The following is a 72,089-nucleotide window of genomic DNA, read 5'->3' on the forward strand; positions in this document are numbered from 1 at the left end:
TCAGGGGCAATATATAGGAAATGTATAGATGGCTACGGAGCGCTGGCCTTTGTTAAATGCAGGGATTCTGAAAGCCAGCACTTTCAAAACATTAATGGGAAAATACAACTTTCAAATGGCAAGTCACACAAAAAGTGCTCTTGTATCATATTGCAAATGTCATCACCTTGTGTGAGCCTTGATAAGTTTCATTGATATTACATACACTAGCCTAGGGAATTAAATTCCTTGCCTCATTTGCGCCTGCCCTCATAACCTTCTCTTTTTGGTAAATAATCTACTGAAACTATGTACCAAATTCATTATTACCCTTTTTTGCATATATTTCGCTAAGTATGTGCGGTGCATTTTCTGTGGAGGACAAATCTCTATTTTAGTGCTGTTCTGGCCCATTGCTCACATGCAACTATTTAGCATTTTCCATTTGATGAACAGAAGATCATGAAAACAGGGCCCAAGGAATTTACATACGGATGGTTACATAGTGCAGTAGCTGTAAATATAGCTGGTCAATGTGATATACTATATATATGCAACACGCATGTGTTGTCAAAGGGTTGTGGAGCTGTGGTGTATGAGCTACTTGTATATGATTAATGCCTAGCAGCACAGTCTAACATCCCCTTCAGTTTGAATCAGCCCCATGTGGTTCGACATGTGTCAACTGCAGCAGTGTTGACAGATCAGACTGCTAGGCCTACATTATTGAGCACTCCAAATCTACATAAGATGAATCATTTACAAAATAGCCATTTTGGTTCAAAATGGCGTGAGTTCTCGTTCAATCAAATACATGAATAACCATGGGAAGATAGAACCCTCCTCGAATGAGAGTTATATTTTATCCACCAACGACACCATAGTCCAATGACTGATCCAATGCTTTCTCTGATTGCAGAAGTGACTGCTCCTGAATTAACATGAGACACGAAGGGTTGAGTAAAATGTGGTGGGATTTAAAAAAAAAAGTGTTTATTAGGATCCCCAATAGCTTTTGTGGAAGCAGCAGCTACTCTTCCTGGGGTCTACCAAAAAAACACAAAACATGACAAGTAACAAAACACATACACTGACAGACAAGGACCATCACACAAATTGTAAGTACAACAATATACCAAAAATACAACAAAAAAAGAAAAACAATACACCACCCAACACATTTCTGTGTTAGAGTGCGCCTGTGTGTGCGTGTGTTTGTGTGTATCCCCTCACAGTCACCTCCGATCCGGTTTTTGAAGGTTCTATGTGATCACGGCTCTGTTTAATACTGTGCGTTGCCGTTTTGGAGTTGAGGACTGTGAAGAGACCCCTGGTGGCATGTCTTGTGGGGTATGGAGTGTATGCCGGTTGCATGGGCACATTGGCACATTAACAAACCAGATAATTATCATACCGGCAAGGTTGTGCTATTAGAGCCATTTGAACTTTGTTTAGTGCAATAATTAAAGAAGCCTAATTATATAGCAATCACATCACAATGAATATGTATTGTGCCCACTCACCTCTTCTGACTGTGAGAGCACTCACACACAATGGTGCCCCTTACATGTGACCACTGATTACAGGATGATGTCCACTTTCAGATATATCCTATGATTAGCATTAGCCCCATACATGAGATAACAAACAAGACCACAGAGCAATGTTTCATTCTCATATCTATAAATGATAATTACATGTTTTGTATTTTATCCATGGACATTCACAAAGCCCTTTTCTGTGGTTACATTTACATGAATTTAATTTACATTATTCAGAGTGTTCAGTCACAGGACAATACCAGCTTGATGGTTGCTAGTCTAATGCGTCTTGTCAGGTAAGCTTAATTTTCATATCTATAAATGAGCATTACATGTTTTGTATTTTGTTCATGAACATATTTTGTCCACGAACACAATGCCACTTTAATGCCCTTTTCTGTACCTACTTTTACAGTAAAATACTAGCTTAATCAAATAAAATGTTAGTCACGTGCGCCGAATACAACAGGTGTAGTAGACCTTACAGTGAAATGCTGACTTACAAGCCCTTAACCAACATTGAAATTTTAAGAAAAATACCTACAAAAATTAAGAAATAAAAGTAAGAAATAATTAAAGAGCAGCAGTAAAATAACAATAGCGAGGCTATATACAGAGGGTACCGGCACAGAGTCAATGTGCGGGGGAACCGGTTAGTCGAGGTCATTTAAGTAATATGTACATGTAGGTAGAGTTATTAAAGTGACTATGCATAGATAATAACAGAGAGTAGCAGCAGCGTAAAAAATGGGGGGAGGGGGGGCAATGCAAATAGTCTGTGGTAGCCATTTGATTAGATGTTCAGGAGTCTTATGGCTTGGGGGTAGAAGCTGTTTAGAAGCCTATTGGACCTAGACTTGGCGCTCCAGTACCGCTTGCATTGAGGTAGCTGAGAGAACAGTCTATGACTTGGGTGGCTGTAGTCTTAGACAATTTTTAGGGCCTTCCTCTGACACTGCCTGGTATAGAGGTCCTGGATGGCAGGAAGCTTGGCCCCAGTGATGTACTGGGCCGTACGCACTACCCTCTGTAGTGCCTTGCGGTCGGAGGCCGAGCAGTTGCCATACCAGGCAGTGATGCAACCAGGCAGGATGCTCTCGATGGTGCAGCTGTAGAACCTTTTGAGGATCTGAGGACCCATTCCAAATCTTTTCAGTCTCCTAAGGGGAATAGGTTTTGTCGTACCCTCTTCACAACTGTCTTGGTATGCTTGGACCATGTTAGTTTGTTGGGGATGTGGACGCCAAGGAATTTGAAGCTCTCAACCTGCTCAACTACAGCCCCGTCGATGAGAATGGGTGCAATCTCAGTCCTCCTTTTCCTGTAGTCCACAATCATCTCCTTTGTCTTGATCACGTTGAGGGATAGGTTGTTGTCCTTGCACCACATGGTCAGGTCTCTGACCTCCTCCCTATAGGCTGTCTCGTCGTTGTCGGTGATCAGGCCTACCACTGTTGTGTCATCGGCAAACTTAATGATGGTGTTTGAGTCGTGCCTGGCCGTGCAGTCATGAGTGAACAGGGAGTACAGGAGGGGACTGAGCACGCACCCCTGAGGATCAGCGTGGCGAATGTGTTGTTACCTAACCTTACCACCTGGGGGCGGCCCGTCAGGAAGTGTACAACCAGAGTGAAAAAAACTAATTATTCCATTTCTGTTAGTCACATGTCTATGGAAGTTGTTCAGTACATGTCTCAGTTGTTGAATCTTATGTTCATTCAAATATATACACATGTTAAGTTTGCTGAAAATAAACGCAGTTGACAGTGAGAGGATGTTTCTTTTTTTTTTTTTTATCTGAGTTTGTGTGTTGTGGGAGGTCAGTGAAGATGAGAAGGTATGCAGCAGCTCTTGTAAGGACAAGAGCAGTTTGCTTAAAAACAATTACCCCGCTCCTCCGCTCTCTCCACTGGCTTCCAGTTGAAGCTCGCATCCGCTACAAGACCATGGTGCTTGCCTACGGAGCTGTGAGGGGAACGGCACCTCCGTACCTTCAGGCTCTGATCAGGCCCTACACCCAAACAAGGGCACTGCGTTCATCCACCTCTGGCCTGCTCGCCTCCCTACCTCTGAGGAAGCACAGTTCCCGCTCAGCCCAGTCAAAACTGTTCGCTGCTCTGGCACCCCAATGGTGGAACAAGCTCCCTCACGACGCCAGGACAGCGGAGTCAATCACCACCTTCCGGAGACACCTGAAACCCCACCTCTTTAAGGAATACCTGGGATAGGATAAAGTAATCCTTCTAACCCCCCCCCCTTTAAAGATTTAGATGCACTATTGTAAAGTGGTTGTTCCACTGGATATCATAAGGTGAATGCACCAATTTGTAAGTCGCTCTGGATAAGAGCGTCTGCTAAATGACTTAAATGTAAATGTAAATGTAGGTCGGGCAGGGCAAGGACTGGCTGTCTAAAGGGATGACCACTTATTATATTCTTCTAAAGATTCTTCTTCCACAGGATAAGAAGACCAGCTGTCTTTATTGGCTGGCTATAGCAGGAGTTGCTGTGTTTAGTTCCGTGTATACTTGGTTCTAACATGCATCCTTCGTCCTGATCTTGTCCACATTCTGATTGTGCCCAAATTCTTATACAGATGTAGACGATTAAGGGCGCGTTGTGATGTGTAGACAGATCTGGACAGTGAGAGGTGACACCATTGACTTACGGCATCAATATGTGTCTTAAAATAAATACATAAATAAATAAATATTATTTGTAAATAATCTGTCAAATAATTTGCATACAGAGAGGGACCAGGATATCTGGCCACAATACAGATAAGAGACACATTTTACTACCACGTGTTGGTGTAATGGCTACAATGTGGGCAGAATCAGAATATAGATAAGATCAGTAAAAAGGACTTATGTTAGCCCCAGGTTTAAACTTGGCTTCTGTGAGGAGGGAGGCATCAGACTGGGGTTTTGAAAGTAGAGAGCAGCCTTTGGGCCCCAGTCTGTTTGAGAACACATGTCAGACTACACGTCAGTAAGAGTTCCACAGGCATGTCTACTCTCATTTAGTCTTCCTGACAGACGGCTGAGGAACATCATGCCAAAGAATGATCGCATGTCACATGGGATGGTTGATGTTGAGGGAATCTGTCCATCTCTTTCTCTCTCACTCTCCCTTTCTCACACATGCATATACCCACACACACACACACACACACACACTCACACACAAACTGAATTAACGTGTTACAGTACGGTGAGTACGTTGAACAATATCACCTCAATATCATCTGATTATATTTGGGTGAAATAGCACCGTACATGGACCACACTTTATAGCTTTAGCACTGGAGTGTAAGAATGACAAAGAGGTGAGTGATGGTGCAGTTACTCAGACAAACCTGTGCTTTATGATCACTATACACACACTTAACCTGCAACACAACAAACATTTTTAGCCAAGCTAAGAGTAAGTTATTTTCAATTTCCTCAAGACTCTTTCCAACTGCATTGGTCAGCTGAGGCATCAGAGTCATTAATGAACACATGGGGTGTGTCCCAAATGGCACCCTATTCCCTAAACAGAGCACTACTTTTGAACAGAGCCCTGTGGGCACTCTACGGAATAGGGTGTCTTTAGGGACGGCACCATTGAGTCAGGGAGTAACTGGTGGAGGGAAACTCACTGACCATTCGACCATGCTACTGGACTGGTATGTATTGATCTCAGCAGGTAATAAGAAGAGCCAATTGGAAATAACGATTCCTTCTGTACAGATGAGCAGACATTGCTGGGAGAAATAATCTGTGAGATTGGATTATTTTTTGAAACACAGACTGGAGGATCTATAACAATAGGACCATTAGTGACATCTTCTATTACTCATTATCTTGGACTATCATCTGTTTATCTGTTCCTCGGGGCTCAAGGGCCAGAAAACATTCTGCAGTCAGTCTTCTAGTCTGCCGAGGTGTAATGAGGTCTCTCCACACACACACACACACACACACACACACACACACACACACACACACACACACACACACACACACACACACACACACACACACACACACACACACACACACACACACACTGTTATTATGAGCTCCCTGACTGGCTCTCTCTCCGGCGTTACTGTTGAGCCACCGGAGCATCCCTCATAACAGGGCTACGTGAGAGCTGAGATGAACAACAAAAAAAATCCCCTTAGTAAACATCCCTGTTATTAATTGACTTCAAGCTTCCACATGACTGTTGCTGTAGTGTAAGGTCATCTCTTAAAATATTTGAGCATACACATATCTGTGTGTGCAACAAGTTCTCACAGTCTCACTGAAGAATCTGACTTTTGTCCATAAATGTCAAATTTCGAAGTTAAATTAAGTTTAGGCATTCATTCTGAATTAAGGGTTAATACAAGTCTAAGCTGTGAATGGGGTGGGGGTCTCAACACACGCACTCACCCACACACACTGTGGCATTATGATCTCTTTGACGGGCTCTCTCCGCTGTTACTGTTGATCCATGGGACATCGGCGGATATGGTGGATCGAGACACATCCAAAGCAAAAAACAGATAGCGTAAACTGATGGATTTTGATGGGGATTCTATTATGTTACTTAGATTAACGCACTGGTGCATCAGTTGACTCTAGGGGGTTATGGTTTGGGTTAGGGTTAAAACAAAGCAACTGCACTGTTAAGTTTAGGCATTAATTCTAGCACTAGGATTGTACACACAACCCTCGGTGCCAGAGCTCGCAGCTTGATGGTAATAGTGCTCACCATTGCCCGTAGGGGCTGGTTTTGAAGTAATCTTCTGATGTCCTGCTTACCTGGACAGACGTCGAATTTTGCAGTGGATCTTGAGCGACCTGGCTGGAGTGTCTGTGTTCTGTACGTGGTGTCCATATGCAGCAGTCTCACTGTTCTGTATTCACACTGCTTCCAAGTGGTGCGGATTTGGCAAAGCCACAGCTCCCTGTGTGTGGTGTGTGTGTGTGTGTCTGAGCGTGTGGACCATTAACGTTACAGAGTGAGAGGGAGAAAACAACAGGCAATGACCAAACAAGACCCCTCACTGGCTCAGCAAGGATTGGACAATATCAAGTACCCCTAGGCTAGCTTTTTACTGCATCAAGCACAGTAATGTTGACTGGCTGGCGTTGCAGCAGGAGATGTCAATTATTACATGTTTTTGTGCTTCCAACAAAAGTGCTTCCAACAAAAAGAATGTGAAGTTCAAATAAAAACCTTGGGGTTGTTTGGTTCCGAAATATCATGGGCCATTGCCTTTACAGGGCTAGCTGAAGATCTTTTGTGTTCAGGTAAGTGATTGGGGGAAAAGCATCTTAGGAAGGAGTTATTCCTTTGTTGACTGCTGTCAAACTCAATTTTAGAAGAGCAGCACAAAGAGAGCATTAAGAGCCTAGCAACTAAATATACTGCCGCTGACGCTCAGCGTTTTCTGTCCTCAAAATACATCCTTGAATTGTTTTCATTGTTTTCTGGTACCATAACTACCTCCGTGATAAGGTCTGGTTAGACCTAGAACACAATGAATGACAATTAAATGAGTAATGGGTCTGCTGATGTACGGATAAAATACATAATACTCTACTTATATTGTCAATAAAACAAGTGCAGGGATACAGCTGCAAATTGATGTTAAAATGCATAGATCATCAGTAGCGTTAACAACAAAATCCCTTTAGTAATTCAACATGTACATGATACTGCAGTTGATTTTGAAATAGTTTCTCAAGAGATGAAAGGGCTCCCCGCTCTAGAAGGCATGTGACAGGAAATTAAAACATTGTCATACCACAGCTATAAAGAAACAACACATCGACGAGGCCGAAGTGGAACGGGTCGAGAGCTTCAAGTTCCTCGGTGTCCAAATTACTACCCACTGGGCACAAACGTCAATTCAACATCTATTCCACTTTGGTTCAATGTAATTTCAATGAAAGGACGTGGAAACAACATTGATTCAACCAGTTTATGCCCAGTAGGTAATGACTTAAAATGGTCCACACACGCATACAGTTGGGACCCCCTCAGGAGGTTGAAAAGATTTGGCATGGGCCCTCAAATCCTTAAAAAGTTCTACAGCTGCACCTTTGAGAACATCTTGACTGGCTGCATCAGCGCTTGGTATGGCAACTGCACCGCCCTTGATCGCATGGAGCAACAGGGGGTGGTGTGGCCGAGCTCCCTGCCATCCAGGACCTTTATATCAGGCAGTGTGGAAGGAACACCCGGACAATTGTTAAAGACTCCAGCCACACAAGCCATAGACTGTTTTCTCTGCTTACGCATGGCAAGCGGTACTGGAGCACCAAGTCTGACACCAAAAGGCTCCTGAACAACTTCTATTCCCAAGCCATAAGACTGCTAAATAGCTAACAAAATGGCTACACAAACTATCTGCATTGACTCTTTTATTTAATTAAAATGTTTGCACTGACTCTGTGCACACTCACAGGACTATACACACTCACTCATACACACTTACACACGTATTTTGCTCACACACCCATAACACGCGCATACTTTCATACTGACTCTACTCACACACAATCATCATATACACTGCCGCTACTCTGTTTATCATATGTCCTGATGCCTAGTCAACTTACTGAAAGCCATGGTATACCACATGTATGACCAAAGATATATTTTTTTACTGTTTTAATTACATTGGTAACCAGTTTATAATAGCAATAAGGCACCTCAGGGTTTTGTGGTATATGGCAAATATACCACGGCTAATGGCTGTATACAGGCACTGCACATTGCGTAGTGTATAAGAACAGCCCTTTGCTGTGGTATATTGGCCATATACTGTACCACACCCCCTCCTGCCTTATTGCTTAACTATAATATTTTTACTACTGATATTGATTACTGCATTGTTGAGAAAGAGCTTGCAAGAAAGACATTTCACTGTACTTGTGTACTCAACAATAAAACTTAAAACCATCTAAAAGCCCTCTGCTCGGTACTGTAGACCATCTAAGGTAAAGGGTGTACTGGAGCTACTGTATGGGCTGTACTGTTACAGCAGTCAGTCGGATAGGAGAAATGCTGTTTTTAAATCCTATCTCCTTAATTGGAGGATGATATTTGGCTCGGTCTCTGTAAAATGGAAAAAAGCTGCAGATTGCTTGCTCTCAGCTCTAATTGTGGTGCGTCAGTATGAGAGCCTGTGTGTGTGTGTGTGTGTGTCAATACAGGCTCATCAGACTAGAGAGAGGTTTAATACAGCTTTTCTCAATGACCTTCTCCAGATATGGAGTCTGACCTTTTTCTATTCTAATTTTATTAACGGTTATTATTACTTCCTTTATCAGCTCAATCACAACTCTACATTCTGTAAAACAACTTCAATAATCTCATCTTCTCACTCTCTGCCTTTCTTTGTCTCCCTCTTTTCGTCTCCCAATCGCTCTCCCTCAATCGGTCTTTCCCTCTCTCCCTCTTTGTCTTTGGATTTCTCTCTCCATATTTTCCCTTTCCCATGTCAAATTAAAATAATAATGGAATACACAGTGATACCATGGAGATCTAAGATGTTTGTCTTTCTCTCAAGCAGCATAGGCTTTTATTATGATAATGCAATTTTATTTATAAAAGCAATTCTGCTGCAATCATTTTACAAGTGTGAAGAAACATATGTGTTGATTGAAATAAGAGAAATGGGTAGAAGAGGCGATATTATCCATTTACCTTTACCTGTTTCCTGTAGAGCACAGCAGAATCAGAACATGTGTGATGAGAATAACTTAAAAACATGCATTATAGGTTACTCAAATGCAGCGGGGTTGTCCCATTTTCACAGTTAATTTATTGGAAAATATATATATATAAATAAAAAATATGATTTCTTGTATAATGTACCATCTACTGCCCTCAAACTCAACTCTGGACCTCGAAGCCAATTACACTGCATTTTTTTCATTGTTCCCCTCTAATCAGGGATTTAGACCTGGAACACCAGGTGGCTGCAATTAATTATCAGGTAGAACAGAGAAACAGCAGGCTCCGGCCCTTGAATGGTAGGAGTTGAATAGCCCTGATCTACCGTATATTATGCACTGTGTAGGGAGTAGGATGCCATTTGAGACACATCCTAGGTGTACTATAGGCCTGGATTTAGTCCTGTATGACCAGGCGAGGTTGTGTGGCTGGCATCTCACTGATCCACCTGTTTGAAGAGACAGTGAGAGAGACAGAGACAGAGAGAGTGAAATACATTGTTTACTGGAGAAACTGACCTATTTATCACACCAAATTATCGACCAATGAAACACTTCAGTTTGGATTTCTCCTGAGAGATCTCCCTATTCTCCCAACCTAGCCCTCTGAATCTCATATCCCGTACAGAATTTCATCAAATTGGGGTTTTATGGATATAAATGCAAGACATAAGATTACTGTATATGAATTATTAAAGGATATACCAGTAGGGAGCAGTCCACAGATAAACACTTTATAATACAGTAATCTATTTTAGATAATATAAATCTAAAGACTACTGTCATCAGGTGGGACCCTGTGTTGTATCGACCATAATGCATTGCTAGAGTTGTTCCAAGCCATCATCCTGCTGGAAACAATACAGCAACGTTTGGTCGTCCAAGTGAGTTTGAAATAGAGTCAGGGATAGGGTCGCAAAATTCCAGGAACTTTCAATAAATTCCCTTGTTTTCCAGAAATCCTGGTTGGAGGATTCTGGATTTCCTACTTATTCCTTCCCAATTCCGGGAATCCTCCAAATGGGATTTTGGGAAAACAATGGAATTTATTGAAAGTTCCCAGGAATATCATATCAGCAACATGTTATCTATGACGTCCACCATGAACAGAATATAACCCTGTAGCTAGTAGGCTACATTTGAAGAGTTTAAAAACACTATATAAACACACATTTTTCACATTTGTGTTTTTTTCATCAGAAATTATTGTTATGGGTACCTTCATTTGTGTGTAAAATATGACTATTCTCAGATTTTTCATTCATTGGTTTTTGGTTGTTTTTTTGAAAAACACTGAATTAGCCATTGTTTAGCTGGAATGGATTGTTCGTATCCTGTATATCTGGCTCTGATATGTGGTTGTCTCACCGAGCTATCTTAAGAAGACTGCACTAACTGTAAGGCGCTCTGGATAAGAGCATCTGCTAAATGACTAAAATGCAAATGTACATGTTTCACATACAGCTCTCATATTACTGTACTGAATTATAAAAAAATATATAAATATTGATGTCACAAATGTATCATTTGTACAGTTCTTTCTAAAAATAAAACAAATATGTTTTAAGTGAGAGTAGGCATTGGTCTAAAGCCGAAAAATAAATTCACATGAGCACCACAATGCCTATTCCACCCATGCTTTACCAAGGTTTTCCAGCACACAGCTTTGACCTACTACAGTAGCTACAGTATGTTTGTATTGTACTTCAAACTATGTGTAGGCAAGTAGCTTAGGATTCAAACCTTCTCAAACAGGCTAATTCATTCTCTTAAAGGAGGTGCTTCCACAATGTGATTTGTACCACATACACGGTAAAGTATTGGATTCTTCACACACCACAGTCTCTAAAGATTCTCAGACCATGAGAAACAAGATTCTCTGGTCTGATGAAACTAAGATTGAACTGTTTGGCCTAAATGCCAAGAGTCACGTCTGGAGGAAACCTGGCACCATCCCTACGGTGAAGTTTGGTGGTGGCAACATGCTGTGGGGGTGTTTTTCAGCGGCAGGGACTGGGGGAATAGTTAGGATCAAGGGAAAGATGAATGGAGCAAGAACAGAGAGATCCTTGATGAAAACCTGCTCTAGAGTGTTCAGGGCCTCAGACTGGGGTGAAGGTTCACCTTCCAACAGGACAATGACCCTATAGTAAGTACACAGCCAAGAAAACCTGAAAATAGCTGTGCAGCGACGCTCCCCATCCAACGTGACAGAGCTTGAGAGGATCTGCATAGAAGAATGGGAGAAACTCCCCAAATACAGGTGTGCCAAGCTTGTAGCGTCATACCCAAGTGCACAAGGCTGTAATTGCACAAAGTACTGAGTCAAGGGTCTGAATACTGTATTTCCATTTTTTTTATTTTTATGCATTTGCAAAAACACCTGTTTTTGCTTTGTCATTATTGGGTATTGTGTGTAGATTGATGAGGATTTTTTATATTTTTTAATCCATTTCAGAATAAGGCTGTAACGTAACAAAAAGTGTGGAAATATTGAATACTTTCCGAATACACTGTGTGTGTGTGTGTGTGTGTGTGTATTTTATATATATATATATATATATATATATATATTTTATTTTTTTATAATATATTTAATTTTTATATAATTCAGTACAGTAATATGAGAGCTGTATGTGAAACATGAACATTATAGTCATTTAGCAGATGCTCTTATCCAGAGCGCCTTACAGTAGTCATCTTAAGATAGCTCGGTGAGACAACCACATATATATAGTATACATAAATATATATATAGTATACATAAATATATATAGTATACACACACACACACACACACACACACACACACACACACACACACATATATAATTTAAATAGCAGGACACTAAGTCCATTATCCCTTGAAGAGTATGAATTAGGCTGTTTGACAAGGTTTGAATCCTAAACAACCTGCCTACACAGTTTGAAGTGCCTTGCCAACATAGCTACTGTAGTAGCTTTTTTGATGCAGGCTTTTTTGTTCAAGTCCAGTTCTACCACACCGGATTCTACTATTCATGGTCTCAATGAACACCTGAGGTCTTGATGAACAGCTGAGTAGAAGAATCAGGTGTGGTAGCACTGGGCTTGAACAGAAAAGCCTGCATAATGCTGCAGATCATCAAGAGCAATTTTGATAACTCCTGATACACCGTAACAAAAGACAAACTTCAGAGAAACACCTGTAAAATACAGTCATTAGACAAGTACAAAACTCTTAAGAAAAATGAAAGACATATTTACAAATCTGAAATTCGATAGGTTCTCTAAATCTTTGAATACAAAACTTCAGCTACAATTCTGTACACAGCTGTCCAACTCCAGTTAAAAAGCAGTTGGGAGTACTCACAGATTTAGAACAGAACACTATTGATGATAGTGTCCGAAGTACACTCTTAGAAAAAAGGGTTATAAAAGGGTTCTGCGGCTGTCCCCATAGGACAACTCTTTTCGGTTCCAGGTTGAACACTTTTGACTTCCATGTAGAACCCTCAGTGGAACGGGTTCTACATGGAACCCAAAAGGGTTCTACCCGGAACCAAAAGTGGTTCTTCACAAGGTTCTCCTATTGAGATAGCAACTTCTTTTGTGGGCCAGCTTGCATTTCTCTGTGACAGGCGCATGCCCACAATCCACCACTCTGCCATAAAGCACTGTGTCCATGGGCAGTACAGTAAGGATGGCGTGCATCTCACAGATGAGGGCAACAACCTCTTTCTTCCTTGAGATTCTGAGAGCTGGTCTCTCCTCCGTTCTAGCAAGACGCACGCAGTAGTACACACCACTAAACTCACTGCCACTTGCCAGCCACTTCACGAACCCAAAAGCTCTTCAAAGTGCCACGTAACTAATGCAAATAAGCACTGTGTTAAAACTATACACTAAAGAGAATGGTCAAAGTGTATCCTCCAAGAGGCTAACCCAGATCCTTCAGTTCAAGGTAGTGACACTAACAGTTTTTATAAGGTAGTGACACTACCCGTTGTTTTAAGGTAGTGACACTAACCGTTGACACTACGAACCTTGTTATAAACACTTCAACTTGACATGCTATTTAACTGGACAGTCTGGTCTATTTAACTGGACAGTCTGGTCTATTTAACTGGACAGTCTGGTCTATTTAACTGGACAGTTTGGTGATGACAGGAAGCTTTCGATGCACAAAGTATAATTTTTTTCATTCACTCAGTACTGATTGAATGTTTTTCTCTTGCTTGGTTAAAAATAAATAGTCAAAACAGTTGATATGTTGAAAACAGTCTCATTTATAGAGTTAGCTCGAAGCAAGTTAGCAAGCATGGTATTTTCTTTTGACTGCGCACAGGTTCGGGTGCGCTAACAAGCAATGATGTTTTAACTGGGTGCACGTGTGCACTTGCACAAAGTATGTCTGTATACTGATTTTTCTCCAATAACAAAAATAAATAAATAAAATCTTGCAAAGTGATACTTATGTGGATGGCAAATACAGATTTTTTGTAACACACTAAAAAGTAACTTGACACTGTGTTGATCAGTCAGTGCAAATGTGGATTATAATGACAATGACTAATAATGCAAGACAATTGCATTGAGAGAGGAGGGAGCGTACTGAATTAATGTATAAGATGTGTAATGTGTAACCATGCTAACTTTTAATTTGGATGGTCGAAAATAAGCATGTCTGTCTAGTGTACTAGCTAGCTAACTGTTTCTTAGCAAGGCAATTTTATCAGCTACAATTTGTGTTGTGAGAGGCATGGTTGATCTTGGTAGAGGCTAGCTAGCTAGCAGCTGTTGTTATGTGCTGAAATATGGTTGCACATGTAACATTAGCAAGCAAGCCAATTTGACTCTATGGAGTAGCTTACGTTAGATGAGCAATGCCCATTGCATGATGTATTATAAATTAGCAGCGTGGCAGTTTCCCAAAGTGTGTTAACTACGAACTTTACTTAGCTAGCTAGCTTTGCGGAAGAATGTAGGATATAAAACTTATTGTCCAACAACGTTTGGTGTCGACTATGAACTTTACTTAGCTAGCTAAGTTACCTAAGCTTTGTGGAAGAATGTGGGATGTAAGTTATTGTCAACATTGAGTTATTAACCTCTCTAGTACATGTGGGACGAACTCGTCCCACCTACGTAACAGCCACTGAAATCCAGTGGCGCGATTTTTGAATCGTTAGAAATGCTATAACTTCAATTTCTCAAACATATGACTATTTCACAGCTATTTAAAGACAAGAATCTCGTTAATCTAACCCCACTGTCCGATTTCAAAAAGGCTTTACAACAAAAGCAAAACATTAGATTATGTTAGCAGAGTACCCAGCCAGAAATAATCACACAGCCATTTTTCAAGCTAGCATATCATGTCACATAAACCCAAACCACAGCTAAATGCAGCACTAACCTTTTATAATCTTCATCAGATGACACACCTAGGACATTGTGTTATACAATACATGCATGTCTGTTCAATCAAGTTCATATTTATATCAAAAACCAGCTTTTTACATTAGCATGTGACGTTCAGAAAAAGCATAACCACCGCAAACTTCCGGTGAATTTACTAACAGTTTGCTAAATTACTCACGATAAACGTTCACAAAAAGCATAACAATTATTTTAAGAATTATAGATACATTACCCCTCTATGCACTCGATATGTCCGATTTTAAAATAGCTTTTCGGATGAAGCACATTTTGCAATAATCTAAGTACATAGCCCGGCATTACAGGGCTAGCTATTTAGATACCCACCCAGGTCAGCATCCACCAAAATCACATTTCCTATAAGAAAGATGTTCTTACCTTGCTTGTTCTTCATCAGAATACACTGCCAGGACTTCTACTTCAATAACAAATGTTGGTTTGGTCCCAAATAATCCATCGTTATGTTCCAACAGCGACGTTTTGTTCGTGAGTTCTAGAATGCTTTTTCGCGGTGTCGCGCATGGCGCATTGGCGTGTCAAAAATGTCTAAATATTCCATTACCGTACTTCGAAGCATGTCAACCGCTGTTTAAAACCAATTTTTATGCCATTTATGTCATAGAGAAGTGTTAATATTCCGACCGGGAGTATGCATTGAGCCTAAACAGCCGAATAAAATTTCTCCTCAGAAGCGACTCATGCACGCGCATCATTGAAAGGTCCTCCGAGCATCCACTTACAAAAGGCGATAATATATTTCAACCTGAGGTTCCCTCGTAAACCTTCAGTTATTTCGCGGGCTCTGAGAGCCTATTGGAGCCCTGGGAATTGTCACGTTACAGCTAAGATCCTTACTTTTCAATAAAAAGAGGTAAGACGCACGACTCCTTGTCAGACAGGGTACTTCCTGCTTGAAGCCTTGTCAGGTTTTTGCCTGCCATAGGAGTTCTGTTATACTCACAGACACCATTCAAACAGTTTTAGAAAATTCAGAGTGTTTTCTATCCAAACCTGAACAATAATATGCATATTCTAGCTTCTGAGTTGGTGTAGGAGGCCGTTAAAAATGGGAACATATTTTTTCCAAAATTCTCAATACTGCCCCCTATACCAAACAGGTTAATGGCTAGTTAGTTGGCTAGCTTACTGGCTATAGAAGGCAAGGATGTTAGCTAGCTTATTTGTTTGTTTACACAGATGACTTCAGCCTTATATAAAAAACCTTCCTTGGAAAAATAGCTTTCCTCACGTGTTGCTTAGCTAGCTAGCCAACGTTAGCTCTCATCTGACTGGTATTTTATCTGTGGTATACCATTATGTTAGCTAGTTAGTCAATGTTACAGCTGCTGGCTAGCTAGCTACCATTCAACTGACTAATAACCACCGACCCATTTTTCATTGTCAGTATGCATTTATTGATTAACCTCAGCTTGAGTACCAGCATATAGCTATCTACAGTAGCCTAGCACTCAACCACTTCTTATCATGACTGGCTGCTCATGACTAACAAACTTAGCAAATCCGGCATATTTTAAGTCCAATGGTCACTTTATGGATGCTATAATCTCGTTTTAAACCAATGTCTAGAATTTGAGCTAGGTAGCCACAAGAAAAATTCTTAAAACTCAAATGCTAACAACCCTGTTAAAAAATCTGTTATGTGGTTCTCGGTAATGGACGGACGGCTCATGACGAGAGGCGAGGAGTGTGTTGTGTACATTCAAGTTGATTTGCGAATTTTAATAGAGATTGTTGTCATATGGGAGATTTGAACTTAACCTCTCTGGCGTAGGTAAGATGCTACCGTCCCACCAGGCCAACATCCGGTGAAATTGCAGAGCTCTAAAATTCAAAATACACCATTCGTAATATTAAACATTTATGTAAATACATATATCTTACATCATTTAAAAGATGAACTTCTTGTTAATCCAGCCGCTGTGTCAGATTTCAAAAAGGCTTTACGGCGAAAGCATACCATGCAATTTTCTGAGGACAGCGCCCCGCACACACAAGTATTACTAGCATTTTCCAACCAAGAATTAGCATCAAGAAAGTCAGAAATAACAATAAAATAAATCGCTTACCTTTGAAGATCTTCCTCTGGTGGCAATGCCAAGTGTCCTAACTACACAGTGAATGTTCGTTTTGTTTGATAAAATCCATTTTTATAGCCTAACACAAAACATTTGTAAACCGCTTGCGTCGTGATTTCGGTCTCATTCAACTTTGGACAAAATATTTGTGGTAATTACACACACAAAACAAACGTTTATGCAGTCATGGTTGGCTTCATTGCAATCCTCTGGTTGTTACTAACACAACCATACTTGATGGTTCTTTTCCCGGGACGTATTGACAGAAACAACCGATTTGAAAACACCAATCAATGACCTCATTGCGCACCAATGGTAGGACCGGTCTATCGTTGATTGACTGTATTTTGGCCCAATGACCACTGATCATCTTGAAATCCAGCTTGGAAGATAGCCAATGAGCTGAGGTAAACGGCAATATGTAAATGGTTATACATTCGAAGACCAGCCTTTGGTCGTAAACTCTGGCTTATAAGAGGTTCATTCGCCATTGCAAATCCTACTTGAAGGAGCCACGAGTGTTACGCATAGCAGTACATAGTCAATAGCATTTTCAGCAAGTTTAGATATTTAAATTATGGCGAATAAATCAGGAAAAGCTAAAACAAAGTCTAGGTATACAGATTTAACCCAAATTATAGAGGAAAGTAGAGAAAGCGAGACCGAGTTGCTTCAGAAAGATGAATCTTTCAGCGAAGCTAGTTTTGACTCCCAGGTGGAAGACATGTTTCTGCACGGAGGATGCCATGCTGGACTGATAAGTTCTCATGCTAATGTCGTTGTTTGAAATTAATAATATCAAATATTATTCGAGATTTATTTTTTGATTTTCTTATTTTATTTGCAATATATAAAATATCATCAGTAATGAAATGTGCAATGAAATGTGTAAAGTACACATTGGCTATACAGTGTGTGTGTGTGTTATATATATTTTTAAATGTATTTTACATAAACATGGAATGGAACAGCACTTTGCCATAGTGATTATGTTCCCTGTACTCTATATAATACATATTTGTTTATTTTACGTGTTGATACAGGGCTCATACATAAAAGTATTGTTACTGATTTTTGAAAATCTTTCACAGTGGCAGTGATTCTGATTATGAGCCGCCAATGTCTAGGTGTCCATCTCCCTCTGAAGCTGGTTCATCCAGCCGGACCCCTGCTGTCCCCGGCTCCACACCTACCCGGCCATCTAGAGGTGTGATGTCAGTGACAAAGAAGCAGAGGTGGGGAAGAGAGAAACCTTCAGACAGAGGGCCGTTGGCACACTGTGTTAGAAGATGTGGAACCAATTCCACCAGTTTTTAGACCCAAAAGGCAGCCAGGAATTCAATTAGACATGACTGCAAAGTACAGCCCACTTCAACTTTTTCAACTGTTTTTCACCTCGTCAGTTGTTGATTCCTTGGTGTCGATCACCAATAACTTCTTACATCTAGGGGTTCCGCTAGCGGAACGCCTCGCCAATATCCAATGGAAGAGCGTGGCGCGAAATACAAAACCCTCAAAAATACAATAATTTCAATTTTTCAAACATACGACTATTTTACACCATTTTAAAGATAAGACTCTCGTTAATCTAACCATATTGTCCGATTTCAAAAAGGCTTTACAGCGAAAGCAAAACATTAGATTATGTTAGGAGAGTACATAGCCAAAAATAATCACACAGCCATTTTCCAAGCAAGCATATGTCACAAAAACCCAAAACACAGCTAAATGAAGCACTAACCTTTGATGATCTTCATCAGATGACACTCCTAGGACATTATGTTATACAATACATGCATGTTTTGTTCAATCAAGTTCATATTTATATCCAAAAACAGCTTTTTACATTGGCATGTGATGTTCAGAACATGCATTCCCACCCAAAACTTCCGGTGAATTTACTAAATTACTCATCATAAACGTTGACAAAATACATAAATTATTTTAAGAATTATAGATACAGAACTCCTTTATGCAATCGCTATGTCAGATTTTAAAATAGCTTTTCGGCGAAAGCACATTTTGCAATATTCTGAGTACATAGCTCAGCCATCACGGCTAGCTAATTTGACACCCACCAAGTTTGGGGCTCACTAAACTCAGAATTACTATTAGAAAAATTGTATTACCTTTGCTGATCTTCGTCAGAATGCACTCCCAGGACTGCTACTTCCACCAGAAATGTTGTTTTTGTTCCAAATAATCCATAGTTATATCCAAATACCTCCGTTTTGTTCGTGCGTTCAGGTCACTATCCAAAGGGAAACGCGCGAGCGCAATTCGAGACAAAAAAAATTCAAAATGTTCCATTACCGTACTTAGAAGCATGACAAACGCTGTTTAAAATCTATTTTTATGGTATTTTTCTCTTAAAATAGCGATAATATTCCAACCAGACAATAGTGTATTCATTCAAAGAGGAAAAGAAAAAACAGCGTGGTCACTTGAAAACGCATATCCAATCTCTTTGTCACCAGGCAGACCACTGAGAAACTGAGCTACTATACTCTGCCCAGAGACAGGAGACGCCTCAATCCGCTTTCTGAAGGCTTTAGAGAGCCAATGGAAGCCTTAGAAAGTGCTACGTAACCCCACAGATACTGTAGTTTCGATAGAGAATCAAAAAAAGAACTACAAATTCTCAGACAGGCCACTTCCTGCTTGGAATTTTCTCAGGTTTTTGCCTGCCATATGAGTTATTTTATACTTACAGACACCATTTAAACAGTTTTAGAAACTTCAGAGTGTTTTCTATCCAAATATACTAATAATATGCAAATATTTGACTCTGGGCCCGAGAAGTAGGCTGTTTAATTTGGGTACGTTTTTCATCCGGCCGTGAAAATACTGCCCCCTATAGCGAAGAGATTAAGTACGGGGCTACGAAGCAGGCAGGAAAGAAAGAGGCATGGATGCCCATTTCCATGTCAGACCTTTTCTGCTACCTTTCAATGGTCATTTACATGGGGCTGGTGAAGTTGAAAACTCTAAGGGACTACTGGAAAATGTCAGCTCTCTATCAACTGCCTTTCCCCATGACTGTCATTTTTTTTACATTTTAGGGTTGTAAAATGTCTTGTAAAAGGTTTCTGACTATCTCACGGGCGCTTCACATCAGTGACCCAGATGTTGATGGGGAGAATGAGAAGAAGAGAGGCACAGCAAGGTTTGATAGGCTCTGCAAAATCAAACCTCTCTACCCCAACATCGTTGAGGCCTGCAAGACCTATTTTCAGCCCGCCCAGAACCTGTCCATAGATGAGAGGATGGTAGCCTCAAAGGCCAGAATTGGCCTCAAACAATACATGCGGAACAAACCAACAAAATGGGTTACAAACTGTTTGTTTTGGCTGATTCTGTGTGTGCCTACACGAAGCAATTCTTTTGTTTATGAGGGGAAAAACAGTTTTGCTACCGATAATGGACTTAGTTATGATTCCGTTATGGAGTTATTAGATTTTCAACTGCTGGGGAAGGGCTACAAACTGTTTGTGGACAACTTCTACACAAGCCCTACCCTGTTTACAGACCTAAGGAAGCGGGATGTGTGGGCTTGTGGCACCATTCGGACCAACAGAGTGGGCTTTCCAAAAACAAAGGTAAACGACATGCCTAAGCGGGCTGAGCGGGGTACCATGCGATGGATTCGCCAAGATGGCCTGCTCTTTGTAAAGTGGATGGATACCAGAGAGGTGGTCATGTGCACAACTATCCACAAGTCATTCAGTGGCATTCACGTCGTCAGGCGTGTGAAGGATGGTACCGGGGCATGGACCACAAAAAATGTCCCCATTCCAGCTGCTGTAAAGGACTACAACAAGGGCATGGGAGGTGTGGACCTGTCAGACGCACTGATAGGCTACTGCAATGTTCTCCACAAGACCATGAAATGGTACAAGACATTTTTCTATCATTTCATCGACATTGCTGTGGTGAATGCCTTCATCCTCCAGAAGGAAATGGCTAAGAGCTGTGGACAGCCCCCCATCTCACAGCTAGCCTTCAGAGAGCTGCTCATCCAGGAGCTTGCTAGCTACAGCAAGTCCACTGCATCACCTTTTGTCCCCTCTACCTCTGTCCCTTCTGCTCCTTCAACCAGTGGTGTTCACCTGCCCAAATTCATCTCTGCAGGCATGAATGTGCCTCAGGTCAAAAAGGGCACAGTAGGGAGGCGTCGTTGTGCCCTTTGTCACAGGAAATGCCCCATCACCTGCACCACTTGTTCAGTAACCCTATTCTTTACAGCAGAAAGAGACTGCTATGGGCCATGGCACCAGCAGCACAATATTGTGTAGGAGGACTATTGTAAATAGAAAATGTGTAAATAGTTACCCTTGTTATATATATATATATATATAGATATATATATATATATATATAGATATATATATATATAGATATATATATATATATACACACACTTTTTTGGGGGGTGTGTTAGAATAGCATTTATGTATTTTGTATATAGTTATTTGCTTTAAAATGTATCACTGTACCAATTCGGCCACTTGGGTACATTTGTGTGGGACACCTGGGTGACTTCATGCTCAATATCATGTAGCTCACTCATTCTTGAAGTTATCCGTCTGAAACTTTGCTAAACTATTGTTGCCCTCTTATGTTATTCATTCAAATTCTCCCCAGCATCCTATCTGAATGTTTGGCTGTTCTTGGTCATTTGAAAAATGATGCAACAACAATAAAAAAAACAGAAAACGTATGTTTATTCCTTGTATTATCTTCTACCAGATCTATTGTGTTATATTCTTGTACATTCAATTCACATTTCCACAAAACTCAGAGTGTTTCCTTTCAAATGATACCAAGAATATGCATATCCTTGCTTCTGGGCCTGAGCTACAGGCAGTTAGATTAGGGTATGTCTTCAGGCGGAAATTGAGAAGGGGGATACCCAGAAGAAGTTAACACTGAGCTTCAACCAATGCCTATCATCGCGTCTATATAAAAAATATAGTTATTTTTTACTTTTGACTGTGTAAAACATAGCAGAACAACTTATTTCTGAGAGTGAGGCGGATATACAGTGCATTCGGAAAGTATTCAGACCCCATTACTTTTTCCATATTTTGTTACGTACAGCCTATTCTAAAATGGTTTAAATACTTCTTTCCCCTCATATATCTACACACAACACCCCATAATGTCAAATTGAAAATAGATTTTTAGAATTATTTATTTTTTTACATTTATTAAAAATAAAAGTTTTCCGACCCTTTGATAGGAGAGTCGAAAATAAGCTCAGGTGCATCCTGTTGCCATGAATCATCCTTGAGATATTTCTACAACTTGATTGGAAATTACCTGTGGTAAATTAATTTGATTGGACATGATTTGGAAAAGCACACACACACCTGTCTATATAAGGTCACACAGTTGACAATGCATGTCAGAGCAAAAACCAAGCCATGAGGTGGAAGGAATTGTCTGTAGAGCTCCGAGACAAGATAGTGTCAGGGCACAGATCTGGGGAAGGGTACCAAAACATATTTTCAGCATTAAAGTTCCCTAAGAACACAGTGGCCATCATTCTTAAATGGAAGAAGATTGAAATCACCAAGCCTCTTTCTAGAGCTGGCCGGCCGGCCAAACAGAGCAATCGGGGGAGAAGGGGCTTGGTCCGGGAGGTGACCAAGAACCCAATGACAGAGCTCCAGCGTGGAGATGGGAGAACCTTCCAGAAGGACAACCATCTCTGCAGCACTCCACCAATCAGGCCTTTATGGTAGTGGCCAGACGGAGACACTCCACAGTAAAAGGCACATGACAGCCCTCTTGGAGTTTGCCGAAAGGCACCTAAAGGACTCTCAGACCATGAGAAACAAGATTCTCTGGTCTGATGAAACCAAGATTGAACTATTTGGCCTGAATGCCAAGTGTCACGTCTGGAGGAAACCTGGCACCATCCATACGGAGAAGCATGGTGGTGGCAGCATCATGCTGTGGGGATGTTTTTCAGCGGCAGAGACTGGGAGACTAATCAGGATCGAGGCAAAGATGAACGGAGCAAAGTACAGAGAAATCTGATGAAAACCTGCTCCAGAGCACGTAGGACCTCAAACTAGGGTGAAGGTTCACCTTTCAACAGGACAACAACCCTAAGCACACAGTCAAGACAACGCAGGAGTGGCTTCGGGACAAGTCTCTGAATGTCCTTGAGTGGCCCAGCTAGAGCCTGGACTTGAACCCGATCGAACATCTTTGGAGAAACCTGAAAATGGCTATGCAGCGATTCTCCCCATCCAACCTGACAGAGCTGGATAGGATCTGCAAAGAAGAATGGGAGAAACTCTACAAATACAGGTGTGCCAAGCTGGTAGCGTCATACCCAAGAAGACTCAAGGCTGTAATCACTGCCCAAGGTGCATCAACAAAGTACTGAGTAGGTCTGAATACGTATGTAGATGTCATATTTCCATTTATTGGAAATATGCAAACATTTTGGAAAAACTGTTTTTGCTTTGTCAATATGGGGTATTGTGTGTAGATTGATAAGGGGAAAAAACGGTTTAATTCAATAAAGTCTAACAAAATTTTGAAAAAGTCGAGGTGTCTGAATATTTTCAGAATGCACTGAATAGCGTTTTGAAATGACACCATAAATTGATAGAATTTAAACAAATCCAGCTCTGTCATTGAACAACCCCATGTCATGATTAGCCTGTGTTTTTCACTCTCTTTCATAAGATCTTTAAATTAAACAAAAGCTAATTTACCAACATTTCTGAAAATGCATATATAGCATTTGGGAAATAAACGCATTTCATAAGGGATGTTTGAGTTGAAAAACAGCATGTAGCATCATTGATGACTTGATAATATAACATAATGTATAAGATGAAATGTAACAGTCATATTCTCATTCTAAGCATGTTTATTTTAGCAAACAATGGGTGTAGTAAAACTACTAGACTAGACGATATCACAGTGTGTATTACACTTGACCATTACACACCTACTCATACAAAGACCATCACCTGGATGAAATCAAATTTAGAAAAGTGTTGGCTAATAAACTATTTGCTTGTTGTCGGAGCCAAGGTTGGCGCAGGTGACTGAATTGATAACTACTTGCTGCTGTCAGATGTGTATACACCGGTGACTGAATTGATAACTACTTGCTGCTGTCAGATGTGTATACACCGGGGGTATCATCGGATGGGGCCACAGTGTCTTCTGATCCCTCCTGTCTCAGCCTCCAGTATTTATGCTGCAGTGGTTTATGTGTCGGGGGGCTAGGGTCAGTCTGTTACATCTGGAGTATTTCTCTTGTCTTATCCGGTGTCCTGTGTGAATTTAAATATGCTCTCTCTAATTCTCTCTTTCTCTCTTTCTTTCTCTCTCTCTCGGAGGACCTGAGCCCTAGGACCATGCCTCAGGACTACCTGGCTTGATGACTCCTTGCTGTCCCCAGTCCACCTGGCCGTGCTGCTGCTCCAGTTTCAACTGTTCTGCCTGCGGCTATGGAACCCTGACCTGTTCACCGGACGTGCTTGTTACACCCTCGACAACTACTATGATTATTATTATTTGACCATGCTGGTCATTTATGAACATTTTAACATCTTGACCATGTTCTGTTATAATATCCACCCGGCACAGCCAGAAGAGGACTGGCCACCCCTCATAGCCTGGTTCCTCTCTAGGTTTCTTCCTAGGTTTTTGCCTTTCTAGGGAGTTTTTCCTAGGGAGTTTTTCCTAGCCACCGTGCTTCTTTCACATGCATTGCTTGCTGTTTGGGGTTTTAGGCTGAGTTTCTGTACAGCACTTTGAGATATCAGCTGATGTACGAAGGGCTGTATAAATACATTTGATTTGATTTTGATTTGAATTGATAACTACTTGCTGCTGTCAGATGTGTATACACCGGTGACTGAATTGATAACTACTTACTGCTGTCAGATGTGTATACACCGGTGACTGAATTGATAACTACTTGCTGCTGTCAGATGTGTATACACCGGTGACTGCTTGCGTTCATTCTTTGCTTGCGGGCTCATTTCTGTGACAGGCCCCAACAATGCGCCTTCATTTCAGTCTTAATGAGAGAGTGTACATGCGGAACAGAACAGCTTTAGGGTGCCGCAGCCACAACTAATCCAAACAGCCTTCTCTCTGTTGGCGTTCCTTCACTTTAATAACACGAGCGCAGCTGAGGCCAAATTAAACCTGTAATTTTGGGAAATAAAAAAATGATAATTGTGGCGGATGTGTCGGCACGCTACAATGCTCTCCGAGTCTGAGCCCTGCAGAGAGTCTAGTTGGTGCTGATGAAGGAATGTCCAGTGAGATTATGCAATATACCCATCCTTGTCATTGAGAATGAGACTATTGGAAGTGTCATGTTTATCATCACCGGTCCAATTACCAGCTTGGTTTGGAGTCCTTGGTTATACTTTTGACTTTGAAATATCCAGGATTTTTTTGCAGGTGCATTACAACACTGTTGTTCTTACAATGTACTGTATCTGGCCTAAACACAATACACCATAATGTCAAAGTGTAATTATGTTTTTAGAACATTAATGTTTTATTAAAAATGTAAATATGAAATGTCTTGAAAGTATTCAACCCCTTTGTTATGACAAGCATAAATAAGTTCAGGAGTAAACATTTGCTTAACAAGTCACAAAATAAGTTGCATGGAATCACTCTGTGTGCAATAATAGTGTTTAACATGATTTTTGAATGACTACCTCATTTCTGTACCCCACACATAAAAGTATCTGTAAAGGTCCCTCAGTCAAGCAGTGAATTTCAAACACAGATTCAACCAAAGACCAGGGAGGTTTTCCAATGCCTCGCAAAGAATGTCACCTATTGGTAGATGAGTAAAAAATAAAAAAGCAAACATTGAATATCCCTTTGAGTACTGTATGGTGAAGTTATTAATTACACTTTGAATGGCGGGTGTATCAATTCCCCCAGTCACTATAAATATGTAGGCATCCTTCCTAACTCAGTTACCAGAGAGGAAGAAAACCGCTCAAGGATTTTCCATGAGGCCAATGGTGACTTTAAAACAGAGTTTAATGGCTGTGATAGGAGAAAACTGAGGATGGATCAACAACATTGTAGTTACTCCACAATACTAACCTAAATGACAGAGTAAAAAGAAGGAAGCCTGTACATAATACAAATATTCCAAAACATGCATCCTGTTTGCAATAAGGCACTAAAGTAAAATTGCAAAAAAACGTGGCAAAGAAATTAACTTTATGTCCTGAATATAAAGAGTTATGTTTAGGGCAAATCCAACGCAATACATCACTGAGTACCACTCTTCATATTTCTAAGCATGGTGGTGGCTGCATCATGTTATGGATATGCTTGTTATTGACAAGGACTAGGGAGTTTTTTTTAGGATAAAAAGAAATGGAATAGAGCTAAGCACAGGCCAAATCCTAGAGGAAAACCTAGTTCAGTCTGCTTTCCAACAGACACTGGGAGACAAATTCACCTTTCAGCAGGACAATAACTTAAAACAAGGCCAAAAATACACTGTAGTTGCTTACCAAGACAACATTGAATGTTTCCGAGTGGCCTAGTTACAGTTTTGACTTAAATCGGCTTGAAGATCTATGGCAAGACTTAAAACTGGCTGTCCAGCAATGATTAACAACCAATTTGATACAGCTTGAATAAGAATTGTTTCTACAATCCATGTTTGCAAAGCTCTTAGAGACTTACCCAGAAAGATGTACAGCTGTAATCGCTGCCAAAGGTAATTCTAACATGTATTGACTCAGGGGTGGGAATACTTATGTAAATGAAATAAAATAAAAAAGTATATTTTGAAAAACCTTTCAAGTGACTTTTTAGAAAACGATAGACAAATATTAACTTGCAAACGTACAAGTCTAAGGGGGGCCTAGCAGAGGGGCACTTACTCTGGTACAGTCCAATCAGCCTTAATACTGTACTGAATACCAGTGTGACTGTTCATGTGGATATATTCAATTGAATAATAATTTTGTACTCTTTCTCTGCTACAATTTAATGTTTCCGAATAAAAATCAAATTTTCCATGCATTTTCAACTCTACCGTTTTGTCACAAAAACGGTTGCGTTAAATAGCAAATGTGCCTACTCTGGTCTTGGTATGTGTGCTCTAGTCAATGGCTCACAGATACAGTCCGGATAGGCTGTGAGGGTAGGCTAGTGTAGTCGAAAATAGAGATAGTGAATAAATGTGAATGATGATGAAGGCCAGTGATGAAGATGCGTCTAGCGACTTGCTGGGGACCAGCTTTATGACTCAAATCACGATTTATGGCATTGTTTGGGTGGCCTGTCATTTGTGGGCTATCACAGGGGTCAAACACACCTTACCTGTGGTAATCTCGAGGAAGAGACATTCCCATAGAAGTCCTAGGGTCACTGAAGCCAGGAGAGGTGCGAAGACTGATGAAACTTGAATCGACTAAATTAATGTTAGTGAATTAAATTGTCATCTTTGGATTGTTTCAAGAGTTCATAAAGAGCTATGAATTTTGATATGTTACATTGTACTGTAAGTGGTATGGATTTATTGTTAGAGAAACTGTTATTCTAATCGTCAGATGGAGGATAGTTCAAAGAGGAGCGACAGAGGGGTGCACCCGTATAATTTAGATAAGAGTTGCGATGATTAGACCCAAGAATGTGTGTGTTGTTTTTATGCCTCTGTTTTAATGTTTTGGGTCATGCAAAGTGACGTTAGTTAAACGATAGGAGATAATGGGAGTTAGTGATCTTGGAAGAATAAAAGCTGGGCTTAAATTTAGATCAGGGAGTCAATGGTATACCGATCTCTTGATGTACATTTGTATGTCATAGTGGTGAATTTTCTTTGCTGTTAAGACTTAGGATATTTTATATCCTTTATATGTGAAGATTTCTGGTATGTACCATTTGCTTATTGTATTCTTATTGCGTAACTGCAATAAATATACTTTTAAAATGGATACGAACAGTAGTCCTCACATTTGAGTAATATTCCTTGAATTATTATTTGGTAAAATGTCTAATGGTAAATGTTATTCACAATACACATAGCATATGTGGCTCGTTTCAGGAAACTAGGCCTATGTCGCATGTCACTACTTCACAGGAACGGCATTTGAACATAAACATTTACTTTTTATCAAAATGTGTTTTTTGGCAGAAAGGCCTTCAGGAAAATGTGAACGTTCATGTGCCTTAATAACAAACTTGTATTCCATCCATAAATCCGAATAAAATTGTTAAATTATGAGCCTAGTTGGTTTAGCCACAGAAAAAGTCAGAAGCCTTCCCGCTAGACATGATTGGCTGAGATAAGATGGGCTGGACATGCCGGGAGATGAGTTTGGATTGGTGTGCATGTGGCATGCTTCAGTCTGTAACGTGAGTTGTTCAGTATGTGTTGACAATCTTTTCAACCGCGCCGTTTTATAAAGATATAACGTTAGCCATCGAGAACTCCAAAAGTTTTGCTACTTTTCTCAACAACATTGATACCCTGAATTTACCAGGCGCTATCGACAGATCAGTTGGAAAAAGTGATGGGCTACTTTCTGCACATGTCACGGTCAGTGTGAACCGGAGTGACCTGACACAACTCTTGCCAAACAAGATGTAGCTACAAACAAAACAGAGTTAAATGGTTCCAGTCTGCCGTGAAGCATTCATCCATGTATGCAGGTAAGAGTCTAACTACATTTTCTAATTTTGTCAGAAAGTTGTTTTTATTGCAAGATGAAGCGTACTGTCAGCTAGCAAACGTTAGCTTACTGGCTCACTAGCTAACATTACGTGTATGATCAGTGTAGTAATATTATTCAAATCAGAAATCCATTTGCATTGCTAGTTATAGCCTAATGTTACCTAGCTAACATTGAACCTAGTTTGTTAGCGTCAGCTACCTGCAGATTCATACTACAGCTATGACAATGTTTGTATTGGTAGTAGTACGAGTTGGGATTATCCCGGTTCATAACTAGCTAGCTTCATGTCTAAACAGAAGACTCCACTTCAGCCGGATTATTACATGACCCATCAAATTAGCCAGGTGTGTCTGGGGGTGATTACGGCCATCTATTGTATTTCATGAACATGTGTACATCTCTAGACAATAGTGACCCATCCACTTAGTTAGATGTGACTGGGGGGTGGTTATAGCATTTACTTCACATGACTCAATTTAGACAAGTGTGTCAGGTAAGCATCGTCTAATAATGATAAACTATTTATAAAATCTTTTTATCTGGACACTTTCTGTTTTTGATATTACTATGCAAGTAACCACTTCACTGTACCATTTACACCTTCTGTATCCTGTGCATGTGACAAATAAAATGACCTTTCATTTAATATAAACCTCACATGTGAATCCTTAAAGAGATGGGGCTAAGGCTTAAGGTGTGAACGATGCTGAATGGGTGTAGACAAAGAGCTCTCCAGTACTTGTATCAAAACATTCAAGGGCCATTTTCTCAAAAGTGGGGTTACAAGTTGATCAAATTTCAAGGCAGAATTACTTCCCCATTGTTCTTCAATTGCAGTGTATGACCGAATCTAGGCGGTCGGTCACATATATGCTTGGTCTCTAACTATGCATCTCTGAGTCAAGGTTAACTCAATCATATAATGCTAGGACATTGATTGCAAGATATTAACTCCTTGTCCCTTAGCCTCTTAATAATTGCATTGTAAACCTAGACACGTGCATCTTATTCCAAGCGTTGACATAAGGCTCGCAACCTTGGCTATACCCACTGTATACTATTATGGGCCTATAGCATTCACATGATAATGAAGTCAGATGGCATATCATAGTAGGGTCATAGACCCCTACATACATTCTCTGTCATCCTCAGACAAAGTGAATTTGCACTATCCTACATCAGTGCTCGACTTGGACTGAAATAGGTTCCGGTACTCATTTTGGGTGCTGGTAGTGTTTATATTTAGGTGCAGGAGCTCCACAATACCCTTGAGCTAATATTCTATAAGAGAAACATGAGCTCAAGCAGTAGAAGATTTGAGGTGCCGGTACTCAAGCTCCAGTGAGTCAAGCACTGGTCAAGTCAAGCACTGGTCTACATGTTGAGATTATTATGGATAAGAGCGAGAACATTTTTAAAACGTCAGTCTAGAATCAATCATCATGTCACCAGAATAAGACCCTAAATATTTATTGGAAAGGAGCATCAAGATCACCGTGCACTTTCATCACCCTGTGAAGTGGCCTAATAAACTGCACGGTTTCCCGAGTCGTAGTGAGAGAACCACACACCATATCATCACGCGACTCCAAGTTTACTTCGAGATGATGGTTATTATATCAATATTTATGCATAAAGGTGTTTCCACCCCCATTTCTCACATAATTCATTTTACTGACAAAAAGATCCCACCATGTCGAACGAACAAATTATCTGTCAGTATTTATAAAATTGTATCATAGCTGTCGTGATTTTTTTAATAAGATATGACTTTACTCGTATAAAAACTGTGGATGGAAACGTGGTTAAAGTCAATAATAGTATCTTCAGCTCCTGGCCAGTTTGCCCATTCAGAGTGGACTGTCACTCATCTACCTACAGTAGGGTGCCAGTCTGGCTCTGCTTTGTCCATGTCTAGCACAGAAAAATGCAGGGAATCAATAAATATAGAAAGAGGGAGAGAAAAAAGGGAGAGCGAAATAGACAGAGAAAGAAAGACACAGCTATGGAAACAACCCTGGTCTGTTATTACCATTGTACCAGTCTGGCCATTGAGTGGAAAAGAAGAAGGCAAATGTATACCTAAATAAATAATGAAATCAACAGACATGCTTATTTTGCCTTGAATCTGAGCAGTAGCAGCATCTTTCTGGCAAGTGTGTTTCTGGTTTGTGTGTCTTTAACAAACTGGATCAATCCACTGTCGTAGTCAATGCAGTCACTTCAACAAATCTCCATTCAGCAACATTGGGAGTAACAGACTGTTCCCACACATCAACAGACACCACAAACAGACAGTCATCTGTTTCATATCTGCCTTCACCAGACGGTACTACGACCATCCTAACAGATGATGAAAAATCCCTCAAATTATCACTCTTGCAAATGTTTTTCATCAGTTTGGACACATTTGGACTTCTGTCTGTAATCACCACAGTTCTATTTTCTGCAACTTTGCTTTGATTGTTTGTGAAAAATAGCATTGGAATATAATATATTTTGTCATGTATTATATGGCATTCTGTACCATTTCCACAGTCATTAATTCTAATCTAAGCAAGAAAAAAGCAAGCAAGAAAAAAGGCACATGACAGCCCGCTTGGAGTTTTCCAAAAGGCACCTAAAGGACTCTCAGACCATGAGAAACAAATCCCAAATCAAATCAAATCTTATTGGTCACATACACATGGTTAGCAGATGTTATTACGAGTGTAGCGAAATGCTTATGCTTCTATATCCGACAGTGCAGCAGTATCCAACAGGTAATATCTAACAATTCCACAACAAAACCTAACACACACAATCCAGTAAAGGAATATAAAATTATAAAATATATGGATGAGCAGTGACAGAGCAGCTAAGATGTGATAGTAAAGAATAGATAGTGAATGATACAGTATACATTATATACATATGAGATGAGTAATGCGGGATATGTAAACATTCTTAAAGTGGCATTATTAAAGTGACTAGTGTTCCATTTATTAAAAAGTGGCCAATGATATCAAGTCTGTAGGTAGGCAGCCGCCTCTGTGCTAGTGGTGGCTGTTTAACAATCTGATGGCCTTCTCTCTCTCTTTTCCAGCTTTGATGCACCTGTACTGACCTCACCTTCTGGTTAGAAGTGGGGTGAACAGGCAGTGGCTCGGGTGGTTATTGATCTCTTTGCCTTCCTGTGACATTGGATGTTGTAGGTGTCCTGGAGGGCAGGTAGTTTGCCCCCGGTGATGCGTTGTGCAGACCGCACCACCCTCTGGAGAGCCTTGCGGTTGTGGGCGGTGCAGTTGCCATACCAGGCGGTGAAACATCCCGACAGGATGCTCTCAATTGTGCATCTGTATAAGTTAGTGAGGGTTGTTGTTGCGCTGTTGAAGGCGCTGTTGAGCCTTGAAGGCGCTGTTGAGCCACTACACTGTCTGTGACCGTGGACGATTTCAGTTTGTCGGTGACATGTATACCGAGGAACTTAAAACTTTCCACCTCCTCCACTGCTGCTGTCCCGTCGATGTGGATAGAGGGGTGCTCCCTTTGCGGTTTCCTGAAGTCCACAATCATCTCTTTTGGTTTGCTGACATTCAGTGAGAGGTTATTTTCCTGACACCACACTTCGAGGGCCCTCACCTCCTCCCTGTAGGCTGTCTCGCCATTGTTGGTAATAATGCCTACCACTGTTGTGTCGTCTGCAAACTTGATGTTTGAGTTGGAGGCGTGCATGGCCATGCAGTCGTGGGTGAACAAGGAGGACAGGAGGGGGCTGAGAACACACCCTTGTGGGGCCCCAGTGTTGAGTATCAGCTCGGTGGAGATGTTATTTCATACCTTCACCACCTGGGGGCGGCCCATCAGGTAGTCCAGGACCCAGTTGCACAGGACCCAGGGTCTCAAGCTTAATGATGCGTTTGGAGGATACTATGGTGTTGAATGCTGAGCTGTAGTCAATGAACAGCATTCTTACATTAGGTATTCCTCTTGTCCAGATGGGATTTGGCAGTGTGCAGTGTGATGGCGATTGCATCGTCTGTGGACCTATTGGGGCGGTAAGCAAATTGAAGTGGGTCTAGGGTGACAGGTAGGGTGGAGGTGATATGATCCTTGACTAGTCTCTCAAAGCACTTCATGATAACAGAAGTGAGTGCTACGGGGCGATAGTTTTTTAGTTCCGTTACCTTAGCTTTCTTGGGAACAGGAACAATGGTGGCCATAATGAAGCATGTGGGGACAGCAGATTGGCATAGGGATTGATTGAATATGTCCGTAAACACACCAGCCAGCTGGTCTGCGCTTGCTCTGAGGACGTGGCTAGGGACGCCGTCCGGGCCGACAGCCTTGCGAGGGTTAACACGGCCACAGGGAAGGAGAGCCCACAGTCTTCAGTAGCGGGCCACCTCGGTGGCAATGTATAGTCCTCAAAGCGTTGTTTAATGTGTCTGGAAGCAAGACGTCGATGTCTGCGACGGGGCTGCTTTTCTGTAATCCGTGATTGTCTGTAGACCCTGCCACAATAGTGTCCTGTTTGAGCCGTTGAATTGCGACTCCACTTTGTCTCTATACTGACACTTTGCTTGTTTGATTGCCTTACGGAGGGAATAACTACACTGTTTGAATTTAGTCATATTTCCAGTCGCCTTGCCATGATTGAATGCGGTGGTACGTGCTTTCAACTTTGCGCGAATGCTAACATCAATCCACCGTTTCTGGTTAGGGAAGGTTTTAATAGTCACAGGTATTAAACGGGCCCCGGGGCAAAATTTTGAAAGACTGTAGTAACGATAAGCTCTGACGTGATCGGTTCTGCTTTCGGTACTGGAGAAATTAAGAAAATACCTTTCCTATTTATTATTGTTACATAAACGTTATCTTGCACATTATATCTCACCAACCGTTTCTAATTTACAATAAGATGAAGACATTCATCTATGAAGCATTTTCGCTATTCCCAATCCAGAAGAGAGATTTCTCTCGTGCAGAGCCTGTGTGACACACACACACACACACACACACACCTTAACTGGTGACGATGGCGGAGAGAACTAAACGTTCAAAAGTGTGGTTACACTTCAGAGTCGATGCTGACGATGCTCGTTGCCACAAGTGCAACAAGATTTTTGTTCTTAAGGGCGGAAACACAAACAATCTGTCCAAACATCTATCGAAAGTGTATCATGTACAGGCAGAGAAATGCAGTTTTCGATTCCCTAGCTCGTAGTTCATCTCTCGTTGCCCGATCTACTTTAGGTATATATGCTAGCAGCCTAGAGCCCACACACGGAGTTAACTCAATTATGAGAAACATGGGGTCATGATCAAAAGTAACCATTAGCCAGCTGATTAAAATATATATATATATATGTTCGTCCTGAATATATTATATATATAATTAAAAAAAAAATACATTTCCAAAAATGGCTAAAAACCTGTTTTACTTTCCCAACAATACCAACCTCGTCTGATCACGGTAGACACAAAAACAGGTCTCAAAAAGCTGGTTCAGAATTACAATATCTAATTTGGTTCCATCTAAAACCGAAAATACATTCACAGAGTCAATAGAAGACATTGGTCTTTGATGGTTGGATTAAATCAGCTCTGGCCTGTCTCTCCCTCTGTCTGTCTCTCTCTCATATCAGTGCATGTTGTTACGTGCACCCAATACCAGACAGACTGTATGGTCTCTCATTCTTCTCCACAGAATTTGTCATCGTCTTCACTGATTCCCTTTCATCATCCTCCTCTTTCTCATCAGTATTCCAAGGGGTCAAAACTAGGAAGACATGTGCACTCTTTATTTTGCTCCCTCCCTCGCTCACTGTTTCTTTCTCTCTTTCACTCTAACACAAAATCTTGGAAGAATACTACAGTACAAGCTGCTTCATTGTATGCATTGTCTATGAAAGGTGTATTGTGTCTTGTTAGAAATTAACCTCTCTCCATGGGATTCAATATTTTGATTATGAAAAATGTTGATTTCAACAAAGAACATTTCTGTATTTGTATTGCAAATCCAAAGAAAATTACAACCTGCTTTTGTCAGCACGTCTCTCAAAATGTGGTCTCCAGCTAGTCACCCACCCATGCATGCACACTGCACACAGTATACAGCTCTATTTTGGTGGCCTCTGATACATTATAATGCCATGATTCCATCCGAAATACACAGCAAAATTATTGAATACTTGAACAACTTAATCTCCCAGTTTGGTAAAATGAATTGTGCTATTGTGTAGAAAGACAAACATTTAAATGACTGAAAATGCATGAATTCAGTGTGTTGTTAGTTGTTTTGGATATTGCCTAAGCCTATACTGTATGATCAGGACTATTTTCTAAGTAAGATAACCCTTTTTAACATTAAACCTGTCTTCTACTGATATTAAAGTCATATTTACCATTTTATTGCAAGTTATGAATTGCCTCAATGATGTTTGTTTTTCAAATTCTGTATTTTATTGGCTCTGTGGCTGTGGACACTAAGGGTAAGCAAACCAATGTGTCATTTTTTTATTTGGGTAAACTCTTTCTTTGGCCTGTCAATCAGTTTGACCTGTCAATCAATCACTGTGATTGGGATTGTCAGGGGAGGGGGCAGGATGTTTGTCAGTCACAGAGTTGATATGGTTTCAGACCCGTCAATCAATTACTGTGGGTGGGAATTGCCAAAAAAACGAGTCTAGTCTTTTAATTACATTTATTGAGACAAAAACCTAAGAAATAAGGCTGTATTCTATGAAGTAAACATGCATTCCGTGTTTACAAAGCAATATAAAATTGCAGGAAACTGGTTTTAAAAATGCTAAAATGTTCAGGGGGAGGACCCCCAGACTCCCACCATAGTGTGCACCCACACTTTTATATAAAGTCATGCTTTCATGAATAGACCTACATGTATGATTTGAAGAATGAAGCAGGTGTTAAACATGGGCTTTGCTACACAGAAAGCAACAGTTGACTACTCCATTGTCAGCACTTCATTCAAATCAGTAGGCCTATATCAATTTCTATAATACCATATAATTATCATTAGCTTTTATAACCGTCAATGTTTGTTTTTTTTTATCATATTTTGGACCAGAATGAGGCTCTCTCTCCACTACCTACTGTTCCTTCAGTGAGGATTCAACATCTTCATCAAATGTTTTCATAATTTATCTGCAGATAATCACCGAAAAACAGTAATAGCCTACCATTATGCAAATTAGGGAGCCAAACTAACGGCCCTGTCACCTATGCAATTCGGTTCCTGACATTCACCTAAAAGAGACATTCAAAAAGAGCTGTTAGTTCGCAAACAACCCATCACTAGGCTACACTGACGTCACTTTAGTGGTCACTGGAAAATCTCGACATGGGCTTGAATCCTAAGAAAATACACACAAGATCTTTAGTTTACTTGTCCCGACGCGATACCATGGACATATAACTACATTGTATGATTTATTAATAGCAAATGGATATAGGAGTTTGACTTTATTCAGTTCGTCACCTTTTATAAACTAGTCAACACAATCAAAGCACAGTAAACACAGTAAATAGCCTATGAGGACCAACTCCATAAATGAATGTGCCACAAAACAAGAATTAAGTGGATTTCAACTCATCGTTACCACTTACATTACATGGGACGTATAAATTCACTCACAGGAGACGAAGAAGCATCATGCTTTCTCTTCTCTCTGAAAATACATTTGACTGCAGCCAACCACAGTGCACAAAAATAACAGGTACCGAGAGGCGGGACAGGCAGCAGATTGACAGAGAAACACTGCTGGTTTGTCATCGCTCCATTTGTATAAGCCCTGTCAATAGATCACTAGAAGATGCATCATTTCATTCACTCTAGGGCGGTGGTTCTTAACCTTGTTGGAGGTACTGACCCCCACCAGTTTCATATGCGCATTCACCGAACCCTCCTTAATTGGAAAAATAAAATTCAAAACATAGGTATATATTTTACTGGTGCACAAAATGAACCGTGCATCAACATCAGTGTTCAAAGAACAAAACCATTAAAACATGATTTTCACACAAAAACAAAAACATAATAATGAATATTTACTGCAAATCAGTGTGACTTCTGCTGTTGCCTGTGGTCTCGTCGAGTTGAAGGCTGAATTTTGCCGGGCTTGAAATCAGATCTGCAACTACTTGAGCCAAGATGTCTTTGCTCATGTCCTCTATTCTGTCGCTAATGGTGTCATTTGAAAGAGGAATTTGGGATAACTTAACTTCAGCCGCTTTTCCCAGCATGATATTCGCCATCTTCAACACAGCTGGTTTTATGAGTGTTTCACCAATGGTGTGTGGTTTGCCCTGCTTTGCGATCAGGTAAGCAACTTCGTACGATGCTGTGAGGATCGGTTTGTTGATGGGTACAAAGCCGAGAACAGGCAGAGTAGCCTTTTCATCGAATCTGGCTCTCTTCACCTTGAATTCAGCGAGCGTTGTGTTCTTGTATTGTCCATCTCCATGCAGCTTAAGGAAGTGTTCTCTTAGTTTTGCCGGTGCTAGACTAGAATTGCTCAACTTGGCATTGCAAATCATGCAGTTAGGACGCTGACTCTCATCACGTTCCGTTATACATGTGAATCCATATTGTACATATTCGTCCGACCACTTTCTTTTTTTGCTCGACATAGTTAGTATGAAGGGATTAAAATATTAAGAAAGAAAAAACACGACGTACCATCACGACAGTCACAATTCGACTACTGAGCGCGCCAAATTCCCTGCAGCACAGATAGGCCAAGCGATGTTGCGTGATCACCTGCAGCCAATGATGGCCAAGCGGGGCGTGTCATCACGAATCATATGAGTCGGGTGTGTGTCTTGACCTCCGCCGAACCCCTGAGACTGACTCACCGAACCCTTGGGGTTCGATCGAACCCAGGTTAGAACCACTGCTCTAGGGGGAGAAGGCTATATGGACTTTTCTGACTAGAGAATTGAATCTTTTAAATAAAAAGAAGCCTAGTTAATTTATGAAGTGGAAAAAGTATCCGGCTGACAATTAATCTGTTAACGGCCGTTTTGCCGATTACTGGTATTTTTATTGTGTTACTTTTTATTATTACTTTTTATTTTAGTCAACTTGGTAAACATTTTCTTAACTCTTATTGAACTGCACTGTTGGTTAAGGGCTTGTAAGTAAGCATTTCACGGTAAGTCTACACTTGCTGTATTCTGCGCATGTGACAAATACTATGATTCGATTTGGTCAGCGCTTAGGAAAAACGCTGATCATCCATAACCTGTCATTACTTCTACTTCTAGAATTCCAACACAGCCAACATCAAATTACAAAAGAGAATTCCACAGCACAGCACCTTACATCTGTGATTTGTTCACTAATCACCTCCATCTTCGATGTGGGCGAATTCATTCACACCTATCATTTCAGTAAGCACAGGTAATATGCCCTGCTTAGTGCTCTGACAATGTGTGACCACAGTATTGTTTCATTGCTTAATTGCCTGGCTCTGGTGTGTGTATATATACAGTTGAAGTCGGAAGTTTACATACACTTAGGTTGGAGTCATTAAAACTAGTTTTTCAACCACTCCACAAATTTCTTGTTAAACAAACTATAGTTTTAGCAAGTCGGTTAGGACATCTACTTTGTGCATGACAAGTAACTTTTCCAACAATTGCTTACAGACAGATTATTTCACTTATAATGCATTGTATCACAATTCCAGTGGGTCAGAAGTTTAAATACACTAAGTTGACTGTGCCTTTAAACAGCTTGGAAAATTCCAGAAAATTATGTCATGGCTTTAGAAGCTTCTGATAGGCTAATTGACATCATTTGAGTCAATTGGAGGTGTACCTGTGGATGTATTTCAAGGCCTACCTTCAAACTCAGTGCCTCTTTGCTTGACATCAAAAGAAATCAGCCAAGACCTCAGAAAAAAAATTGTAGACCTCCACAAGTCTGGTTCATCCTTGGGAGCAATTTCCAAACGTCTGAAGGTAACATGTTAATCTGTAAAAACAATAGTACGCAAGTATAAACACCATGGGACCAGGCAGCCATCATACTGCTCAGGAAGGAGATGCATTCTGTCTCCTAGAGATGAACGTGCTTTGGTGCAACTAGTGCAAATCAATCCCAGAACAACAGCAAAGGACCTTGTGAAGATGCTGGAGGAAACAGGTACAAAAGTATCTATATCCACAGTAAAACGAGTCCTATATCGACATAACCTGAAAGGCCGCTCAGCAAGGAAGAAGCCACTTCTCCAAAACCGCTATTAAAAAACAGACTACGGTTTCAAACTGCACATGGGGACAAAGATCGTACTTTTTGGAGAAATGTCCTTTGGTCTGATGAAACAAAAATAGAACTGTTTGGCCATAATGACCATCGTTATGTTTGGAGGAAAAAGGGGGAGGCTTGCAAGCCGAAGAACACCATCCCAATCGTGAAGCATGGGGGTGGCAGCATCACGTTGTGGGGGTGCTTTGCTGCAGGAGGAACTGGTGCACTTCACAAAGTAGATGGCATCATGAGGACAGAAAATTCTGTGGATATATTGAAGCAACATCTCAAGACATCAGTCAGGAAGTTAAAGCTTGGTCACAAATGGGTCTTCCAAATAGACAATGACCCCAAGCATACTTCCAAAGTTGTGGCAAAATGGCTTAAGGACAACAAAGTCAAGGTATTGGAGTGGCCATCACAAAGCCCTGACCTCAATCCTATAGAAAATATGTGGGCAGAACTGAAAAAGCTTTAAAATGTCAGGAATTGTGAAAAACTGAGTTTAAATGTGGCCTTGCTCATGGACTTCCGACTTCAACTGTATGTATGACTGAATGTGTGTGTGTGTGTGTGTGTGTTAGTACCAGCAGCATGGCTGGGAGGGGGTGGCCACCGTGGCCCCAAGGCAGCAGCCCCAGACCCATGTAATTACAGCCTGGGGACGATAATGTAACCGCTTCCCTCCTCACTACACTATCCATGCACGCGTGCACACACACATGCAAAATGGGGGGCAGGTACCCTACCGGTTAGAGTGTTAGGCCAGTAACCGAAAGGTTGCTAGTTCGAATTCCTTGAGCAAGGCACTTAACCCTAATTTCTCTAGGGTTGGCGTGGATAATGGCTGACACTGGCCGTGACCCCACTCTCTGAGGGTGTCTCTTAGGGGGAGATGGGATATGCAAAAACGCATTTCCAAAATCACACATGCGTTTTAATACACACTTTTACATGTGTGAAATAGGACAAATATAAGCACTAACCACCAGACCACATGGTGCTTTTATTACAGGGACCCCTACATTACTTAATTAAGCCATTACCAAAGACAATGGCTTAATTATAGTGGCAAGAACATCAAATGTGGACCGTCACAATGAATTGAAAGGATGGTAATGGAGTTGGTAGTGTCTGTTCAGGGCTCCAGCCACTCAGTCATAGGACGCATCCCAAATGGCACCCTACTATTCCTATAGTGCACATCTTTTGACCAGAGCAAATGAGGTTAGTGTTTAATGGTAGCCCTGTGCGTCACTGTTGGAATTTACTTATTGTAGCCTACAGAATGCGTTGAGGTACAGCTGGTTCAAATCCATGAGATGACTAGGTGAAACATCTGTCGAGGTGCACTTGAGCAAGGCCATTGCTCCCGTAAGTCGCTCTGGATAGGAGAGCCCGCTAAATGACTCAAATGTTAAATGTAATTGATATACTACTGTATGTTTCATACATTCCCTTACATGAGTTTAACGTTGGGTTAACACCATTAAATTATATTACATTACGTTTCTGTACTGTGTTGCTACACTAAAGCAAAACCTATTGCTGATGTTGAACAACATGGTAGGGCAAAATAGTGATACATGTTGGACCACCATGATCCCTGGTATTGTGGCAGATAGTCTGTTTAGCTGTTTCTACAGGCTTTCATTTATACCCATTTACTTCATGTCAATGCATAGAATGGAAAGGTACAGGCATGAAGACCGAAGGTCCTGTACTGTATTCAACATTCAAGCGACAGCTCAAAAAAGTAAGTGAATAGAATTAATAAATTACATTACAAAATCAATAAAATCTATTTAAAAGTGGATACCCATCTCAGCTTCAGACTAAACGGTTCACTCCCCATGAATAGGAACCTAATAACTATCAGCAAGCAACCCACACCCAGGAAATTAAATTACATTCATCCAGTAGCGATGATTCCTCCTCACTACAATTATACCTTATTGTACTATGATTACTTTCCCCATTGTAAATTCAAATCACATACACATTCTAGGAAATGAATTACTGAAGTAATCAAAGCCTATTCAAGTGAAGATTACTTAAGTGTCTGATAAAAAGTTAAAAGACCAAATTGACCACAAAACTATCGGTTAGCGGCATGTTATGTTAGTAAATGTAATCTTAATTCCTTATTGCCCTTTTGAAAATACTTTCATTTGGAGTAATAATCATACAATTTTGAGAAACCCTTGAACAATTAACATTTTGAAATGTTAATTGCCTTTATGTCCCCTTCAACCAAAGTGAATGCAGCAAACCTGCATTTTTTACTACGTACAGTGCCTTCGGAAAGTATTTAGACCCCTTGACTTGTTCCACATTTTGTTACTATACAGCCTTATTCTAAAATTGATTAAATATATATATGTTTTTCTAAAATATACAAACAAACCCCATAATGACAAAGCGAAAACAGGTTTTTAGACATTTTGGCAAATGTATATATAACTTTTTTTTAATATATATATATATATATACACACAAAATAACATCTTTACATAAGTATTCAGGCCCTTTGCTATGAGTCTCAAAACTGAGCTCAGGTGCAGGTGTTTCCATTGATCATCCTTGAGATGCTTCTACAACTTGATTTGAGTCCACCTGTGGTAAATTCAATTGATTAGACATGATTTGGAAAAGACACACACACCTGTCTATATACGGTCCTACAGTTGATAGTGCATGTCAGTGCAAAAACCAAGCCATGAGGTTGAAGGAATTGTCCGTAGAGCACCGAGACAGGATTGTGTCAAGGCACAGATCACGGGAAGGTTACCAAAACATTTCTGCAGCATTGAGAGTCCCCTAGAAACACAGGGGCCTCCAACATTTTTAAATGGAAGAACTTTGGAACCGCAAAGACTCTTGCTAGAGCTGGCCAAAATGGAAGGACAACCAGCCTGCTTCGAGTTTGCCAAAAGGCACCTAAAGGACTCTGTGTCACGACTTCCGCCGAAGTTGGTGCCTCTCCTTGTTCGGGCGCGTTCGGCGGTCGACGTCACCGGCTTTCTAGCCACCACCGATCTACGTTTCTTTTTGTATGCGTTTTGTCTTGATTGTACACACCTGGTTTCCATTACGTTATAATTTATTCCCTATTTAACCCTCTGGTTCCCACATGGTTTTGTGCGTGTTTGTTCTTTGTTAAGTGGTTGCTCTTTTGTGTAGAGCTGGATTGCTCTCCCTGTATGGAATTAGTTTGTGATATTTTCGAGTAAAGTACGTTTTTGCTCAGTTCTGTGTCCTGCACCTTACTCCGTCCTACCCGCTGCACACAGACACTTGACACTGACCACGAGAAACAAGATTCTCTGGTCTGATGAAACCAAAATTGAACTCTTTGGCCTGAATTCCAAGTGCCACGTCTGGAGGAAACCTGGCACCATCCCTACGGTGAAGCATGCTGGTGACAGCATCATGCTGTGGGGATGTTTTTCACCGGCAGTTAATGGGAGACTAGTCAGGATCGAGGCAAAGATGAATGGAGCATAGTACAGAGAGATCCTTGATCAAAACCTGCTCCAGAGGGCCCAGGACCTCAGAGTGGAGTGAAGGTTAGACTTCCAGCAGAACGACTCCAAGCACATAGCCAAGACAACGCAGGAGTAGCTTCGGGACAAGTCTCTGAATGTCCTTGAGTGGCCCAGCCAGAACCCGGACTTGAACCCGATCTAACCTCTCTGGAGAGACCTGAAAATAGCTGGGCAGCAACGCTCCCCATACAACCTGACAGAGCTTGAGAGGATCTGCAAAGAAAAATGTGAGAAACTCCCCAAATACAGGTGTGCCAAACTTTTAGCGTCATACCCAAGAAGACTCGATGCTGTAATCGCTGCCAAAGGTGCTTCAACAAAGTACTGAGTAAAGGGTCTGAGTACTTATGTAAAATGTGATTTGTTTTTATTTTTTTATAAATTAGCAAAAATGTCTAAACCTGTTTTTGCTTTGTCATTATGGGGTATTCTGTGTAGATTGAAAAGGAAAAAAAAGATTGAATACATTTTAGAATAAGGCTGTAACGTAACAAAATGTGGAAAAGGTCAAGGGGTCTGAATACTTTCAGTACACATGTAGGATCTTAAAATTTGAGCCAATTTAAACCTGCAACAATAGGAAATGTGAATTATTACGTGGATTATAATTAATGTGCAGTTTTGCATGGGTTGATACATTTTTCGTAAGTGAAAATCAAGTAAAATTTCTGAAGTGGAAATTACAAACTTCTAAAGCCTTTTTAAACCTCAAATGCACTATAAGTTCTACATTTCCTGCATTGCAGGAAAGTTCTCCTGCAACAGGGTGATAAAATGAAGATCCTGCATCTATACATATGACTCCTTATCCATCTTTATTCTTCTCATATACTCCACGTCCATGCCAAGACATGAATCATCGCGTGTCAAAGAGAGACTTTCTGACAACTGAAAAAGTCTGCTGTGTGTGTCAGAATAATTCTGATTGCAAAACCATGGTATTTCATTGTAATATTTTTTTGTTAAATGGTTATCAATAAGTTATATAATGACAACAGGCAGGTGACTTACTGCATCAAGATGAAGATGATGAGTGTGAAGCCTGCCATGACGATGAAGGGCATGCCAGGGAAGGTGGGCAGGGTCAGAGGGAACAAGCCATTAAACATCACCGCTGCAAACATAATACATGTGGTCTCCACAGACGCAGAGAAGGAGAACATCGCACCTGCAGGGTCACAAAAGAAACACGGGTTTATGCAGAGCCTTATATTGACAGAGTTCCATCAACTGAACTCATGAACGTTGAAACTCTCCAAATATTAGGCTCTGGGCTTTCAGTTGTTCTAGGTTTGAAGACACAAATTATTCTAACCATTGATTTCTGTGTTACAAATGTGTTTTTTTTGGTGTGACTGTAAAAGAAAATAGTTGACTACCCAAGAAAATAAGAGTTTAGACTACCAACAGGGGTTTAAATATGTAATGTTTTCGGATGATTGTACTTTCATTAAAAGCATTGCTTAAGTACACACAGTCCAGGTTGAATATCTTTGAACATGAAGACAAAATTTGATATCATTGTGTATTTGTCACATGCACTGAATACAGCAGGTGTAGACCTTACAGTGAAATGCTTACTTACAAGTGATTAACCAACAATGCAGTTAAGAAAATACCACAAAAAAGAGAAAAACCTGCATGTACATAATTACCTCGACACCGGTGCCCCCGCATATTGCCTCTGTACAAGGCACCCCCTGTATATAGCCCTGCTATTGTTATTTACTAATTTTAATAATTGCAAAAACATTTAATAATTAAAGAGCAGCAGTAAATAACAATAGCAGGGCTATTAAAGCAGGGCTATTAAAGAGCAGCAGTAAATAACAATAGCAGGGCTATATACAGGTGGTGCCTTGTACAGAGTCAATATGCGGGGGCACCGGTGTCGAGGTAATTATGTACATGCAGGTAGGGTTATTAAGGTGGCTATGCATAGATAATAACAGAGTAGCAGCAGCGTAGAGGGGGGTGCAAATAGTCTGGGTAGCAATTTGATTAGCTGTTCAGGAGTCTTATGGCTTGGGGTAAGAAGCTGTTTAGAAGCCTATTGGACCTAGATTTGGCGCTCCGGTACCACTTGCCGTGCGGTAGCAGAGAGAACAGTCTATGACTAGGGTGACTGGAGTCTTAAACAATTTTTAGGGCCTTCCTCTGACACTGCCTGGTATAGAGGTCCTGGATGGCAGGAAGCTTGGCCCCAATGTGATATACTGACCCGTGCCAAATCTGTTCAGTCTCCTGAGGGGGAATAGGTTTTGTCGTGCCTTCTTCACGACTGTCTTGGTGTGTTTGGACCATGTTAGTTTGTTGATGATGATGTGGACGACAAGGAACTTGAAGCTCTCAACCTGCTCCATTACAGCCCCGTCGATGAGAATGGGGGCGTGCTCGGTCTTCCTTTTCCTGTAGTCCACATTCATCTCCTTAGTCTTGATCACGTTGAGGGAGAGGTTGTTGTCCTTGCACCACACGGTCAAGTCTCTGACCTCCTCCCTATAGGCTGTCTCATCGTTGCCTACCACGGTTGTGTCATTAGCAAACTTAAATGATAGTGTTGGAGTCGTGCCTGACCGTGCATTCATGAGTGAACAGGGAGTACAGGAGGGGACTGAGCACGCACCCCTGAGGGGCCCTCGTGTTGAGGATCAGCGTAGGCGGATGTGTTGTTACCTACCCTTACCACCTAGGGGCGGCCCGTCAGGAAGTCTCGGTTCCAGTTACAGAGGGTGGTATTTAGTCCCAGGGTCCTTAGCTTAGTGATGAGCTTTAAGGGCACTATGGTGTTGAACGCTGAGCTGTAGTCAATGAATAGCATTCTCACATAGGTGTTGCTTTTGTCCATGTGGGAAAGGGCAATGTGGAGTGTAATAGAGATTGCATCATCTGTGTATCTGTTGGTTTGGTATGCAAATTGGAGTTGGACTAGGGTTTCTGAGGTAATGGTGTTGATGTGAGCCATGACCAACCTTTCAAAGCATTTCATGGCTACAGACGTGAGTGCTATGGGTCGGTAGACATTTAGGCAGGTTACCTTAGTGTTCTTGGGCACAGGCACTATGGTGGTCCTCTTGAAACATGTTGATATTAAAGACTCAGACAGGGAGAGTTCGAAAAAGTCAGTGAAGACACTTGCCAGTTGGTCAGCGCATGCTCGGAGTACACATCCTGGTAATCTGTCTGGCCCAGCGGCCTTTCGAATATTGACCTGTTTAAAAGGTCTTACTTACATCGGCTGCAGAGAGCGTGATCACACAGTCATCTCGAACAGCTGATGCTCTCGTGCATGTTTCAGTGTTACATGCCTCGAAGCGAGCATAGAAGTTCTTTAGCTCGTCTGGTAGGCTCGTGTCACTGGGCAGCTCTCGGCTGTGCTTCCCTTTGTAGTCTGTAATAGTTTGCGAGCCCTGCCACATCCGACAAGCATCGGAGCCGGTGTAGTACAATTCGTTCTTAGTCCTTTATTGATGCTTTGCCTGTTTGATGGTTCATTGGAAGACATAGCAGGATTTCTTATAAGCTTCCGGGTTAGAGTCCCGCTCCTTGAAAGTGGCAGCTCTACCCTTTAGCTCAGTGCGAATGTTGCCTGTAATCCATGGCTTCTGGTTGGGGTATGTACGTAAAGTCACTCTGGGGACGACGTTCTCGATGCACTTATTGATAAAGACAGTGACTGATGTGGTATACTCCTCAATGTTATCGGAAGAATCCTGGAACATATTCCAGTCTGTGCTAGCAAAACAGTCCTGTAGTTTAGCATCTGCTCATCTGACCACTTTTTTATATACCGAGTCACTGGTGCTTCCTGCTTTAATTTTACTTGTAAGCAGGAATCATGAGGATAGAGTTATGGTCAGATTTGCCAAATGGAGGGCGAGGGAGAGCTTTGTCCGCGTCTCTGTGTGGGGAGTAAATGTGGTCTAGAATTTTTTTCCCTCTGGTTGCACATTTAACATGCTGATTGAAATTCGATAAAACTGATTTAAGTTTCCCTGCATTAAAGTCACCGGCTACTAGGAGAGCCACCTCTGGATGAGTGTTTTCCTGTTTGCTTATGGCGGAATACAGCTCATTTTGTGCAGTTTTAGTGCCAGTCTCGTTTTGTGGTGGTATGTGGACAGCTACAAAAAATACAGATGAAAACTCTAGGTAGATAGTGTGGTCTACTGCTTATCATGAGATACTCTACCTCAGGCTAGCAAAACCTAGAGACTTCCTTATACATCGTGCACCAGCTGTTGTTTACATAAATGTGTAGGCCCTTCCCCGTGTCTTACCAGAGACTGCTCTTCTGTCTTGCCGATAGAGTGTATAACCCGCCAGCTATATCTTCTTAATGTCATCATTCAGCCACGACTCAGTGAAACATAAGATATTACAGTTTTTAATGTCCCGTTGGTAGGATATACATGCTTTCAGTTCGTCCCATTTATTTTCCAGCGATTGAACGTTAGCTAGCAGACTGGAAGGCAAGGGCAAATTAGCCACTCATCAGCTGATCCTCGCAAGGCACCCTGACCTTTTGCTTCAAAATCTCAGTTTCCTTCTCCAGCGAATCACGGGGATCGTGGCCTGGTCGCGTGTCTGCAGTATATCCCTCGCGTCAGACTCATTGAAGAAGAACTCCTCGTCCAATTTGAGGTGAATAATCCCGGTTCTGATGTCCAGAAGCTCTTTTCGGTCATAAGAGATGATAGCAGCAACATTATGTACAAAACAAGCTACGAACAGCGCGGGGGGAAAAAAATAGCATGATTGGTTGAGAGCCGATAAGATGGCAGCCCTACCCTCCGGCGCCATCATGAATGATATAGTATCGCTCTGTGATGTTGTGACTGTGCTTACAGTAGCAACTAGAGATACATAAGATGAATATTGTGCAGAGGGAGGGAATTCTTAAGTGGTTCCAACATGGAATACTTATTGATCTGAGAGAGAGAGAGACATGTTGTTTCTTACATGAACAAACTGTACAGGTTGTACATAAATGCAACAGCAGGCTTTGCATTTCACATAACTATACAGGGGCATTTCAGTAGCTAAGAATCTAGACAAGGTAGCTATTTAACTCTTGAAAACCTTGATTGCTATTCAATGTTATTTTGCCTGCCAGAACAGTATCATTACAAGTGGTGCAATGATTTGAGAAATAATAAAAAGGTTACCAATCTTTCAATGCAGGTATACATTCTACATAGTATTGTGTTTCAAAAAAGGGACTGAATAAGAGAAAGGAACGACAAAATGTTACTGTGCATCATTTGTTCATCCAACCATTCTCTGCTGGCCCTTCTCTATGCTGAGGATGTCAAGATTCATCAAAATATAATAACATGCATCTTTCTCTCAGGAGTTGGACTTGAGGAACAGGGAACATTCTGGGTCAAAAGTTCAGTGTTAAACTGTCTCTTCATTTCAGTCACGTTTAAGTGTAATGTATGGTACGAGGGTTCTTCCCCTTTAGGTTGCTTTCCTTCTATGGAGTTTTTCCTTGCCACTGTGATTCCGCTTGCTCTTTGGGGTCTAGGTCAGGTTACTGTGAGGCACTTTGTGAACACTTGATGTAAAAAGGGCTTTATAAGTCAAATGTGATGGAGCTTAGGACCCACCTTGTTCGTCTGGCTCTACGATGGTGGAGGACAGAGAGCGGATGACAGCCTGAGTGATGCCAGCAGGGGCAGACACCACAGCCACTGGGGGGAAGGGAGAGACAGGAAAAGGCAGGGGAGGACAGACAGAACAAAATGAGGACAGACAGGAGAACAGGACAAATGGGCAGACAGGTCAAGAGGGCAAACATGACATGAGGGCAGACAGGAAAGGTGGACATACATCCCAGAAGAGGACAGACGGGACAGAAGGACAAACAGGACCGAGGAGGACAGACAGGATAGAGCAGAACAAGACAAAAATTACATTAAAAAAGACATATTAGCCAAAAAGCTGCATTATCTATGAGATAAGGTTGATGTTATTAAGCTCAGGCTCGTTAAAGGGGAAGTGAGGTAAGGCATTCCATTCTCCTTTATTAGAACATAGTTTAAAGCCTAATCATCACAAATGAGAATGTGTGTGTGTGTGTTTTTGTTTGTGTGTGTGCATGCGCATGTAAGTGTGCTGTGTATACTTATTATGTTTGTTACTTAAAGGTGCACTATGCAGAAAAGGCTCCGTAATTTCCTGGTTGCTAAAATTCAAATAGTTTGCCTAATTTTCCATAACCAAAAATGTTTATTTTCAGCTGTTAGAAGCTGATGTACAAAACCGAAAGTAAAAAGACACAAAAACGAAACTTAAGCAACCCCAAAAAGTTACATATTGCAGCTTTAAAACATGCAGTCAGACCAACCAACTCCTGCCTGGCTATGGAAATGGGGGTGATGACTCTGAAGCTGTACCAGCATGCTAACCCTCATTATCCCAGGCAAAGGAAGAGAGCAGAATGCAGATATCTGGTGAGGTTACAGCTGATTATTCACACAATGCTTAAAACTGTGTGTGTGGTCACGCCACTCATCTCCCCTCTAAAATGCTTTAGTCCACCTCCACATCGATTAGAATAACAAGTTCCACAACTATTTATTTAATTAAGGATATCAATACCCATCCTGTCCATCTCCCTCGGTCTCAAAGGCCTGTCTGACTACTAGGCCAGCACAATGCACTGTTATCCTAAAGGTGTCCGTGTTCAAGCAGCTCGTCAGGAAAATGACAACTTTACATACTCCAAGACAAAAGGATTTGTGTCTCTTTTTAATTAAAGCACAGCAGTGTCGAAGTGTGTCAACATCATCACAACTCCTGGCTAAAATCCAATCCAGCCTGTACTGTAACGTTGCAGTCTTAACCTCATCAGTTACGAAGGTCTCTGCATATTGTGAAACCTTTCAAATATTTTTATTTTATACCAGGGGTGGCCACCCTCCTCCCAGAGGGGGAGGCCCTGCATCTACATGCTTACTCCAACCCTGCTGTAATACACCTGATACAGCCAATCAGGGTCCTGGTGGGTAGCCGATTCCTATAATCAAGTGTGTTAGATTAGGGTTGGAGCAAAAGCCTGCAGGAGGGTAACTCTACAGGAGGACGGTAACTCTACAGAAGGATGGTAAGGCACCAAAACTTTTATATTTGAGAAAACCTCAGGGCTTTTATTCATATTGTCTCAGAGTAGGAGTGCTGAACTATCCATATTCTTAAAACCCTTTGTGAATAGCGGCCCAGAATTTCATATTAGTTCAGTACATCATCAATCCATGCATAGGTCCCCTCACCTAGAAACACCATCCATGTGTTAGTGGAGAAGGCCATTAGAACGAAGCCTGCTGTCCTGAAGAGGACACTCACTTTGGCCAGAGTCATCTCTCCTACCACTCTCATAAGCAGTGGGAAGATCCCCAGCAGGGTAAACCCCTAGGACAAAACATTACATTCCTTTACACATTCTTTACTTTTTATTGCATATTAATGATTGTTTAATGCTTGATTGGAAGTTGAATGAATTGGATACATTGAGTGATGGGATCATACAGAGTCTATTATTCCTAATAATTAACAATCTGCAATTACAGTTGGGAAATCAATTTACTGGTCGCTCCTAAAAATACAATTTGGGAAGGTTTGCCGTTTGGCTTTTGTTCTACAACGAGTCATTATATGTTTGAACCTCATTCCTTAGTTAGCCAAAACACTGCATCAATTAACCTTTAGAGATTGTGTCAAAACAACAAACATGGATTATTTATGTACGTGTGTGTACCAGCCTGTGTGTGTAGGCTATATATATATATATGTGTGTGTGTGCATACACTTCACGCCTGAGTGTGTGCGCACGCACGTCTGTTTATGCCCGTCAGAGTGCCTGTGTGTAATGTGACTCATTTGCCCTCTTTGTCTAAAAGCTGACAGATTTGATTTAATTATCCCGTCCAGCTCAGGGTGACAAGTTGCCAGTGTCCTCATCCCCCCTCCGCCCCCTTCCCTCACCAGCAGTCTCAAATCTACACTAGGAAACATAATAGGAATGCATAAACGTTTCCCTGAGAAGGTCAGCTCTTTATGTTTTTACTTCAATCAACTCATTAGAGCTTGTGGTGTTTAATCATTCTTAGGGAACTCTGCTCTGCCCTAATTACAAGTCAATCTCATTCTCAACCTTTAAGCCAATTATTAAAAGCTAGAGGAGCCGTGAACTCGCCCCTGCTGCCCTCCCAGTCCTGCTAAGGTTTTTCCTACTGAGGAGTAATAATATATTTTATTGACAATTCCATAACCTTTTGATATTCTATTATGTAACTAACATGAATATTGGGGATGGATTACCTGTGTTATTATAGCCGAGGCTACAAGCTGCTCATTTTCTCCTAACTCCCCTAGCTCTCCCTTATTTTTTCAACTTTCCCTGTTTGAATCCTGAGAGCTAAAAACAAACCCTGTAGTTTCCCCTCTTCTAAAGTCTTTCATCTGTTGGTAATTAAAGTATGTTTGTAGCAGAGGGCAAGAAGCAACACTCAGACATCCCCCATAGACTACGGACATAATACACCACCTCCTCCAAATCGATGCGGCTGCCTGACTCAGAGTCAGCCCAACAAAAGGCGGCAGAGCCTTCTGAGAGCCCCTGTGGCACCGTGCGGAGCAGTTGAGCCGACACAGTCTAAATGGGAAAGCGTCACCTCTCCGATCTGGATTCTGAGCTCTTTAACAAGCAGTCTTTGTTTAAGTGTCACATCAAGGCAAGACATCGACCCAGACTCCTTCATGAGATCATGAAGGACGAAGAGAGACACACTCAAGTACCCCCCCCCCCCCCACACACACACACACACACACAATCACACACACCCCCAAAGGGTCCCTTGAAATACATACAGCATCTGACTTGTAACTGCTGTTTACATATTAAAAACTATGGTTGCTATTGGTTCAGATCGGTAAAGTTGTTGGGTAAGTACATTGTTTGGATGTTTTTTGTGTGGTTTCAGCGATATTTATTTAAACTATTTTTGTTTCTGTTTTGCTGTTATGTGTTTTTGGATTTCTAAAACAAGGTGAAACGGTAAGAATGTGTCATTGTAAATGTGTGGGGACTGGATGGTACTATGCACTCTTGCTCTGAGCCATGGGACATAGCTAGTGCATATCGTTAACCATCATCCAATCCATGGCCAGTCAAGTGGAGACCTGTGGACCTTGGTGTGGAAAGTCGCACGTGGGTAACTAACCACAGTACGCAGACAGAGGAACAGTAATCATGTGATCTGAGTCATGTGCAAATGTTTTCACAACATTATGCAATGACCATTGGCAGTACTCTAGGACCATATAAAGCCAAAGGATCATCATTTTTTCAGTTAGATTTAGTTTTATGATTGAATCAGCTGAACAAATAAACCCATAGCTGCAAGTGGTAATGCAAACAAATGTAGCTTCCACTTGAAATGTACAGTACAGAGCTGGACCTCTAGTTATGTGGATCAGACTTAAATAACTGTTGCACCATATCAGCCAAATCTTTACATATTACTGTCTTTTTACAGTAGAATTATCAATGCATTTCTCAGTGATTTGAGTCTTTAGTTGCTGGGAAAATCAATTGATGTTTGCCTTTTGATGCATCTATATCACAATCATGACCTTTCTGATGAAGCAGAGCCACTTACTAACAGCAGCATCTGGACTGACTTAAACACGCCATACAGTTCAGTTGTGAACTCCCTGGGCTCGTACATCAAATAGAGCAGGGAGATAGCCTGCTCTCCTGGAGGGAGGAAACACACACACACACACACACACACACACACACACACACTGAATGATTGCCAACGTAATAAATGTTTAGAGCGAGTTTAAGATATAGAGGAAAGGTTCATATAGAGTTGTAATGCAGTTGTTGTGGTGGAATATTACTTGTCGGTTATATATACACACAGTACCAGTCATAAGTTTGGACGCCAACTCATTCAAAGGGTTTTTCTTTATTTTACTATTTATCTACATTGTAAAATAATAGTGAAGACATCAGAACTATGAACACATGGAATAATGTAGTAACCAAAATAAAGTGTTAAATAAAAATATATTTTATATTTGAGATTCTTCAAAGTAGCCACCCTTTGCCTTGATGACAGCTTTGCACACTCTTGGTATTTTCTCAACCAGCTTCACATGGAATGCTTTTCCAACAGTCTTGAAGGAGTTCCCACATATGCTGAGCACTTGTTGGCTGCTGTTCCTTCACTCCGCGGTCCAACTCATCCCAAACCATCTCAATTGGGTTGAGGTCGGGTGATTGTGGAGGCCAGGTCATCTGATGCAGGACTCCATCACTCTCCTTCTTGGTCAAATAGCCCTTACACAGCTTGGAAGTGTGTTGGGTCGTTGTCCTGTTGAAAAACAAATGATAGTGGGATTAAGCGCAAACCAGATGTGATGGCGTATCGCTACAGAATTCTGTGGTAGCCATGCTGGTGTCACGTCCTGACCATAGAAAGCTTTTATTTTTCTATGGTAGAGTAGGTCAGGGCATGACAGAGGGTTTTGTCTAGTTGGTCTGTCTATGTTGGTTCTAGTTTCTCTTTTCTATGTTGGGGTTTTGTCTAGTTTATGTATTTCTATATGTGGGTTACTAGTTTTTGTATTTCTATGTTGTTTTTTGGGATGATCTCCAATTAGAGGCAGCTGGTCATTGTTGTCTCTAATTGGGGATCATATTTAAGTTGTTGTTTTTCCCACTAGGTTTTGTGGGAGATTATTTTGAGTAAGTGTATGTTGCACCTCTTCGTCACAGTTTGTTGTTTTGTTCATTAGTATGTCTTGCATAGTTTCACAGTTATAATAAAATGTGGAACGATACACACGCTGCGCTTTGGTCCCATTCTTCAGACATCCGTGACAGAATCTCCCACCACCAAAGGACCAAGCAGCGTGGTCAGGACAAATGGACATGGGAGGAAATCCTGGACGGGAAAGGACCCTGGAGGCAGGCCGGGGAGTATCGCCGTCCGAAGGAGGAGATTAAAGCAGCGACGATACGAGGAACTAGCATGGCAACGACGGAAGCACGAGAGGCAGCCCCAAGAACATTTTTTGGGGGGGCACACGGGTTGGTCGGCGAAGCCGAGGGGTGATTCTGAGAGCGAAGAGTAATATTGGGAGAGACTGAGTGAAGAGTACTGTGAGATAGTGGAGGGTGGTGATGAGAGAGAGAGCTCTTGGTTTGGCGTAGTATGTACGGCATTTTTCCTGAGGAGTATGTAAGCCGTCAGATGTCACCTGAGTCAGCTCCCCGTACTCATCCCAAGAAGTGTGTTAAAGTTCCGGTACAAATGAGGCCGGCTATACGCACCATGTCTCCAGTGCGCATTCACAGCCCAGTACATCCTGTGCCAACTCTCCGTACTCACCGTGGGGAGCGTGTGACCTGTCAGGCACCATGTTTTGCGGTGATAAGCACGGTGTCTCCAATGCCAGCGCCTCGCACTTGCCGGGCTAAAGTGAGCATCCAGCCAGGACGGATTGTGCCAGCCCTACGCTCCAGACCTCCAGTGCGCCTCCACAGCCCAGTACGCCCTGTTCCTGCTCCTCGCACTGAAGTGTGTGTCACCAGTCTGGGGCCACTTGTCCCGGCTCCACGCACTAGGCCTTCAGTGAGTCTCTCCAGTCCGGTGTGTCCTGTTCCTGCTCCACGCACTCGCCCTGAGGTGTGTGTTACCAGTCTGGCGCCACCTGTGCCAGCCCCATGCATCAGGCCTCAAGTGCGCCTGCCTAGTCCGGGGTGTCCTGTTCCTGCTCCCCGTACTCGCCCTGAGGTGCGTGTTACCAGTCTGGCACCACCTGTGCCAGCCCCACGCATCAGGCCTCCAGTGCGCATTCCCTCCGGAGCATCCGGCGACAGTTCCCAGTCCGAAGCCTCCTGAGACGGCCTGCAGTCCGGAGCCTCCAGCGATGATCCACAGTCCGGCGACACGAAAGCGGAGGGATCAGCTAGCGGAGCGGGGGCTACGCCCCGAACCGGAGCCACCTCCTATGCTGGTGGATAAGCAGGATGAGAGGGTTCTTCGTCCCGCACCAGAACCGCCTCAGAGGCAGGAGGATCCGCGGGATGTGAAGGTTCTTTGTCCTGCACCAGAACCGCCACTGACATTAGACACCCATTAGTCACGTCCTGACCATAGAAAGCTTTTATTTTTCTATGGTAGAGTAGGTCAGGGCATGACAGAGGGTTTTGTCTATGTTGGTTCTAGTTTATTTTTTCTATGTTGGGGTTGTCGTCTAGTTTATGTATTTCTGTGGGGTTCTAGTTTTTGTATTTCTATGTTTTTTTGGGGGGGGGGGGGGGTGATTTCCAGTTAGAGGCAGCTGGTCATCCTTGTCTCTAATTGGGGATCATATTTAAGTTGTTGTTTTTCCCACTAGGTTTTGTGGGAGATTATTTTGAGTAAGTGTATGTTGCACCTCTTCGTCACAGTTTGTTGTTTTGTTCATTAGTATGTCTTGCATAGTTTCACAGTTATAATAAAATGTGGAACGATACACACGCTGCGCTTTGGTCCCATTCTTCAGACATCCGTGACAGCTGGTTAAATGTGCCTTGAATTCTAAATAAATCACAGACAGTGTCACCAGCAAAGCACCCCCACAACATCACACTTCCTCCTCCATACTTCACGGTAGGAACTACACATGCAGAGATCATCCGTTCACCTACTCTGCGTCTCACAAAGACACGGCTGTTGGAACCAAAAATCTCAAATTTGAACTCATCAGACCAAAAGGAGAGATTTCCACCGGTCTAATGTCCATTGCTCATGTTTCTTGGCACAAGCAAGTCTTCTTATTGGTGTCATTTTGTGGTTTCTTCGCAGCAATTCGAACATGAAGGCCTGATTCACGCAGTCTCCTATGAACGGTTGATGTTGAGATGTTACTGTTGCTTTTACTCTGAAGCATTTATTTGGGCTGCAATTTCTGAGGCTGGTAACTCTAATGAACTTATCCTCTGCAGCAGAGGTAACTCTAGGTCTTCCTTTCCTGTGGCGGTCCTCATGAGAGACAGTTTCATCATAGCGCTTGATGATTTTTGCGACTGCACTTAAAGAAACTTTCAAAGTTCTTGAAATGTTCCCGGATTGACTGACCTTCATGTCTTAAAGTAATCATGGACTGTCATTTCACTTTGCTTATTTGAGCTGTTCTTGCCATAATATGGACTAGGTCTTTTACCAAATAGGGCTATCTTCTGTATACCACCCCTACCTTAACACAACTTACTGGCTCAAACGCATTAAGTAAATTAACTTTTAACAAGGCACACCTGTTAATTGAAATGCATTCCAGGTGACTACCTCATGAAGCTGGTTCAGAGAATGTCATGAGTGTGCAAAGCTGTCATCAAGACAAAGAGTGGCAACTTGAAGAATCTCAAATATATTTTGATCTATTTAACACTTGTTTGGTTACTATATAATTCCATGTGTTATTTCATAGTTTTGATGTCTTCACTATTATCTTACAATGTAGAAAATAGTAAAAATAAAGAAAAACCCTGGAATGAGTAGGTGTGTCCAAACTTTTGACTGGTACTGTACGTAAACCATAGATTTTCATGACCGTCTTTAAATGGGTAATTTTACGTGTAGGTGTACAGGGCAATCACATACTTCTGTAAATACAGACTGTCACTGAAATGGTATATCTCATTTTCCATTTCATAAAATAATTGCTAGGAATGATTCTATAAGAAATTTGAGATACTGGCATTTTATTCACTATTTAGGGTTCTATCGCGTAGGACATTGCTTGAACACATGGCCTCTTGCATGTATAGACATGAGCTCTGAAGTACATTTGTAATGTATTCATAACCAAGTATGAATTACTATATAACTGACAGCCTTGGCCATTTAAAAAATGGATTGGGTTTATTATGAAGTGTACCATAACTGTACATGAATTCAAAAATCATGTGTTCATGTATGGATGACAAACTATACATTGGCATTGAGGTACTCAATGGTGTTTAAGAAACATTATCTAACATGCAGGAAGTAGGCTTACATATTCCAGTATTCAAAAGAAAATATGACATGACATGAGACAGGGAATGTAAACACTGGTGACAGTGAGTGCACAGATGCTGTACTGCTAATACTTAAAGGCCTACCATAATGTATGTTTCAAATAAGAAAACAATATGGCAGCTCGATTGAAAACTCTCAGGGCAATAAGCAACACTCAGACATCCCCATAGACTACGAACATAATACACCTCCTCCAAATCGATGCAGCTGCCTGCCTCAGAGTCAGCCCAACAAAAGGCAGCAGAGCATTCTGAGAGCCCCTGTGGCACCGTGCGGAGCAGCGAGCCGACAGACTAAATGGGAAAGCATCACCTCTCCGATCTGGATTCTGAGCTCTTTAACCACATTCAACATTGTTGAGTGCACAGATGCTGTATTGCTTTTACTGTGAAGGTCTATCATACTGTATGTTTCAAATAGGAAAACAATGGCATTAACAGCTCATTTGAAAACCCTCAGTTGAACAGCTGTGTTGAGACAATAATGATCAAACAACAGATGGAGTTTACTCACCTACAGCTACCAGGTTGTTGATGAATGTGCAGACTATAAGAAGGTGGAGTTTCTGCCTCTGCTGTCCTGGCCTCCTCCTGAACATGGCTTGGAAGGACCTCTTGACATCAGACAGGCACAACAGGTTGGATGATGGTTCAGTGTCAGTATCACCAGCTTCACATGGCAGTCTGTCTCCATCTCCATCTTCCCCTGAGGGTGGAGGTGGGACTGAGCGTTCAGGATCCCGTAACCAAAGCAGAATATAGAGCACTGAGAGAACATGGCAGGAGCAGTATGCCACAAATGCAGAGGTCAGCCCAAACTCTTGTATCAAGAAACCAACTAACAAGAACCCCACCGTCCCTCCTACGAAGATCATCGACTCTGCCGCCGCCATACGCAGAGTACGGTTACTCCCCATCCCGGCTGTGACATCTGCTAAGTAACTAAACGAGCTAAGGAACACTGAGACGTATCCTCCAGAGAGGCCCGTTACCCCTGCGGCGGCTAGCGACCAGTACACACTAATGTCCTTCAGTAGAGACATTGCTATGAGCACACCACCACTGACCAGAGACATAAGGCAAGGGAGCAGCATGACAGCCTTGCGGCTGGAGCGGTCAGACCAGGAGCCTAGCAGCATGGCTGGAAGGATGGACAGTAGGCTGGTCACACATGTGTAGATCAAGAGGATGTAGGAGGAACGACCCTCAATCAGCTCCTCCTCATCCTTGAGGTGCTCCGGGCTGCTGCAGATATAAGAGTCTTGAAACAGCTCATAGCACACCTGGACAGAGGAACAGACACTTTAAGGTTTCCAGATCAAGATTAAGCCTAGTCCTGGAAGAGAAAGCATGCACAATAGAGAATCTATTTAATCAATTTTTTCTGGAAACAGGAATTGTTCCCTAACTTATTAGGTACTCATGTTAGGAACTATTGATATAATACACTTTTTCATAATATAATTTCATAATGACTCCCAGAGCTAATGCCTAGGCTTCAGCTCAAAAGACTTACGCAGCGTTGAGGCATGTAAAATGACCTTAGTCGATCCCACAGTTCCCATTGCACAGACTCAAGAACACGTTTCATTCAAATCATACTTCTGCTTCCCTGTCTACATTCATCATTCACATTTTACTGGATAAAATCGAACCTGCAGAGCTGAACTTACTCTTGGGGAACCATTTCATCTGCTATGCATGCTATTGCAACATGGAAAGTGCTGCAGCATTAATGAGCCCAAACAGACAGATAAGATGTCAGTCTGAAATGATTAAATAAATCTGGATAATATAAACCATAAAAACAGAGAAAAATGACAGTGAAATTATGGCCCTCGCTGCAAGAGGCACATTGTCTACAGAGTTTTATGTACAGTACATCCAGATGTTGTTTGACTGTTGAACTCTGTACTGTATTATATGCATGTGCATGTTCTGCCTCACCTTTACATGGATATTGAATTGAGTTCAGCAGAGGTAGGAGAGAGAGGAGGGAGTAGACTGTATATTAATAAAAAGGCAGGGAGCTGTGAGAATCAGATATTTGCATCTGTATGCTATGTAACCCACAAGCATACAGTAGCCTATATCGGTTCAGTCCTATGTCTGTGCTTTACATTTGCTTTGAGTTCCATTGTGATAAAATAAATAAACTGTGCCCAAATTGTATACACTCTACTCTGAATTTCAGGATATCATATCTAATGGTAGGCCTACTATTTGAATCTGAACGCCAGGTTGATTGATTTAGAGTTTTACTGTTCATGTGTCACTGGAACGGACAGGACTGTTTCACCTAATTTTGGTCGAAACATTGGTCTAGTTGAACATGTATAAACAACAAAAATCGAGTCTAGCCTATGATACTGAAAATAGCAACCATGGTTCTGATAGTTTAATGACTAGCCTAATAAGCAAACATGTGTAAGTAAACAGGCGTGTTTGATAATGCCGCGAGCAGATCGTTGGCCCACTGTACCTTTGCGATGACCAGCTGTTGATAAGCAGGCGTCACGATAAACGTGCTGGTCATGTAGAAAAAAATAACCGGCTCCACGGTAACGAATGTTCGGACCCGTTGTCCCCATGTTGACATATCGTTGTTGAGCCGCTCTTGCGATAGCAGACGAGTGCAAACACGACTGGTGTAACAGAAATACAAAAGACAAGGTAACTCTTGCTACAATTAGCCTATAGGAGGTATAACAAGTTATCGAAGTCTTACAGAGGAGTCACATGTTTGTCAGTATAACGCATCATTACCTCGTCCCTACAGTAAAAATGACTTCAGTTCCATGTTATAAAAATGAGTCACAGCAGCTCCTACTTCCGTAATAAAGTAAAAGGTTACACTCCCAAATCACACTCAATTCCCAGTATGCACTAGCTAATTTTGTCCAGGCTAGGGCTCAATACAAAAGTAGTGCACTATGTAGGGTCTAGCCTATAGGTTGCCATTTGGGATGTATAGGTGCAAAAGGTCAAACCTTGGCCACCATGGTTTTTCAGACTAGGCTAAACAATAAGACCATGATACTCCTTCCTGTTTTGCTTCAGTGGAGTTGGAAAGAACACTACAGAGATGACAGCGACCACCTGACATAAAAAAAAACATGTAGCCTATGTAAGCGGTGTGAAATGACTAACTAGTTAGTGGTGCGCACAAGTAGCGATTCAATTGGTGACGTCACTCCGTCTGAGCCCTTGAAGTACGTTAAGTATATTTAAAACCAAATACTTTGACTTTTAGTCAAGTTGTATTTTACTGGGTGACTTTCACTTTTACTTTAGTCATTTTCTTATTAACGTGATACTTTTATTGAGGTAAGACAATTGGGTACTTTGGCGACTAACATGCTGACCAGACCGGACACGTCGCGTGCGAGCGTTGCAAAATACATTTATACATACATGTTATTCAGTCATTGCACCCACACTGCTCGGTGGTCTGCGTGGCCAGGCGCTAAAATAGAAATCGGTTCTATTTGTGACGCTCAACGTGCTGCAAGTCCAGCCTCTCTCATCTCTTCATTGGTTTTCAGAAGCATATACCCACGTGTGATTCAGCCTGAATTATACCAAATGTATTGTGAACACACCGCATGCATTTTGTATTTGTGTATCATGATCTGTACAAATAAATACCAATCCACAAATGTGAATCACTTTCCACAAATGTAAATCACTTTCCACAAATGTAAATCACTATCCACAAACAAACACCTTTTGATTTGTATTTGTAAATCGATATATTGCATTAGAATTTTTTTATAACTGCAGATAAGCAGTTCACTTCCACGGGCCTTAAGTAAAATGACTGCCATAAAGATGTTCACATAAGAGAGATATGCGCAAACATGACAGATATGGCAAACCTGCCACTCCATATTTGGAAGCGCTTAGGTCACCTGACTTTTGGCAGGGATTTGACGACAAGAAAAATACAAAAGGTTCTCAGGCGTAGAAAGCGATTTGTAATCGTAGAAAAAAAGTTTGCACGCATAGAAACGATTCGTAGTTGTAGGTTTGCCATATTTGTCATGTCTGACACATTGGAAACAATTTAAAAAAACAGAGCAAACTAGAATGCTATTTGGCCCTAAAGAGAGAGTAAACAGTGGCAGAATACCTGACCCAAACTTAAGGAAAGCTTTGACAATGTACAGACTCAGTGAGCATAGCCTTGCCATTGAGAAAGGCTGCCGTAGGCAGACCTGGCTCTCGAGAAGACAGGCTATGTGCACACTGCCCACAAAATGAGGTGGAAACTGAGCTGCACTTCCTAACCTCCTGCCAAATGTATGACCATATTAGCGCCACATATTTCCCTCAGATTACACAGATCCACAAAGAATGCGAAAACAAACCCAATTTTGATCAACCCAATATATACTGGGTGAAATACCACAGTGTGACATCACACCAGCAAGATTTGTGACCTGTTGCCACAAGAAAAGGGCAACCAGTGAAGAACAAACACCAGTGTAAATATAACCCATATTTATGTTTATTTATTTTCCCTTTTGTACTTTAACTATTTACACATCATTACAACATTATAGACATATGACATTTAAAATGTATTTTCTTTTGGAACTTTTGTGAGCATAATGTTTACTGTTCATTTTTTATTGTTTATTTCACTTTTGTTTATTATCTATTTCAGTTGCTTTGGCAATGTAAACATATATTTCCCATGCCAATAAAGCCCCCTTAAATTCAAATTGAATTGAGAGAGAGAGAGAGAGAGAGAGAGAGAGAGAGAAAGAGCGAGAGAAAGCAATGACGTGCAGTGTTGTAAAAATACTTTAAAGTACTACTTAAGTAGTTTTTTGGGGTATCTGTACTTTACTTTACTATTTAGATTTTTTGCCAACTATTACTTTTACTTCACTACATTCCTAAAGAAAATAATGTACTTTTTACTCCATACATTTTCCCTGACACCCAAAAGTACTCGTTACATTTTGACAGGAAAATGGTCCAATTCACAAACTTATCAAGAGAACATCCCTGGTCATGCCTACTGTCTCTGATCTGGCGGACTCACTAAACACAAATGCTTTGTTTGTAAATTATTTCTGAACAAGAAAATGGTGCCGTCTGGTTTGCTAAATATAAGGAATTTGAAATGGTTTATACGTTTACTTTAACTTTTGATACTTAAGTATATTTTTGCAATTCCATTTACTTTTGATACTTAAGTATATTTAAAACCAAATACTTTTAGATTTCTGCTCAAGTAGTATTTTACTCAAGTAGTAATTACTTTTTCCATCACTGATGACGTGGCGCATATATCTGCACGTGACTTATTCAGAAGTACCTGAGAAACTCTTTTAAAGCATTAACATTTTTAGTTGAAACTATGCTAAATATATTCACGTTACCCAATACCTGATTAAAACCAAAGAGGAAGAAGCGAAGCGAGAGGGTTTACTAAACCCAAAATCTGTCCATGAAAATAAGACCACGAAGTGAGGAATTTTTGTATGGAGGTCAATGAGGATTAGGTCAACAAAAAATGGAATTGCTCATTTGCTGCATGAGACCTATTTGACCGAATAGAAGTTTTGTGATGTTTAGGTTGTTTCGAATGCACTGATATACAGTACCAGTCAAAAGTTTGGACTCATTCAAGGATTTTTCTTTATTTATACTATTTTCTACATTGTAGGGAATACATCAAAACTATGAAATAACACATATGGAATCATGTAGTAACCAAAAAAAGTGTTAAACAAATCAAAATATATTTGAGATTCTTCAAAGTAGCCACACTTTGCCTTGATGACAGCTTTGCACATTCTCTCAACCAGCTTCATGAAGTGTTCACCTGGAATGCATTTCAATTAATTTGTGGAATTTCTTTACTTCTTAATGCGTTTGAGCCAATCAGTTGTGTTGTGACAAGGTAGGGGTGGTATACAGAAGATAGCCCTATTTAGTAAAATACCAAGTCCATATTATGGCAAGAACTGCTCAAATAAGTAAAGAGAAACGACAGTCTGTTATTGCTTTAAGACATGAAGGTCAGTCAATCAAGAACATTTCAAGAACTTTTAAAGTTTCTTCAAGTGCAGTCGCAAAAACCATCAAGCGCAATGATGAAACAAACTGGCTCTCATGAGGACCGCCACAGGAAAGGAAGTCCCAGAGTTACCTCTGCTGCAGAAGATAAGTTCATTAGAGTTAACTGCACCTCAGAAATTGCAGCCCAAATAAATGCTTCACAGAGTTCAAGGCACAGTAACATCTCAACAGCAACTGTTCAGAGGAGACTGCGTGAATCAGGCCTTCATGGTCGAATTGCTGCAAAAAAACACGACTAAAGGACGCCAATAAGAAGAAGAGACTTACTTGTGCCAAGAAACATGAGCAATGGACATTAGACCGGTGGAAATCTGTCCTTTGGTCTGATGAGTCCAAATTTGAGATTTTTGGTTCCAACCACTGTGTCATTATGAGACGCAGAGTAGGTGAACGGATGATCTCCACATATGTAGTTCCCACCATGAAGCATGGAAGAGGTGTGATGGTGTGGGGGTGTTTTGCTGGAGACACTGTCTGTGATTTATTTAGAATTCAAGGCACACTTAGCCAGCATGGCTACCACAGCATTCTGCAACGATATGCCATCCCATCTGGTTTGCGTTTATTCATTTATTCATTTGTTTTTCAACAGGACAATGACCCAATTCACATACAAGCTGTGTAAGGTCTATTTGACCAAGAAGGAGAGTGATGGAGACCTGGCCTCGACAATCACCCGACCTCAACCCAATTGAGATGGTTTGGGATGAGTTGGACCGCAGAGTGAAGGAAAAGCAGCCAACAAGTGCTTAGCATATGTGGGAACCCCTTCAAGACTGTTGGCATTCCAGGTGAAGCTTGTTGAGAGAATCCCAAGAGTGTACAAAGCTGTCCTCAAGGCAAAGGGTGGCAACTTTGAAGAATCTCAAATTTAAAATATATTTTGAACCACTTTCTTGGTTACTACATGATTCCATATATCTTATTTCACAGTTTTGATGTCTTCACTATTATTTTGCCAATTGGCCTGGACCCTTTACTGCCTACACGGAGCCCCGCCGATCCATCACGACTGGTCTGCCGACATAACTGTCCGAGGGGGTTTCAACAGGCTCTTCCGTTGCAACGTCCCCCGGAGGCCCATCTGCTAGCCTGCTAGCCCGGGCACACTAGCTGTCTGAATCGCCGTGTCTCCAGCTCGCCTAGCAACTCACTGGACCCTATGATCACTCGGCTACACATGCCTCTCCCAAATGTCAATATGCCTTGTCTATTGCTGTTTTGGTTTGTGATTATTGTCTTATTTCACTGTAGGGCCTCCAGCCCAGCTCAATATCCCTTAGCTAGCCCTTTTGTTCCACCCCCCACACATGCGGTCACCTCACCTGGCTTAAATGGTGCCTCTAGAGACAAAACCTCTCATCGTCACTCAATGCCTAGGTTTACCTCCACTGTACTCACATCCTACCATACCCTTGTCTGTACATTATGCCTTGAATCTATTCTTCCGCGCCCAGAAATCTACTCCTTTTACTCTCTGTTCCGAACGCACTAGACGACCAGTTCTTATAGCCTTGCAGCCATACCCTTATCCTACTCCTCCTCTGTTCCTTTGGTGATGTAGAGGTTAACCCAGGCCCTGCAGACCCAAGCATCACTCTCATTCCCCAGGTGCTCTCATTTGTTGACTTCTGTAACTGTAAAAGCCTTGGTTTCATGCATGTTAACATTAGAAGCCTCCTTCCTAAGTTTGTTTTATTCACTGTGCCAACCCGGATGTCCTAGCTGTGTCTGAATCCTGGCTTAGGAAGGCCACCAAAAATCCTGAAATTTCCATCCCTAACTATAACATTTTCCGACAAGATAGAACTGCCAAAAGAGGCGGAGTTGCAATCTACTGCAGAGAGAGCCTGCAGAGTTCTGTCATGCTATCCAGGTCTGTGCCCAAACAATTCGAGCTTCTACTTTTAAAAATCCACCTTTCCAGAAACAAGTCTATCACCATTGCCGCTTGTTATAGACCCCCTTCAGCCCCCATCTGTGCCCTGGACACCATATGTGAATTGATCGCCCCCCATCTATCTTCAGAGTTCGTACTGTTAGGTGACCTAAACTGGGACATGCTTAATACCCCAGCCGTCCTACAATCTAAGCTAGATGCCCTCAATCTCACACAAATTATCAAGGAACCTACCAGGTACAACACTAAATCTGTAACCATGAGCACCCTCTTAGATATCATCCTGACCAACTTGCCCTCTAAATACACCTCTGCTGTCTTCAACCAGGATCTCAGCGATCACTGTCTCATTGCCTGCGTGCGTAATGGGTCCGTGGTCAAACGACCACCCCTCATCACTGTCAAACGCTCCCTAAAACACTTCAGCGAGCAGGCCTTTCTAATCGACCTGGCCCGGGTATCTTGGAAGGATATTGACCTCATCCCGTCAGTAGAGGATGCCTGGTTGCTCTTCAAAAGTGCTTTCCTCACCATCTTAAATAAGCATGCCCCATTCAAAAAATGTAGAACTAAGAACAGATATAGTCCTTGGTTCACCCCAGACTTGACTGCCCTTGACCAGCACAAAAACATCCTGTGGCGTTCTGCATTAGCATCGAATAGCCCCCACGATATGCAACTTTCAGGGAAGTCAGGAACCAATATACTCAGTCAGTTAGGAAAGCTAAGGCTAGCTTTTTCAAACAGAAATGTGCATCCTGTAGCACTAATTCCAAAAGGTTTTGGGACACTGTAAAGTCCATGGAGAATAAGAGCACCTCCTCCCAGCTGCCCACTGCACTGAGGATAGGAAACATTGTCACCACCGATAAATCCACGATAATCGATCATTTCAAAAAGCATTTTTCGACGGCTGGCCATGCTTTCCACCTGGCTACCCCTAAACCGACCAACATCTCAGCACCCCCCAAGCCCCCCCCCACTTCTCCTTCACCCAAATCCAGACAGCTGATGTTCTGAAAGAGCTGCAAAACCTGGATCCCTACAAATCAGCTGGGCTAGACAATTCGGACCCTCTCTTTCTAAAATTATCTGCTGCTGAAATTGTTGCAACCCCTATTTACTAGCCTATTCAACTTCTCTTCCGTATCGTCTGAGATCCCCAAAGATTGGAAAGCTACCGCGGTCATCCCCCTCTTCAATGGGGGAGACACTCTAGACCCAAACTGTTATAGACCTATATCCATCCTGCCCTGCCTTTCTAAAATCTTCGAAAGCCAAGTTAACAAACAGATCCCCGACCATTTCGAATCCCCCCGTGCCTTCTCCACTATGCAATCTGTTTCCAAGCTGGTCATGGGTGCACCGCCATCAATAAAAGACAGTACTGTGCAGCCGTCTTCATCGACCTGGCCAAGGCTTTCGACTCTGTCAATCACCACATTCTTATCAGCAGACTCAATAGCCTTGGCTTCTCAAATGACTGCCTTGCCTCGTTCACCAATTACTTCTTAGACAGAGTTCAGTGTGTCAAATCAGAGGGCCTGTTGTCTGGACCTCTGGCATTCTCTATGGGGGTGCCACAGGGTACAATTCTCAGGCCGACACTTTTCTGTGTATATATCAATGATGTCGCTCTTGCTGCTGGTGATTCTCTAATCCACCTCTACGCAGATGACACCATTCTGTATACATCTGGCCCTTCTTTGGACACTGTGCTAACAAACCTCCAAACGAGCTTCAACGCCATATAACACTCCTTCCGTGGCCTCCAACTGCTTTTAAATGCGAGTAAAACTAAGTGCATGTTCTTCAACCGATTGCTGCACGCACCCTCCCGCCTGACTAGCATCACTACTCTGGACGGTGCTGACTTAGAATATGTGGACAACTACAAATACCTAGGTGTCTGGTTAGACTGTAAACTCTCCTTCCAGACTAGGGGCTAGGGGGCAGTATTTTCACGGCCAGATGAAAAACGTACACAATTTAAACAGGTTACTACTCTGTCCCAGAAAATTGAATATGCATAGTATTAGTAGATTTGAATATAAAACACTCTGACGTTTCTAAAACTGTTTGAATGGTGTCTGTGAGTATAACAGAACTCATATGGCAGGCAGAAAACCTGAGAAAAATTGAATCAGGAAGTGGGAGAATTTTGAAACGTAGTTTTTGTTTAGAATCCCTTGGAAAACTACAGTGACATAGGATTTACGTTACACCTCCTAACTCTTCCATTGGCTGTCAACAATCTTTATGAACAGGTTTCAACCGTCATCTGTTACCAGGCAGATCATTTTGGCTCAGTCAATCATTGGCCAGTCTGAGGAGAGGTGTCTTATGATGCGCATACATGTGACGTCATCGTTTTTTATTTTTCCTCTGGGATGACTAGCTATTGCCCGGTTGTAAAATTATCGCAATTTTACATTAAAAAATACCTTAAAGGATTGATTGTAGACATCGTTTGACGTGTTTCTACAAACGGTAATGGAACTTTGAACATTTCGTCTATGGATTTGCGTCCACGCCACATGGCATTGTAAAGTGTTCTGGATGGGTCAACAAAAGGGACGTATTTGGACATAAATGATGGACTTTGCAGAACAAATGAACATTTCTTGTGGAACTGGGTGCCCATCCGAGTGCATTCCGCCGAAGATCAGCAAAGGTAAGTAAATATTTCGAACATATTGTTAGAGATTTGTCGACGCCGTGGTTGTAGGCTAACTGTATAGCTTAGCATTGAAGGCTAAGTTCTGTACTCAGAATATTGAACAATGTGCTTTTTCCGTAACGTTATTTTGAAATCTGACAAAGTGGTTGCATAAAGGAGTAGATTATCTCTAATTCTTTAAAAAAATTGTTATACAATTTTTCAACGTTTATGAGTTCTTCCGTAAATTAAATGTGCCTATTCACCGAAAGTTATGGGGAGAAAACATTTTCGGAACGTCATGCGCCAATGTACAAATTGGGTTTTTGGATAGAAATATAAACTTGTCTAACATGATGTCCTAGGAGTGATGAAGATTGTCAAAGGTTAGTGCTTAATTTTAGCTGTATATCTGTTTTTGTGATGGCTATCGTGCTTGGAAAATGGCTTTTTTTTGTTGCTGAGGTGCTATGCTAAAATAATCTAATGTTTTTCTTTCACCGTAAAGCCTTTTTGAAATAAGACAATGTGATTGGATTAACGAGTTGAGTATCTTTAAAATGCCGTATAATACTTGAATTTTAATTTTGAGATTATTTCGTTTTGAATATCGCGCTGTGCTATCTCACTGGTTGTTGTCCAACCAATCCCGTTAGCGGGATTGTATCCTCAAGAGGTTTTAAGCATCTCCAATCCAGAATTAAATCTAGAATCGGCTTCCTATTTCGCAACAAAGCCTCCTTCACTCATGCTGCCAAACATACCCTCGTAAAACGGACTATCCTACCGATCCTTGACTTCGGCAATGTCATTTACACTCTACTCAGCAAATTAGATGTAGTCTATCACAGTGCCATCCGTTTTGTCACCAAAGCCCATATACTACCCACAACTGCGACCTGTATGCTCTCGTTGGCTGGCCCTCACTACATATTCGTCGCCAAATCCACTGAACCCAGGTCATCTATAATGCTTCGCTTGGTAAAGCCCCGCCTTATCTCAGCTCACTGGTCACCATAGCAACACCCACCCGTAGCGCTCCAGCAGGTATATTTCACTGGTCATCCCCGAAGCCAACACTTCCTTTGGCCGCCTTTCCTTCCAGTTCTCTGCTGCCAATGGCTGGAACGAATTGTAAAAATCACTGAAGCTGGAGTCTTATATCGCCCTCACTAAGCTTACCGATCACTGTACCTGTACACAGCCAATCGGTAAATAGCACACCCAACTACCTCATCCCCATATTGTTACTTATCCTCTTGCTCATTTGCACCCCAGTATCTCTATTTCCACATCATCATCTGCACATCTATCACTCCAGTGTAAATGCTAAATTGTAATTATTTCGCCTCTATGGCCTATACATTTGTTTATGTGTAACTCAGTGTTGTTTTTGTCGCACTGCTTTGCTTTATCTTGGCCAGGTCGCAGTTGAAAATGAGAACTTGTTCTCAACTGGCCTACCTGGTTAAATAAAGTTGAAATTAAAAAATGAATAAAAATGATTCTACTATTTTTTTTTTTTAATTTTATTTTATATATATTTTTAAATATATATGTGTGTGTGTGTATATATATGTTTGTAATTTTATTTATTTTTTGCAGGATGGCGCCGACAGAGATGGTCGCCTCTCTTCAAGTCCTTCGGAAACTATTGCAGTATTTAAATGCAGTAATTACATTTTTTAAATGTATTATCTTTTACATTGTTAGCCCAAAAAATCTTAAGTGTTATTTCATACAGCTGGGAAGAACTATTGGATATAAGAGTGACGCCAACTTACCAACATTACGACCAGGAATATGACTTTCCCGAAGCGGATCCTTTGTTCGGACCACCACCCAGGACAGGGGATCTAATCCCAGAAGCCGACCCAAAACAACGTCGCCGCAGAAGAGGCAGACAGAGCGGCCTCCTGGTCAGGCTCCGTAGGTGTGCACACCGCCCACCGCTTCTGAGTATACTACTCGCCAATGTCCAGTCTCTTGACAACAAGGTAGACGAAATTAGAGCAAGGGTTGCCTTCCAGAGAGACATCAGAGATTGTAACATTCTCTGTTTCACGGAAACATGGCTCTCTCGGGATACATTGTCGGAGTTGGTTCAGCCACCGGGCTTCTTCATGCATCGCGCCGACAGAGATGAATACCTCTCTGGGAAGAAGGGCAGGGGCTTCATGATTAACGATTCATGGTGTAATCATAACAACATACATGAACTCAAGTCCTTCTGCTCACCCAACCTAGAATTCCTCACAATCAAATGCCGGCCATATTATCTCCCAAGAGAATTCTCGTCAGTTATCGTCACAGCTGTGTATATACCCCCTCAAGCAGACACCACGACGGCCCACAAGGAACATCACTGGACTCTATGTAAACTGGAAACCATATATCCTGAGGCTGCATTTTTTGTAGCTGGGGATTTTAACAAAGCAAATTTGAGAACAAGGCTACCTAAATTCTATCAGCATATCTATTGCAGCACTCGCGCGAGCAATACACTCGATCACTGCTACTCTAACTTCCGCGATGCATACCGCCTCCCTTTGGAAAATTCAACCACGACTCCATCTTGCTCCTACCATCTTATAGGCAGAAACTCAAACAGGATGTACCCATGACTAGAACCATTCAACGCTGGTCAGACCAATCGGAATCCACGCTTCAAGATTGTTTTGATCACGCGGACTGGGAAATGTTCCGGGCAGCCACAGAGAATAACATTGATCTATCCGCTGACTCAGTGAGTGAGTTTTATAGGGAAGTGCATTGGAGATATTGTACACACTGTGACTATTAAAACCTCCCCTAACCAGAAACCATGGATGGATGACTGCATTCGCACAAAACTGAAACCATGGAAAGAGGCCTGGGAATATGGCCGAATATAAAGTGTAGTTATTCCCTCCGCAAGGCAATGAAACAAGCAAAATGTTGGTATAGGGACAAAGTGGAGTCGGAATTCAACAGCTCAGACACGAGACGTATGTGTCACACCTGTCGAAAGGATTGGACCAAGGCGCAGCATGTTGAGTGCTCATCTTCTTTTATTATGAGAGAACACTTAAACAAAATAAACAAATGCCAAACAACAGTTCCGTAAGGACAACAACTATACGAAAAACAACCATCCACAAAACCCAAAGGAAAACAGGCTGCCTAAGTATGGCTTCCAATCAGAGACAACGAAAGACACCTGCCTCTGATTGGAAACCATACTCGGCCAAACCTGGAAAACGAAACAAAGAAAATGAAAACTAGAACACATTCCCCTGGAAACAAACAAACCCCAAAACACACAAAACAACCCCCCTGTCACGCCCTGACCATTCTACTATGGCAAATGACCCTTTTCACTGGTCAGGACGCGACAGTATGTGGCAGGGTCTACAGGAAATCACGGACTACAAAAAGAAAACCAGCCAAGTCATGGACACCGACGTCTTGCTTCCAGACAAACTAAAAACCTTCTTTGCCCACTTTGAGGATAATACAGTGCCACAGTCGCAGCCCGCTAATAAGGACTGCGCCCCCCCCCTCCCCCCCCTTCTCTGTGGCCGACGTTAGTAAGACATTTAAACGTGTTAACCCTTGCATGGCTGCTGGCCCAGACGGCATCCCTAGCCGCAGAGCATGTGCAGACCAGCTGGCTGGTGTGTTTACGGACATATTCAATCGCTCCCTATCCCAGTCTGCTGTCCCCACATGCTTCAAGATGGCCACCATTGTTCCTGTACCCAAGAAGGCAATGATAACTGATCTAAATTACTACCGCCCCATAGCACTCACTTTTGTCATCATGAAGTTCTTAGAGAGACTAGTCAATGAACATATCACCTCCACCTTACCTGCCACCCTAGACCCACTTTAGTTTGCATACCGCCCCAACAGGTCCACAGACGATGCAATCGCCTGCACACTGCCCTATCCCATCTGGACAAGAGGAATACCTATGTAAGAATACTGTTCATTGACTACAGCTCAGCATTTAACCCCATAGTACCCTCCAAGCTCATCATTAAGCAGGAGGCCCTAAGTCTCAACCCCACCCTGTGCAATTGGGTCCTAGACTTTCTGACGGGCCGCCCCCAGGTGGTGAAGGCAGAAAACAACATCTCCACTTGGCTGATCCTTAACACTAGGGCCCCACATGGGTGCGTGCTCAGCCCCCTCCTGTACTCCCTGTTCATGACTGCGTGGCCATGCACGCCTCCAACTCAATCATCAAGTTTGCAGACGACACAACAGTAGTGGGCTTGATTACCAACAACGATGAGACAGCCTACAGGGAGGAGGTGAGGGCACTTGGACTGTGGTGTCAGGAAAACAACCTCTCACTCAACGTCAACAAAACAAAGGAGATGATCGTGGACTTCAGGAAACAGCAGAGGGAGAACCCCCCTATCCACATCGAAGGGACAGTAGTGGAGGTGGAAAGTTTTAAGTTCCTGGGCATACACATCACAGACAAACTGAAATGATCCACCCACACAGACAGTGTGGTGAAGAAGGCGTGCCTCTTCAACCTCAGGAGGCTGAAGAAATGTGTCTTGTCACCTAAAACCCTGACAAACTTTTATAGATGCACAATTGAGAGCATCCTGTCGGGCTGTAGGACCACCTGGTACGGCAACTGTGCCACCCTCAACCGCAAGACTCTCCAGAGGGTGGTGCGGTCTGCACAACGCATCACCGGGGGCAAACTACCTGCCCTCCAGGACACCTACAACACCCGATGTCACAGGAAGGCCAAAAAGATCATCAAGGGCAACAACCACCTGAGCCACTGCCTGTTTACCCCGCTACCATCCAGAAGGCGAGGTCAATACAGGTGCATCAAAGCTGGGACCGAGACACTGAAAAACAGCTTCTATCTCAAGGCCATCAGACTGCTAAACAGCAATCACTAACTCAGAGGCTGCTGCCTACATAGACTCATATCACTGGCAACGTTAATAAATGGATCACTAGTCACTTTAAACAATGTCACTTGAGTAATGTAAGATATGTTAACATTATTAATCTCATTACTCATTACCATCTATTGCACCTTGCCTATGCTGCTCGGCCACCGCTCATCCA

General features: G+C 41.8%; 1 protein-coding gene across 3 annotated transcripts; it reads right to left on the reverse strand.

Annotated features, from left to right (window-relative positions):
- Positions 1 to 8,964: 8,964 nt before the first annotated feature.
- On the reverse strand, positions 8,965 to 59,794 carry zgc:174356 (proton-coupled folate transporter). Of its 3 annotated transcripts, XM_029729832.1 has the most exons (8): positions 59,116 to 59,483; positions 58,832 to 58,994; positions 56,864 to 57,632; positions 51,932 to 52,029; positions 49,544 to 49,682; positions 47,879 to 47,962; positions 43,278 to 43,434; positions 8,965 to 9,690 (listed from the first exon to the last, which is right to left on the reverse strand). In XM_029729832.1, exons 2-8 carry the CDS (start codon positions 58,946 to 58,948, stop codon positions 9,639 to 9,641), a joined length of 1,416 nt encoding a protein of 471 aa, XP_029585692.1. In that variant the 5' UTR covers positions 58,949 to 58,994; positions 59,116 to 59,483; the 3' UTR covers positions 8,965 to 9,638. The 3 variants fall into 3 exon arrangements, with proteins under 3 accessions (XP_029585692.1, XP_029585694.1, XP_029585693.1); XM_029729834.1 differs by lacking the exons at positions 58,832 to 58,994; positions 59,116 to 59,483 and adding an exon at positions 59,764 to 59,794; XM_029729833.1 differs by lacking the exons at positions 49,544 to 49,682; positions 51,932 to 52,029 and having other exon boundaries at positions 58,832 to 59,485.
- Positions 59,795 to 72,089: the final 12,295 nt, after the last annotated feature.

Source organism: Salmo trutta, chromosome 33, assembly GCF_901001165.1.
Source record: "Salmo trutta chromosome 33, fSalTru1.1, whole genome shotgun sequence".
Lineage (NCBI taxonomy): Eukaryota > Metazoa > Chordata > Actinopteri > Salmoniformes > Salmonidae > Salmo > Salmo trutta.

Coding starts and splice junctions, on each gene's coding strand:
- zgc:174356 (XM_029729832.1), bottom strand. CDS start 58,948: ATGTCAACATGGGGACAACGGGTCCGAACATTCGTTACCGTGGAGCCG. Junction 57,633..58,831: donor AACAGCTGGTCATCGCAAAG/GTACAGTGGGCC, acceptor TCCTCTGTCCAG/GTGTGCTATGAGCTGTTTCA. Junction 43,435..47,878: donor CGTAGAGCCAGACGAACAAG/GTGGGTCCTAAG, acceptor GTGACCCTGCAG/GTGCGATGTTCTCCTTCTCT.